The sequence below is a fragment of the Sparus aurata genome, chromosome 1, assembly GCF_900880675.1.
Source record: "Sparus aurata chromosome 1, fSpaAur1.1, whole genome shotgun sequence".
In the NCBI taxonomy this organism is placed as follows: domain Eukaryota; kingdom Metazoa; phylum Chordata; class Actinopteri; order Spariformes; family Sparidae; genus Sparus; species Sparus aurata.
Window position 1 is genome coordinate 4978973 of NC_044187.1, and position 72089 is coordinate 5051061.

Sequence of the window (72089 nt, forward strand, 5' to 3'; positions counted from 1 at the left end):
CCGAGTGCGAAGCGGCTGGGATGAGAATCAGCACCTCCAAATCCGAGGCCATGGTTCTCGACCGGAAAAAGGTGGCCTGCTCCCTCCAGGTGGGAGGACAGTTCCTGCCTCAAGTGGAGGAGTTTAAGTATCTTGGGGTCTTGTTCACGAGTGAGGGAAGGATGGAGCGTGAGATTGACAGACGGATCGGTGCAGCGGCCGCAGTAATGCGGTCTTTGTATCGGTCCGTCGTGGTGAAGAGAGAGCTGAGCCGAAAGGCGAAGCTCTCGATTTACCAGTCAATCTACGTTCCGACCCTCACCTATGGCCATGAACTTTGGGTCATGACCGAAAGAATAAGATCCCGGATACAAGCGGCCGAAATGAGTTTCCTCCGCAGGGTGGCAGGGCGCTCCCTTAGAGATAGGGTGAAGAGCTCTGTCACCCGGGAGGAGCTCAGAGTAGAGCCGCTGCTCCTCCACATCGAGAGGAGCCAGCTGGGGTGGCTCGGGCATCTGTTTCGGATGCCCCCGGGACGCCTCCCTCGGGAGGTGTTCCTGGCATGTCCCTCCGGGAGGAGACCCCGAGGAAGACCCAGGACACGCTGGTGTGACTATGTCGCCCAGCTGGCCTGGGAACGCCTTGGGGTCCTCCCGGAAGAGCTGGAGGCAGTATCCGGGGAGAGGGAGGTCTGGGTGTCCCTGCTCAGGCAGCTGCCCCCGCGACCCGGCCCCGGATAAGCGGATGAAAATGGATGGATGGATGGACTTTTTTTTTAGCAGGTCAAATGAAATACAACAGGTAAATAGACATGAAATGGTCTATGGATAAATATACATTTAAATTATCCAACCCAATTTACACTAACAACGACCACGCCATCCTTTAGCATAAAGGTAGTTGTAATTGGATTAATAGGAGGTTTGATGAGGAAAGGGAAGGGGGTTGAGGTAGGTGGATGAAGGGAAAGAGGGTTGATGTAGGTGGATGAAGGAAAAGTGGAGTAGAGTGCATTGGATGAACAGAAAGGGGGGTTGAGTATATTGGACAGTGGAAAGGGGGGATGGTTAGTGGGAAATAAAGGTTTGATATGAGCGCTGTTCCAAACTGCGAAGTTGAGTTGTCTAAGCAGTGAGAGGAGCTGGTGCTCATTGCAGCGAAGGGAGATGGTAAAGTTTCCCAATTGGGAGGTAGCTGTGTCAAGGGTGATTAGAGGAATTAGAGGGATGTGTTTGGTCCTAAAGTTAATTTTGTTGAAAGGAGATGAATGAGGAGTTGGGGATAACCTTGATGCCTGGATGGAAACCGAAAGGTGGCAACATGGGTGAGTAAGTGGACGAACTGACTGGTCAGAGTGGTGTTTTTATTGGACTTTGAGTTTGTAATGTTGATGGGGGTTTGGTCAGAGTGTGTGTTTGGTGGGGTTGTGAGGGCAAGTGGACTTGGCGGTGACTCTGCTGCAGAAAGAGCAGGTAGATGCATTACAACCTAGGTCGTTTGAGTTATTGCATACCATCGTGCCCTCCCCCTTTTTTTTCGATGCTGCTGGGAAGTGGGCCGTTGGTGGATAGTGGCATGTGGGCAGGGAGCGGGAATGTCTGTGATGGGGGAAGGAGGTGTAGAGGCTGTAGGTGCCCTGGTTAAACTGGTGAAGGCAGCTTGGGAGGAAAAAAAGGCATGGTAGGAGTAAAAACCTGTTCCACCAAACCGCAGAACTAGGCCCAAAATGGTGCAAAGGTAGTTGTACTGGATCTGCTGCTGAGGGAAGTTGAAAAGGGTGAGCGTCGTGTGGCTGAAGAGGGGAGGAAAGGAGGTGTGGCAGAAGCCAGAGTAAAGTTACCGGTGGTTGTGGGGTTGAAGATGGGTGTAGCGTTCCCCAGTCTCTGTTGCAGACGCTGTTCCTGTTCCTGGGTCAGCCAATGCCCCCCTGGCCCCTGGTTCTCTGGTGGCAGCCCGGCAAACACCTGCTGACCCACTATCAGGCCTCCCAGATAATCATTAGCAGCCTTCTATGAAAGCCAACCAGACCTGCCTCATGCCATAGTCCTGGTGCCTCAGTCTGTCCAGCTGTCATGGCTTGTTTTTAAAGCTTTCCTCTTGTTCTTTACCCTACCTGCTTCTTCAGTGTCTTGTGTTTGCCTTCTCACTATTGTTGCTACACGTAGCATCCAGTTTATTGTCTAAACATTAGCTCACACACAGTCTGATGAATGTCTGGTTTAGGCTTTTTAATTTAATCAAAGTTCAGCTTAAAATCAAGGCTGACTGAACCTTTGCTGTTTGCTGCCTCACCTTTGGAACAATATCACATTTAGTGTTCAGTTTGCTGATACGTCCACATTTAACCTGCGTTTTTTGTAAAGCAAGAGTAATAATAATTTCTTCATTTCATCTTGACTGTTCACAGGCACTCGTCTCTTCATACATGTTAATAATATAAAGAGGAAGGAAGCCAGCCAGTTAACACCTCGACGTGTTTAAGACAAGTGAACCAACCAGAGAGAGACAAACTGTCTCGTGACTGCGTCTTCCCTCTTTATGTAGAAGTGTTTGGTGAGATGAACTGACATTCAGTACTTCTCATGTATGTGATCAACCTGCTGATTTAACGGACGTGAGGAGAAGCTATGAGTTTAACAGCAGCAGCGAGTGGATTTGTTGTCGTCCTTCTCTCTGTACAAGGTACTGTATGTCTACATTGTTCCTGGAAGACTGTTAGCATGGTGGTTTCATAGTAAAGATTTGATGTGCAACAGTGCACAGTTGAAGTTAGTAAAGTTTCATTGTGTGGATGTACATAAATAGAACATACTGTACATTAACAATGTAAAAATCTGAGGGGAAAATCTGTTAAATAAAATGAATCTCTCTGAGGAACTTCCTCCATCGTTCAAACTTCCTCCAAACTCAACTTGAGCCTGCGTTCGTAGGTGTTAGAGGCTGGTCGATGTGCTCTGATGGCATAATTATCACAGGAACCACAGTTCAGAAATAACATGAATCTCTATCATGTCTTTCACCTCACAAGAAATGAAATACCATTCGAGTCACAAAATGCACATTTTTGTATAAAGAATGTGATCAAACTGAGTGTGTAAATGGAGGTGCTGTTTGCATTTCTCTACAGTTTACATTCACACTGTGCAGCAGCCTGACCACAGGAAGATAACCAGCTGACTCTTGTTTCATGTGTCACACTTTTCTTCTCAGTATTTCTCTCTAAGTGTTGTGTTAAAGTACACAGTGTCAACACATTGTTGCTCCTTCACTGCAGACTCTATGTGTTGTCCGTCTACAGTATTCTCGGAGATCATGTGCACATCTTTCACTGTTCCTTTGCTTTAAATATTCTCATGTAAACCTTAATGATTTGTACATTTCTTCATACCTCTGCTGACTTTGGCATGAAACATGAAACTCAAACAAGTTTTCATGATAAGATTAACTTTCCACACTGACTTGATTTAAGATGGCATAAAGGTCACAGTATTTTGGACTTCACAGGCTGAAGCTCCTCCACTGTAGTCAAAATCTGTCTCCTGATGTTTAGAGTCTGATTGTAGTTTCTGATCTCTGTGTTACAGTTATACAGGGTCAGGATGACTATGGAGTGACTTACAGCTCTCCTGAGATCTGTGCCTTAAAAGCATCAATAGTGGAAATAAGCTGCACCTACAGATACCCATCCAGAGTAGATGGCCGTGATACTGAAGTTAATGGAACAATCTGGTTTACCAAACTGAGTGGAAATCAACCTGTGGATCTGAAAACAGACTCAGATTATCAAGATCGTGTTGAGTACAGTTGTTCTGAGAAGAGCTGCACTCTGAGAATCACAGACCTGAGAGAGAGCGACTCAGCTGAGTACAAGTTCAGGTTCATAACAAACCAACCAGGTGGGAGATATACTGGTTCACCTGGAGTCACTTTGAGGGTCACAGGTATCATTTTCATATTTTAATTATCATAAATGTATGTGTGTGAATGTTGTGAATAAATGTGTGTGTGTTTGTTGACAGTTTGTCTAAAATTACATTCTTGTTCCTTCTTCACATCCAGATCTCCAGGTGCAAGTGACCGAACTTCCTTCTTCCTGTCCGGACCTGAAGTGTCACAGCAGTTGTCGTCTACCTGATCGTTCTTCCTACATCTGGTACAAAAATGGACAGAAAATTCAGTCAGAAATATCTCCTACTTATTCAGTGTACTATAATTCTACAGACAGTTTTTCCTGTGCTGTTGAAGGACATGAGGATTTCCCCTCTCCTCCAGTGTGTGAGTTTACTACACTAACATAACACCATCTGATGGAGTCTGATAACTACATGTATTTTAATATGGAGACCTTCATTGTGACTCTTCATCAACTGATCAAAATTAGAAATGATCAAAACTTTGTTTTATCTTTCAGGTGTTGATGGTCAAACCTGCAACAGAGTGATTTACACTGACAGAAGCATCTGTGCCTCCAAAGGCTCATCAGTGGACATTTCTTGCACTTACAGCAGTTATCAAACTATCAGGTCTAAATTCTGGTTCAGTCCTGAACGTTCTCATCAGTGGCAGAGTCCTTCACAGCCTGAGGACCTTAGTGAAGACTCCCAGTTTGCAGGTCGTGTTCAGGTCCTTGAATCAGAGAGAGGACGCTCCACTCTGAGAATCACTGACCTGACAGAGAGTGATTCAGCTCAGTATCACTTCAAATACACAACAGGAAGCTTTGAATGGAGGAGTAGTTTACCTGGTACAACTCTGATTGTCACAGGTACTGATGAACACACACTGATGTAGAACATCAACACAGAACATTTAGGAACAGAGAACATGTTGAAAATGATGGATCATCATGAGTTTGTGTAATAATTACTGTTGAGTTGGCACTAATGTTCACTGCTAGTTCTAGGAATAGTAACTGTTGTCTTGTCGTGTGTGTACATCTATCAGTGATTTCTGTTAGAACCAGTGATAATAATATTGTTTCTTGTTCTCATATCCAGCTCTGCAGGTGCAGGTGACCAGAATAACAGTCCACCAGTCTGATACTGAGGCAGAACTGAAGTGTCACAGTAGCTGCAGTCCAGCTGGTCGTCTTTCCTACGTCTGGTTCAAGAACAGACAGAAAGTCACAGGGGTGGAGACATCTTCTTTTAAAGGCCGGGTTTATCCTGGAGACATCATCTCTTGTGCTTTGAAAGGACATGAGAACTACGGCTCTCCTCCAGTCTGTGAGTTTGATCCACTGTATCAGGAAAAAAACACATACATTTCAATCACAACAGTCAATTGTCTGATAACATATTCTAATTCGTTGATATATGTTCATATCTCCTGCAGATGCTCCAAGACTTCCCTCTGTGTCAGTGAGTCCCTCTGCTGAGATAGTGGAGGGCAGTTCAGTGACTCTGACCTGTAGCAGTGATGCCAACCCAGCAGCTAATTACACCTGGTACAAGGAGAATGAAGACTCACCAAAAGCATCAGGACAGATCTTCACCATCACTGACTTCAGAGCTGAACACAGTGGGAATTATTACTGTGAAGCCCAGAACAGAAGAGGAAGGAATGAAACCACCGTACATCTGACTGTTGTGGCAGTGAGACTGGGAGACACTAATTGGTTAATTAACAGAAAAACTGATTAATGAATCCAAAAGTACTAGTGAGGTCCACTACAGTCTATCTAATATCTGTCTATCTCCTTTTCCAGGGAGCTTAAGAACAACAATGATGATAAATATCATCAGGTTGATTCTGGTGGTTCTGACGTCGGTTCTGCTGCTTCTGTTTTGTCTGTGGATGAGGTGAAACTACAAACATTAACATTAACTGATCTGTTACTTTGAATATCTACTTTCACGTTTTCTGAGTTTTTAATGACCATTTTTGTTTGTGTGTCGATTTCCTTCAGGAAGAAGAAAACTCTGAGCTCCACCACTGAACCAAATGAGCCCATAGAGACTGTGGAGATGAGAGAGGTACTGGACCACAGTGATGAGAAATCAGCACATTTACTGTCGATGTTTTTATAACAAAGATCAAGTTAAGAAAACAGTTCTGCTTTAAACATGTCTGAGTGTGTTGTCATTGAAAATCTAACTGTCCACGTTCCATTTATGAGGCCTTTGACTCTCATCTTGTTGTCTCTCCCCATCAGTTGGAGTCTGATCCTGATTACACCAACATCTCACCTTTGAACAGAGAAACTGCAGCATGTGGCAGAAGTTCTGAGTAGCATGCAGCTTTATGTTTACCTGTGCAGGTACATTACATATGTTAAGGATTATATTTGATATGCAAAATGCTGTTTTATCTTTTAATGCTCCTAAAGTAACATTTTATTCTAATGCAGTAACTTGCTTTAAAGAAATACTGATTGTTCTATCACATCACACCTGTCCTGGCAGAGAAAGACATGTGGAACAGGAAGCACAGTATCTCACAGCATGTACATTATATATTAAACACATTGAAATGTAACATGAGCCCAGCTCTATCACTCTGTAGCTGTAACATGTTCAAAGTACTGCAGTGGCTGATTGAAATAAACATCCAGCTTCCACAACAACTCTGTAGTTTGAACATCATGTCAGTTCCCTCTCTGTGCTGCAGAGGGCGACACTGTGCTGAAAGTTTTGGATTTCTGCTTTAAACAAACTCTTTCTGTGTTTAGTCTTCAGAATAAAAGGTTTTATTCATCAACAGTGGACACAAATAAAATGTGAATCACCTTTGTTTTCTCTGACTGTGTTCTCAGCACTTGTTTGGTTTGTATTTATTTAGTTGTATTTTTTGCAGTTCTTTAATTCTTGTATTGGCTCCTGCCTGCTCCTCCTGTTTTGTTGCTTTTTGTATTTTGTATTCAGACCTCAGCTTGTTATTAAAGCTCACCTTTTGTTCTTACCTTGCCTGCCTCCTGAGTGTCTTGTGTTTGGGTCCTCACAATGTCATGACTCATAACAATACCAACTGACCAACAATGGACCAGGCGGGGAAAAAATCTCTGATGTGGGAGCTGAAGAAGTGCTGCTTAATTTCGTGAACAACTGAACTCTATCACAGGTTCTGTGGACAGGCTGTTTTTCTAAAACTTAATCCCAAAGACACACTGCTCAAGATAGGCTGTTGGACTCACAACTTGTAGTCACTGACTTCACTAACAGCCTGCTAACCTCCTGCCTGCTCCAGCTCCTGTCTCAGCGAGTCACCAGCCTGCTAACGTTGCTTCCTAGCACCGCAGAGGTCCCCCTGTCTGACCCCTTGGAGGGTCTTCTGCCCTGTTGTTCAGAGTCTCCCCTGTCGACGCAGGTCTTGTTCCTGGGTCAGCGACACCTTTCCGACCGCTGAGTTCCAATCCCTGCTGACCCACCACCAGACTCCCCACACCATCATTCATCAGTCTTCTCTGACACCCAGTCAGACCTGCCTCATGCCATAGTCCTGGTGCACAGTTTTCATTCTCCAGTCATGCTGCCATGTTGCTTGCCTCCTGCTTTGGTGTCCAGCTGCTATGCTGTGGTCCTACAGCCCTCCAGCCCGGCATCCAAGGTCTCCAATGGTATCAAGACTCTGGCCGCCGAACCACCTTACAAGTCTGCTGCTGGTCTGGGGCCCTCCAAGCATGTCAATGGTTTGATATTAAAGCTTGCCTCATGTTCTTTACCTGCCTGCCACACTGACTGCCTTCTCACTATTGTTGCTACATGTAACTTCTAGTTTATTGTCTAAACATTAGCTCACACACAGTCTGATGAATGTCTGGTTTAGGCTTTTTAATTGAATCAAAGCTCAGATTAAAATCAAAGGCTGACTGAACCTTTGCTGTTCTGCTGCCTCAACTTTGGAACAATATCACATTTAGTGTTCAATTGGCTGATACGTACACGTTTTTGAATGCATCGTGTTTTAAAGCAACAGTAAGAATCATTTCAGAGGCGTTCGTCTCTACATACATGTTAATAATATAAAGAGGAAGTGAGCCAGCCAGTTAACACCTCGATGTGTGTTTAAGACAAGTGAACCAACCAGAGAGAGACAAACTGTCTCGTGACCGCGTCTTCCCTCTTCATGTAGAAGTGTTTGGTGAGATGAGCTGACATTCAGAACTTCTCATGTATGTGATCGACCTGCTGATTTAACAGACGTGAGGAGAAGCTATGAGTTTAACAGCAGCAGCGAGTGGATTTGTTGTCGTCCTTCTCTCTGTACAAGGTACTGTACGTCTACATTTATACTGTAAGACTGTTAGCATGGTGGGTTTATAGTAAAGATCTGTTGTGCAACAGTGCACAGTTAGAGATAGTAAAGCTGTGTTTGTGTGGATGAACAGTGACAGTACATACTGTACATTAACAATGGAAAAATCTAAAGAGAAAATCTGTTAAATAAAATGAATCGCTCTGAGGAACTTCCTCCATCGTTCAAACTTCTTCCAAACTCAACTTGAGCCTGCGTTCGTAGGTGTTAGACGCTGGTCGATGTGCTCTGATAGCATAATTAACACAGGAACCAAAGTTCAGAAATAACACAAATCTCTATCATGTCTTTCACGTCAAGCAGTATTAAATACCATTAGAGTAACAAGATGAAGAACAAGTGTACGTCACACAAATTTGTATTAAGAATGTGACTAAAATGAGAGAATAAAGTGGAGGTGCTGCTTGTAGTAATGAAGCCACAGAGAATTATCAGCTGACTCCAGTTCCTGACAGCTTCACAGAGTTTGATTTTGATTTCTTATCATAACTTTATTGTTTGAGTTCACTCTTAGTGCTCTCATCAGCCTCATTTCCTGTTTTCAGTGAAACATCTCTAAAAACCAGCTGTACACTACCTGCCCAGCACCAAACAACAGACAGAGTTAGCATCTCGCTGGACACCAAAGTAGAGTATTCATCTGCTAGACAGATATTTTATCAGTATTTGTGAGTATTTCTTGCTTCAAGATAAATTTGTCAGTGTTTTCTAACCGTGAGAAAAGTTGCTCACACCTCAGAGTTCTGCATTTTTCTGCAGTTCTCATTCACACTCTGCAGCGGCCTGACCACAGGAAGATAACCAGCAGACACTTGTTTCATGCGTCACACTTTTCTTAGATGTACATCTCCATCGTGGAGAACAAAGCTCGACAGTACATGTAGTGAGACAGTGTAATGCTTCCTGGTCTTTGACTATTTAACTTGTTGCCCGAATACTGCTTGTTTGAGTCACATTGTCATGGAAGGAAGAATATGCATTCGGTCGATCTTGAAGTTTGTGTGTTTCTCGTATGAGATGTAGTGAAGGTTAGTGAAGGTACAGGAACCTCTGACCACACAGAAGTCGGTGACCCCGATCATGACCTCAGGGTGACTCTTCCTCCTCTGTAAGTAGAGTGGGAGATGTATACAGACACATTTACTACTATGAATCTGTGAGACTGAACATATGAAATTCCTTTACAAAACTGTCTGAAGGCCTTTACTCGCTCACCAAACACAAGTTTGTATGAAGAGAGCCACAGTGTGTTGAGAAGTGTAGCTTCACAGACTGAAGCTCCTTCACTGCAGTGAAAATCTGTCTCCTGATGATGTTTAGAGTCTGATTGTAGTTTCTGATGTTCTCTGTGTTACAGCGATACAGGGTCAGGATGGCTGGGGAGTGACTTACAGCTCTACTGAGATCTGTGCCTTAAAAGGTTCAACAGTGGAAATAAGATACACCTACACATACCCATCCAGAATAGATGGCTGTGATACTGAAGTTAAGAAAACATTCTGGTTTACCGAAAAGAGAAGATATCAACCTGTGGATCTGAGAACAGACTCAGATTATCAAGATCGTGTTGAGTACAGTTGTTCTGAGAAGAGCTGCACTCTGAGAATCACAGACCTGAGAGAGAGCGACTCAGCTGAGTACAAGTTCAGGATCATAACAAACCAACCAGGTGGGAGATATACTGGTTTACCTGGAGTCACTTTGAGGATCAAAGGTAACATTTTCATTCATATTTTAATTATTTCCAAATGTTCAACATCTGAAGAACAATAATATGATTTTGTTTTGTGTGTTTGTTGACAGTTTGTCTAAAATAACATTCTTGTTCTTCTTCACATCCAGATCTGCAGGTGAAGGTGAACACATCCTCATATTCTGCCTGGAAATACCTGAAGTGTCTCAGCAGTTGTCGTCTACCTGGTCGTTCTTCCTACATCTGGTACAAAAATGGACAGAAAATTCAGTCACAAACATCTTCTACTTATTCAGACTATTTTAACTCTGCAGACAGTTTTTCCTGTGCTGTTAAAGGACATGAGGATTTCCCCTCTCCTCCAGTGTGTGAGTTTACTACACTAACATAACACCATCTGATGGAGTCTGATAACTACATGTATTTCAATATGGAGACCTTCATTGTGACTCTTCATCAACTCTGGTTTAAAAATGATGAGAACTTTGTTTTATCTTTCAGGTGTTGATGGTCAAACCTGCAACAGAGTGATTTACACTGACAGAAGCATCTGTGCCTTCAAAGGCTCATCAGTGGACATTTCTTGCACTTACAGCAGTTATCAAACTATCAGATCTAAATTGTGGTTCAGTCCTGGACGTTCTCATCAGTGGCAGAGTCCTTCACAGCCTGAGGACCTTAGTGAAGACTCCCAGTTTGCAGGTCGTGTTCAGGTCCTTGAATCATAGAGAGGACGCTCCACTCTGAGAATCACTGACCTGACAGAGAGTGATTCAGCTCAGTATCACTTCAAATTCACAACAGGATGGTTTGAATGGAGGAGTAGTTTACCTGGTACAACTCTGACTGTCACAGGTACTGATGAACACACACTGATGTAAAACATCAACACAGAACATTTAGAAACAGTGAACATGTTGAAAATGATGGATCATCATGAGTTTGTGTAATAATTACTGTTGTGTTGGCACTAATGTTCACTGCTAGTTCTAGGAATAGTAACTGTTGTGTTGTCGTGTGTGTACATCTATCAGTGATTTCTGTTAGAACCAGTGATAATAATATTGTTTCTTGTTCTCATATCCAGCTCTGCAGGTGCAGGTGACCAGAATAACAGTCCACCAGTCTGATACTGAGGCAGAGCTGAAGTGTCACAGCAGCTGCAGTCCAGCTGGTCGTCTTTCCTACGTCTGGTTCAAGAACAGACAGAAAGTCAGAGGGGTGGAGACATCTTCTTTTAAAGGCCGGGTTTATCCTGGAGACATCATCTCTTGTGCTTTGAAAGGACATGAGAACTACGGCTCTCCTCCAGTCTGTGAGTTTGATCCACTGTATCAGGAAAAAACACAAATACACACTGGCTAAAGATTGCAGATGGACACGTGTAAAGAACTAAAATTACAAGTCATATTTATTGACTGTCAGTTTCCACCAGGGGAATCTGACAACGGACAGCTCCACGATCAGAGTCAATTACAATAGAAACAGAGACGGATATATTTCAATCACAACAGTCAATTGTCTGTAATAACATATACAAATTTTCCATCATTACATGTTCATATCTCCTCCAGATGCTCCAAGACTTCCCTCTGTGTCAGTGAGTCCCTCTGCTGAGATAGTGGAGGGCAGTTCAGTGACTCTGACCTGTAGCAGTGATGCTAACCCAGCAGCTAATTACACCTGGTACAAGAAGAATGGAGATCCAGACCTTCAACCTCTCAGTAAAGAACCACAGCTTGTCTTCAGCTCAATCCAGTCCTCTGACTCTGGAGAGTATTACTGTACAGCTGAGAACGAGCTGGGGAGAAGGACGTCTGAATACATCTATATTAATGTGAAATGTGAGTTTTTTTTCTTGAGATAACATATCTCTTAAAACTGTCCAGTCGAATGTTTTTGTGCCACACATTCTCAGCTGTAATTCCTTGAGCAGCTCCAAGAGACTTTAGATCTTTCATGCAGTTTCCTGACCAGATTGGAACAGTGCTACACACAGCCGTTCACGGTCTATGAATCAAATAGTATATGAACTACTGTAATAACACATTTAACGTAGAATAATCTTTTTACATCTCTCCTCCAGATGCTCCAAAGCTTCGCTCTGTGTCAGTGAGTCCCTCTGCTGAGATAGTGGAGGGCAGTTCAGTGACTCTGACCTGTAGCAGTGATGCTAACCCAGCAGCTAAACACACCTGGTACAAGAAGAATGAAGATCCAGACCTTCAACCTCTCAGTAAAGAACCACAGCTTGTCTTCAGCTCCATCCAGTCCTCTGACTCTGGAGAGTATTACTGTACAGCTGAGAACGAGCTGGGGAGGAGGACGTCTGAATACATCTCTATTAATGTGACATGTAAGTGAAACAATTTATTTAAAATAACAGATTAAATCTGTACAGTCTTTGCAGGAGAAGATTTTACTGTCATGTCTACGTTCTTGTGCTCCACATTCTCAGTCTGCTGTAATTCACTGAGCAGCTCCAGGAACTTGAGGAGTTTGATGTTGCTTTGGGACTCAGATTCAAACAGTGCTATACACAGCTGTTCACACTTTATGGTTTAAATACTACACATTCTATAATTGTAACAACCACTTAACCTTTTCTCTTAATACATTTATAGATGCTCCAAGACTTCCCTCTGTGTCAGTGAGTCCCTCTGCTGAGATAGTGGAGGGCAGTTCAGTGAATCTGACCTGTAGCAGTGATGCTAACCCAGCAGCTAATTACACCTGGTACAAGGAGAATGAAGACTCACCAAAAGCATCAGGACAGATCTTCACCATCACTGACTTCAGAGCTGTACACAGTGGGAATTATCACTGTGAAGCCCAGAACAGCAGAGGACGTCATAACTCCACCTTACAGCTGATTGTTGAGGAAGGTGAGTTATCATTTCCCCAACATGGTCATTTTTTTGTTTGTGAAACCTTTGACAAAACCAACCCCTCTCTCACACGTTCAATTGTTTTTGTCCAACTTACAGTCACATTTGGACCCAATAGTTCTTGTAACTTCCAGTGTTTGTTCTCTGTCACTGTTTTCCAGCTACATGGAAGTTACCAGTTGCTCTCTCAACCACTGCTGTTATTCTGGTCTTCATACTACTCGCTGTCTTGTTCTGCATCAGGTGAGCAGTTCAGTTTTTCTGTGATTGAATTTGCTTCACATCTTAAAGGAAAGACTTACATATGTAAGATGACAGAGTTATTGGCACTCTAGTCCCTCTGATATCAAGCTTGTTTTAAGAAGAACATATTTTTAGGTACCGCAGTAGCTCAGTTGGTAGAGCGTGTACCTCATGTATAGAGACTGCAGTGGTCCTGCGTTTGAATCTGACCTGTGGCCCTCTGCTGCACCTCATCCACCACTTTGTCACTCTTATGAATTCATCTTTGAGACCGAAGCCTATCAGTCACTACATCCCTTGAGTACACCAACCATTTATTCTCTCGATGTGCATTTGAGCATTTTACGAATGTATACTATAAAAAATATCAACCTATCTTCTAAAGTCTACGATGAGTTACATCATTTGTTTGTTTCTTTGTTCGGACACTTTATCGTCTCGTCTGAAGAGTGAGGTCTTCACAACACCAGTCTGATGCTGAGGAGAGACCAGACAACAGAGCACAGGTATAAACAGAAAGATCTTACCTTGGGCTTCTTTACCTACTTTCTTCCTCACATGAATCATTTCCTTTTCCTTCTATCACCCTCTCATACTTTTCTGTGTGCACCTCAATTCATGACCCGATTTAAGACAATGTGAAGGATTTGCTGCAGTGGAAGGGCAGAATGTTATACCAAAATTACAAAATTTGTGAACTTTCATTTAAATACCCACAATAATTGAAGTAGTGTCCAACAATGAATCCATCACAGGGTTCAACTGTTAAATTAAAGGGGCACTATGTAGTTTTTGGAGAAGACATTTAAACTCAGATGTTAATATTTACATCATGAATGAGGTAATAATATAAACTTATAAATATTTATTATTTCTCTAAGTGAATTGTAATGCTTCATGCAACACCATGCTGAAATTAATATAACACATTTATGAATGACTGAGTACATTGCCTCACATGGGGCACTATAAGCAGTGTAACATTGATTGGGTTTTGGGTTAAATATGAATCATTAATAATTTATTATTATCAGGGATAAATATTAATTTTGACAAATAAGATCCAATTCACATTAGATCACCTCAGGGCACCACCCACGAAGATGGGAAAAGATACCCAATTCACCACATCAGTCTCAGAAATAGGTACTGAACCGTTTGTAACTCTGATTAACAATAACTTAATAATTACAACCAAAAATGACTATAACAGCTAGCAATGGTTGAAAGGATGTTGGAGTCCTTGACAAAGTAGAGGTTGGCAACATTCAGTCTTGTACAAGTTGAATAGACAGCATGTAGGTTCAAAAGGCTTTTATTTAACACAAATATGAAAACACATAAACTATTAAATATATACAGGTGTGTGTGTGTGTGTGTGTGTGTGTGTGCATGTGTGAGTGTGCATGTTTGGCAGAACAAAGAAGAAACAATGGTGGTTCTTGCATCATGTGCTCACTGATATCACATGTGGGTGTGATTTGCTTCAGACCGAAGGACTGTGTGTGTGTGACATAATGATTATAGAAGATGGTTGGTTGCATGCAAAGACTCTGAGTCTGTGTGAAGAATAATTCTACTAACGTCAAATTAGCCGTGTAGTAAAGCAAACTACCAATAACCTGATCTGAGATCACATTAACATCCAAACAGTGAACACTGATTTAACACATGTGCGTTCCATCAACCAGAGCTAAAAGTCCTGTGCTAAGCTGTGCTATGCGATTGTGGCGGCACTGCCTTTATGCCTGCCTTAATAAGGTGCTCCCTCACAGTGATTGGCTGGAAAGAGCCACACCGCTGAAACCCATCAAACACTCCTTCATACTGCTACACTATGCTGTGTGCTATTTAGGCGGTCTAGCAGTTCAGCGTTACCAGTCTTTGAAGAAAAGGTGCTGGTGGTTCATGGCTGATGAGCCAAGTAGGAGAAGGTTGGGATTCCAATGTTGAACAATGCTGTTCTTGTTGTGCAAGGTCTGATGAAAGACAGCAGTTGGACGAAACTGGTTGCTCTCTTCCTTTGCAAGGATAGCAGTTCTGTGCTAACTGGCTTGGTTTTCCTTGGATTGTGTAGTTAGCTGGTAAGCTTTGCGTTGCAGCTGCTGGCATTAACTACACTGGAATACTAGCAGGACCTCACATCGCTGCTGTGAGGAGAAGTTCTTTGGGCCTGCTGGAAATGTAGCTGGCAACTCTCAACTGCTGTTAGGCCCAGAATAATCCAGACGAGACTTTGAGGACAGGAAGCACTGTGGGAAGAGAGGTGGAGAATAGAGAGAAAAAAGGAAGTTCCAGTTTTGTCTATCTGGTCAGAGGGGGGTCTGTCATCCTGACCAATAGTAGCTCAAAGCTGAATTTTCTCCCAGGTGTGTAGACTGGGGACTTCTGGGAAACTGAGATCAGTTCAAAATCCATTTTGAAATTCACAATGAATGACTACATCTGTGGATCCCAAGAGAATAAACAAGCTGTTCTCAGAGGACAATAAGGACCCAGAACACTGTTTAAAGCTAGAAAGGTGGCAGGGTCCACCATCTGTAAACAAAGTAAAACATGAAGTAAATGTGTTGTCCTTCAAGGTCAGTTTGTACATTCAGTTTGTTTAGACACAAATATTAATGTGTTTTGAATGAATGTTGTGACCTCTGCTGGTGAGCAGTAGGTAGTGTAATAACAAATACAAGCTTCAGGATCACACATGTCTATGTCTTAGCAAATTAGGCTGAAACCTCTCCACTTTTTACTTTATTGAATGTCGATTTGATGCTACAGCACAGTTAATGTTTTATTTACTACCTTAAAGGGCCAGTTCACCCAAAAACAAAACTACATGTTTGTACATGTTGGCCTTCTCTCCAATATAATGGAACTAAATGGCACATCGCCTCCACCTTGTTGTGAAAACTTTCATATAGGAACTATTTTTGTATCAGCGTAAAGAAGGAAGCATACGTCTACTTAAGCTATCACCAGCAATCCCTTGAAAGAGCGATTGCTGTAGAGTTTTTATAGATGTATTTTTGGCACACAAGCCGAGTATGTAGTTTAATTATATTGTGTTAGGGTTTCTTTGTCAAGAGTTTGAATACATGGAATATGTAAAAGTACTCTTGTCCCTGTGACCAGCAGACAGAAGAACTTCACTACGGCAGCGTTCGATTCATACGGACCCAGGCAGACACTCTTCACTCAGACGTCAGCCCAGCTCGGCCTCACAGGAACGAGGAGGAGAGTGTTGTATACGCGACTACAAACTTCATCAGGGCCTCAGGGTGAGCAGCTCCTCAAACAAGACAATCTTTGCTGCTGTTTGAGTTTAAATGAAAAACACATGAAGTTTGAAGGTTTGTCAACAAACATTTGTTGCTGTTTTTTGGATGTTTTTTTATTCTAAACTGTAATTTCATGATTTTTTGAGGTTTATTGTTACTTATTACACCATTTGTTTAACAAACTATTTTAATTTCTTTTTAATTCCTCTACAGAACAAACCATCAGGCAGCTGTGGAGGATCCATCTGCACTGTACAGCAGAGTTATCAAAAGTCACTGAGTGTGAGGACATCATGGTTCTGTGGTTTGTATTGATGGATATTTTCTTCCCTGATGATTTGACTAGAACACAGCGTTTGGGCAACAATATTTAATTAAAACCTCATTCATATTAATGAGAGCAGACTGAACATTAGAGACGCCTCTGTGTGTAACACATGCAGTTCCAAAAATGACCACAACACCTACCTACAACTGTTTAAACATGAATGGAACATTATCACCTTCATGAAGGCAGAATTTATTACAAGACTGTTGTGTTTAACTGTATTTGTTTAGCTTTGTTGTAACTGTTTATATCACAAGTCAAATATCCTTTGTTTGTATTCACATGCTCATTTTCTGAATTTGTTTAATTTGATTTTTTTTTCCTTCATGGCTTTCTTGATAGCTCAGCTGAAGATGTGACAGGAAACAGGATGAGAGCGAGGGGGAGTGACATGCAGCAGGCCGCAGGCCGGGAATCGAACCCGGGGCCGCTGCAGCGAGGACAAAGGCTCTGTACATGGGATGCTTGCTTTACAAACTGAACTGAACGGCACCCCCTGAATTTGTATTTTTACTTCACTGAATTCACAGCTCACTGTAATTAACAGTCTATATTGCTGTTTGTGTCTATCTACTTTGAAAACTCTGTCTACACTCGTCACATTTCATCATCCTGCATGGAAAATATCAAGTAAGACTTAAAAGAAAAACTCTTCTCTCTCACCGTATGTTGGCCAAATGACCAAAACTTTACTTTTTGTTATTTCTCTCACATTTACAGCTTTTTTACTTTGAATATGTATTCAGGTCTGATTAAACGGAAGCTTTATCACATAATTGTGTTGTTGTATCTGATGTTAAAAGCACTCAACCACATTGGGACATGAATTCACTTTTAAAAGATCATTTTAGATTAAATAGGGTTTATCAATCCGTAAATGGTGCGATGCTAATGTTACACCCTGAAAAGTGGAAATCTCAGTAACGATACCCTGACACAATGCCTCCACTCTGGCAGCTTCATTGAAGACCACATTATTACAGAAGTATTAACACACGGTACAAAAGTTCCCATTTTTCCTGTGATATATACCAAATATTACAATACAAAAGTACATATTTCCTGCAAATCCAGGCTTCACTGGGATTTTCTTCAAGTTCAAGTTACTTTATTAGTACCCAGAGGTAGATTTTGTTTGCAGTAGAAGAAGTCCTCATACACAAATATGGGAAAACATAGAGACACAATCACACATCATACAACATCATCATCCTTCTGCCATTTCATATATTTTCATTTTTCACTTTCTTTTGAAAGGTTAAATTAAATACAACAGGTAAATACACAGGAAATGTCATGTCATTGTCCATAACCGCTTCATCCTTTTTATGGGTCGCAGGGTTTGTTGCTGGAGCCAATCCCAGCTGTCTCCGGGCGAGGGCAGGGTTCTCCCTGGACAAGTCGCCAGCTCATCGCAGGGCCCTTCACTGATGGCAGAGGTCGCCACGCAAGGTGCCAAATGCACATCAGGAAAAATTTGGGGTTTAGTATCTTGCTCAAGGACATTTCGACATGCAGCTCAGCCTGGAGCCGGTATCTGAACCATCGCCCTTCTGGTCACTAGCCGACCTGCTCGACCCACTGACCTACAGCCACCCCAGACATGAAATGGTCAATGAAGAAACATACATTTAAATTATCCAACTCAATTTTCACTAACAATGACCATGCCATCCTTTAGCATAAAGGTAGTTTAATTGGATTAATAGGGGATTTGATGAGGAAAGGGAAGGGGGTCAAGGTAGGGGGATGAAGGAAAAGTGGAAAAGAGTACACTGGATGAACAGATAGAAGAGACGAGTACGTTAGAGAGTGGAATGGAGGGTTGAGTACATTGGACGACGGAAAGGGGGGTTGAGGTACATGGATGAAGCAAAAGGGGGTACGGTAAGTTGAGATAAAGGTTCGACATTGGGCCCTATTGCAAACAGCGAGGTTGAGGTGTCTGAGCAGTGAGAGGAGTTGATGCTTTGTGCAGCGGAGGAGTTACGATAAAGCTTCCCAGTTGGGAGGGAGTCTTGGAAGGTAGCTTCCTTGGAAGGGTGATTAGAGGAATTTGAGGGATGTGCTGGGTACTACAGTTAATTTGGTGGAAAGGGGAACTTCTGAGATGTATGAAGAGTCGTGGAGGACCTCCATGCCTGGGTGGAAACCAAAAGGTGGCAAAATGGGTGGGGTTGTGAGGGCAAGTGGACCTGGCATGGGCTCCACCGCAGAAAGACCAGATGTGCAATAGATGCAGTGCAACCCTCCTTAAAGTTATTGCATACCATCATTCCAAACTCATGGAGGACTGGCCTCCCCCTTTTGTTGACCCCGTGGGGAAGCGGGCTGTGGGTGGATGGTGGCATGTTGGCACGTGGGCAGGGAGCAGGAATGTCTGTGATGGGGGAAGGAGGTGTAGCAGGTGCCAGACTACTAAATGTGGGTGGAGCACATATGGGTGGGGCCAGAGGTTGGGGCAGGGTGGCAGTGATGACACATTCAGTTGCTGGGTGTGAGGGGGCTCTTCAAAGGTTGCAAGTCAAGGAGGGTCTTGCCTTGAACTCAATAGAACTCTGAGTCAGGGCCCCCATTAGGCGCGGTGGTGGAACTGGTGGAGGCGGCCTGCAGCTTGGGTGGATAAATGGAATGTTAGGAATTAAAACCTGTGCCACCGAACCACAGAACAAGGGGGGGCGGTAGGGAGGTGTGGCAGAAGCCAGAGTAAAGTTACCGGTGGCTGTAGGGGTTGAAGATGGTTGGAGCAGTCCCCAGTCTTCGTTGCAGACGCTGCTCCTGTTCCTGGGTCAGCCAATGCCCCTCTGGCCCCTGGTTCTCTGTTGGCAGCCCAACCAACACCTTTTCCAAACCCTGAGTTTTCCATCCCTGCTGACCCACTACCAGACCTAACTGACCCACTACCAGATAATCAGTCAGTACCCTTCTCTGAAAGCCAACCAGACCTGCCTCATGACATAGTCCTAGGGCCTCAGTTTAACCTCGAGTCCTGCTGCCCTGTTTCCGACCTCCTGCTCTAGTGTCCAGCTGCTATGGCTTGTTATTAAATCTTGCCTTTTGTTCTTTACCCTGCCTGCCTCTAGAGTGACTTACGTTTGGGTCCTCACTATTGTTGCCACAAGTAACATCCAGTTTGTTTTCTAAACATTAGCTCACACACACTCTGATGAATGTCTGGTTTAGGCTTTTTAATTGAATCAAAGCTCAGATTAAAATCAAGGCTGACTGAACCTTTGCTGTTCTGCTGCCTCGCCTTTGGAACAATATCACATTTAGTTTTCAGTTTGCTGATACATCCATGTTTTACCTGCATTGTTTGTAAAGCAACAGTAAGAATCATTTCTTCATTTCATCTTAAGAGTTCACAGGCGTTCATCTTGGCATACATGTTAATAATATAAAGAGGAAGTGAGCCAGCAAGTTAACACGTCGATGTGTGTATAAGACAAGTGAACCAACCAGAGAGAGACAAACTGTCTCGTGACCGCGTCTTCCCTCTTCATGTAGAAGTGTTTGGTGAGATGAGCTGACATTCAGTACTTCTCATGTATGTGATCGACCTGCTGAATTTAAAGATGTGAGGAGAAGCTATGAGTTTAACAGCAGCAGCAAGTGGATTTATTGTCGTCCTTCTCTCTGTACAAGGTACTGTACGTCTACATTTATACTGTAAGACTGTTAGCATGGTGGTTTTATAGTAAAGATTTGATGGGCAACAGTGCACAGTTAAGAGTTAGTAAAGCTGTGTTTGTGTGGATGAACAGTGACAGTACATACTGTACATTAACAATGGAAAAATCTGAAGAGAAAATCTGTTAAATAAAATGAATCGCTCTGAGGAACTTCCTCCATCGTTCAAACTTCCTCCAAACTGAACTTGAGCCTGCGTTCGTAGGTGTTAGAGGCTGGTCGATGTGCTCCGATAGCATAATTAACACAGGAACTACAGTTCAAAAATAACATGAATCTCTATCATGTCTTTCACGTCAAGAGAAATTAAATACCATTAGAGTCACAAAATGGATAACAAGAGTACGTCAAATGAATTTGTAGAAACAATGTGATTAAAATGAGAGATGATGATACAAGTTTATTAAATAGGATAAACCCGTTGAGATGAACCATGTCGTTTTTGAGGGGGTCCTGAAAGAATAACGTGGATGTGCTGCTTTTAGTAATGAAGCCACAGAGAATTATCACCTGACTCCAGTTCCTGTCAGCTTCACAGAGTTTGATTTGTTTCATGTTTTTTAACTCAAATGTTTGAGTTCCCTCTCAGTGTTCCCATTAGCCTTGTTTTCTGCAGCAGCTGTTTTGAGTGAAACATCTCTAAAAACCAGCTGTACACTATATGCCCAGCACCAAACAACAGACGGAGTTAGCATCTCGCTGGACACCAAAGTAGAGTATTTAGCTGCTAGACAGATATTGTATCAGTATTTCTGAGTATTTCTTGCTTCAACATACATTTGTCACTGTTTTCTATCTGTGAGAAAAGTTGCTCACACCTCAGAGTTCTGCATTTCTCTGCAGTTCTCATTCACACTCTGCAGCAGCTTGAACACAGGAAGATAACCAGCGGACACTTGTTTCATGCGTCACACTTGTGCTGTGTTAAAGTACACAGTGTCAACACATTGTTGCTCCTTCACTGCAGCCTCTGTGTGATGTCCGTCCTCAGTGCTCTCAGAGATCAGGTGCACATCTTTCACTGTTCCTTTGCTTGAAATATTCTCATGTAAACCTTAATGATTTGCACATTTCTCCAAACCTCTGTCGACTTTGTCCTGAACCACAACTACCACTGAAACTTTATTTACAGTATAAACCCAATTTTAAAACTGACCTTAAGAGAAACGTGTGATACAGATCAAGTCTTACGTACCGTTCTAGTTAAGATGACAGAGACTGTCCAAAAAACCTGTTGATGAATTTTCATTCATCTGAAGTCTTTAATGAAGCTCCATCGATGAGAACAAAACTCAACAGTACATGTAGTGAGACAGTGTATTGCTTCACCAGTGCTGAAGGACACTTCCTGGTCTCTGACTATTTAACTTGTTGCCCGAATACTGCTTGTTTAAGTCACGTTGTAATTGAAGGAAGAATACGCATTCGGTCGATTGTGAAGTTTGTGTGTTTCTCGTATGAGATATAGTGAAGATTAGTGAAGGCACAGGAAGGTTAGTGAAGGCTCTGATGCTACTGCCCCAACATACAGCAGCAAAGAAAATTACGCCTGCAACAACAGACTGGTGAAAGATTTCCAACATCTTGCTGCACACTGTTGAAGGATCTCAGCTTCCTCAGGAAATAGAGTCTGCTCATCTCCTAGAGACACATTGTAGACAGAACACTGCCCAGACGGACAAACTGTGGCCTGCCTGTCAAGTAGTCAGTAATCCAGGAGATCATTGTGTCATCACTACCATCACCTGCAGCTTCTCACCCAGTAGCAGAGGTTGAATGGTGTCAAAAGCACTGAAGAAATCAAAGAATGTGATCCTCACAGAGCCTTCTCCACCATCCAGATGCATATGGGCTCGTTGCAGCAGGTAGATGACAGCATCATCAACTCCTAAATGGGGCTGATAGGCAAATTGCAAAGGGTCCAGAAACGTCCTCACCTGTGGCCTCAGCTGGGCTAAGACCAGGACCTTCATCACATGAGATGTGAGAGTGACTGGTCTGTAGTCTGCCGGGTCGGATGGCCTCGACATCTTGTGGACTGGAACCAGGCAGGACCCCAGGGTTGGGACCTTCTCCTGACTCAGACTCAGGTTGTACAGATGTCCCAGTACAGGAGACAGCTGGCTGGCACAGGTCTTCAGGATCCTGGGTGTGATGCCGTCAGGGCCTTAGGCTTTCGCTGATGTAGTCTTTCCAGCTGCCTCTTTGGCCCCGTCCAGACGACAGCGCAATTTTGCGAAAACGCACATGTATTGCATCATTTTGGCCAACCGTCCATACGGATCCTGAAAACGCAATGACTGAAAACGCACTTTTTTGAAAACGGGTCTCAGAGTGGAGAAATCACGCCCCAGAGGCAAGAAGTCGCCCCACCCCTCGACCTCTTGCCTCTGACCTCTGAACCCTTCGACGTCTCATAACAGCAACAACAACAATGGTGGACTACATGTTCGTGTTCGTTGTACAGAAGATATTGAGCCTTTCTCGCAACTTACTCGCCTTGTAGTTGAGTGTGAGTCGCAGCAGCGGTTGGACCTCATTACCGGTCCACAGAAACGATTCTGGTTTCCTTGCACAAGCCATTTTCATCTTCTTCTTGTTGTGTTCGGTTTCTCTGTCTACTGTCTCTTTGTTTACAGCGCGCAAGCTTAATGTGCATGCTCCGTGTCTTCTTCTCCGTTTTTGGTGAATTTCAAGCACCACCTATAGGCCTGGAATATGAACTACAGCGTTTTCGGTCGTTTTCAGTGGATCCGTGTGGACGCAAATATTCTTGAAACAATGTCAAGGAAGACGGAGAAAAAAAAGATTGTTTTCGCCCGTCTGGACGGCCCCTTTACCTGGCCTGTAGTTACTGTTGGGCGGGGATTAATGCAGATGTCTTCAGTGGAGGAGGAGGGGGAGGGGGGTCAGATGGGGAGATGCTGCACAGGAGAGTGCTGGGGGAAGGTCGAGCCATTTGGGACAGTGTGGGTGTGTGGGGGGCTGGGGGTGTCTGGGGGTGGCAGGAGGTGAGCTAAACCTGTTAAAGAACTGGTTGAACTGGTTTGCTCTATCTAGGCTCCCTGATGTCTGCCTGTCTTTTGCCTTTATCCCTGTGATGTTCTTCATTCCCGTCCACACATCTCTCACACTGTTCAGAAGTGCCTTCAGGTCATTAGTGATCCAGGGCTTGTTGTTGGAGAAGCAATGCACGGTCCAGGCTGGCATGTTGGCGTCCTCACAGAATCTGGTGTAATTGGTGATGCAGTCAGTCATCTAAAAATTGTCCCCCCCATGTAGCTCACAGAGTACATCCCATTCTGTAGACTCAAAGCAGACCTGCAGTGCAATGTTTTGATGTTTGATGATGTTTTGAGTCTGATTTTAATGTCTGATGTGTTCTGTGTTACAGTGCTTCAGGGTCAGAATGACTGGGGAGTGACTTACAGCTCTACTGAGATCTGTGCCTTAAAAGGATCAACAGTGGAAATAAACTGCACCTACACATACCCATCCAGATTATTTGGCCGTGATAATGAAGTTAAAGAAACATTCTGGTTGACTAAACTGAGTGGAAATACACCTGTGGATCTGAGAACAGACTCAGATTATCAAGATCGTGTTGAGTACAGTTGTTCTGAGAAGAGCTGCACTCTGAGAATCACAGACCTGAGAGAGAGCGACTCAGCTGAGTACCAGTTCATGTTCATTACAAAACAACCAGATGGGAGATATACTGGTTAACCTGGAGTCACTTTGAGGGTCACAGGTAACATTTTCATTTACATTTTAATCATTTCCAAATGTTCAACATCTGAAGAACAATAATATAGATGTTGGTGTGTGTTTGTTGATAGTTTGTCTAAAAAAGCATTCTTGTGTCCTCTTCACATCCAGATCTCCAGGTGAAGGTGGGCAGATATTATCGCTGGGGAGAGCTGAAGTGTCACAGCAGTTGTCGTCTACTTGATCATTCTTCGTACATCTGGTACAAAAATGGACAGAAAGTTCAGTCACAAACATCTTCTACTTATTCAAACTACTTTTATTCTGCAGACAGTTTTTCCTGTGCTGTTAAAGGACATGAGGATTTCCCCTCTCCTCCAGTGTGTGAGTTTACCACACTAACATAACACCATCTGATGGAGTCTGATAACTACATGTATTTTAATATGGAGACTTTCATTGTGACTCTTCATCAACTCTGGTTTAAAAATGATCTAAACTTTGTTTTATCTTTTAGGTGTCTATGATCGACCCTGCAACAGAGCGATTTACACTGACAGAAGCATCTGTGCCTCCAAAGGCTCATCAGTGGACATTTCTTGCACTTACAGCAGTTATAAAACTATCAGATATAAATTCTGGTTCAGTCCTGAACGTTCTCATCAGTGGCAGAGTCCTTCACAGCCTGAGGACCTTAGTGAAGACTCCCAGTTTGCAGGTCGTGTTCAGGTCCTTGAATCAGAGAGAGGACGCTCCACTCTGAGAATCACTGACCTGACAGAGAGTGATTCAGCTCAGTATCACTTCAAATTCACAACAGACGGTTTTGAATGGAACAGTAGTTTACCTGCTACAGCTCTGACTGTCACAGGTACTGATGAACAGACACTGATGTAAAACATCAACACAGAACATTTAGAAACAGTGAACATGTTGAAAATGATGGATCATCATGAGTTTGTGTAATAATTACTGTTGTGTTGGCACTAATGTTCACTGCTAGTTCTAGGAATAGTAACTGTTGTGTTGTCGTGTGTGTACATCTATCAGTGATTTCTGTTAGAACCAGTGATAATAATATTGTTTCTTGTTCTCATATCCAGCTCTGCAGGTGCAGGTGACCAGAATAACAGTCCACCAGTCTGATACTGAGGCAGAGCTGAAGTGTCACAGCAGCTGCAGTCCAGCTGGTCGTCTTTCCTACGTCTGGTTCAAGAACAGACAGAAAGTCAGAGGGGTGGAGACATCTTCTTTTAAAGGCCAGATTTATCCTGGAGACATCATCTCTTGTGCTTTGAAAGGACATGAGAACTACGGCTCTCCTCCAGTCTGTGAGTTTGATCCACTGTATCAGGAAAAAAACACATACATTTCAATCACAACAGTCAATTGTCTGATAACATATTCAAATTTTTCATTAATACATGTTCAAACTTCCTCCAGATGCTCCAAAGCTTCCCTCTGTGTCAGTGAGTCCCTCTGCTGAGATAGTGGAGGGCAGTTCAGTGACTCTGACCTGTAGCAGTGATGCTAACCCAGCAGCTAATTACTCCTGGTACAAGAAGAATGGAGATCCAGACCTTCAACCTCTCAGTAAAGATCCACAGCTTGTCTTCAGCTCCATCCAGTCCTCTGACTGCGGAGAGTATTACTGTACAGCTGAGAACGAGCTGGGGAGGAGGACGTCTGAATACATCTATATTAATGTGACATGTGAGTATTATTCTTGAGATAACATATCTCTTAAATCTGTCCAGTCAAATGTTTTTGTGTCACACATTCTCAGCTGTAATTCCTTGAGCAGCTTTAGATCTTTCATGCAGTTTCCTGACCAGATTGGAACAGTGCTACACACAGCCGTTCACAGTCTATGATTTAAATAGCATATGAACTACTGTAATAACACATTTAATGTAGAATAATCTTTTTACATCTCTCCTTCAGATGCTCCAAGACTTCCCTCTGTGTCAGTGAGTCCCTCTGCTGAGATAGTGGAGGGCAGTTCAGTGACTCTGACCTGTAGCAGTGATGCTAACCCAGCAGCTAATTACACCTGGTACAAGGAGAACGAAGACTCACCAAACGCATCAGGACAGATCTTCACCATCACTGACTTCAGAGCTGAACACAGTGGGAATTATTACTGTGAAGCCCAGAACAGAAGAGGACGTCATAACTCCACCTTACAGCTGATTGTTGTGGCAGGTGAGACAGTAATTAGTTGATTAACAGACAGTAACACCTGGGAAACTGATTAATGAATCAAACCCTACTAGTGAGGTCCACTACAGTCTATCTAATAACTGTCTATCTCCATTTCCAGGGAGCTCAACAACAACAACTATGATAAATATCATCAGGTTGATTCTGGTGGTTCTGATGTCAGTTCTGCTGCTTCTGTTTTGTCTGTGGATGAGGTGAAGCTACAAACATTAACATTAACTGATCTGTTACTTTGAATGTTTACTTTCACGTTTCTGAGTTTTTAATGACCATTTTTGTTTGTTTGTCGATTTCCTTCAGGAAGAAGAAAACTCTGAGCTCCACCACTGAACCAAATGAGCCCATAGAGACTGTGGAGATGAGAGAGGTATTGGACCACAGTGACAAGAAATTATCACATTTACTGGCGATGTTTTCATAACAAAGATCAAGTTTAAGGAAACAGTTCTGCTTTAAACATGTCTGAGTTTGTTGTCATTTAAAATCTAATTGTGTCCACGTTCCATTTATGAGGCCTTTGACTCTCATCTTGTTGTCTCTCCCCATCAGTTGGAGTCTGATCCTGATTACACCAACATCTCACCTTGAACAGAGAAACTGCAGCATGTGGCAGAAGTTCTGAGTAGCATGCAGCTTTATGTATACCTGTGCAGGTACATTACATATGTGAAGGATTATACTTGATATGCAACATGGCTATTTTATCTTTTAATGCTCCTAAAATAACATTTTACTCTAATGCAGTAACTTGTTTTGAAGAAATACTGATTGTTCTATCACATCACACCTGTCCTGGCAGAGAAAGACATGTGGAACAGGAAGCACAGTATCTCACAGCATGTACATTATATATTAAACACATTGACATGTAACATGAGCCCAGCTCTATCACTCTGTAGCTGTAACATGTTCAAAGTACTGCAGTGGCTGATTGAAATAAACATCCAGCTTCCAACAACAACTCTGTTGTTTGAACATCATGTCAGTTCCCTCTCTGTGCTGCAGAGGGCGACACTGTGCAGAAAGTTTTGGATTTCAGCTTTAAACAAACTCTTTTTGTGTTTAGTCTTCAGAATAAAGGTTTTATTCATCAACAGTGGACACAAATAAAATGTGAATCACCTTGTTTTCTCTGACTGTGTTCTCAGCACTTCTTTGGTTTGTACTTTATGTATTTGTTGTATTTTTTGGACTTATTTAATTCTTGTATTGGCTCCTGCCTTTGTAGTTTTGTATATTGTATTCAGACCTCTGCTTGTTATTAAAGCTCACCTTTTGTTCCTTACCTTGCCTGCCTCCTGAGTGTCTTGTGTTTGGTTCCCACTATTTCATGACTCATGACAATACCAACTGACCAACAATGGACCAGGTGGGGAAAAAATCTCTGATGTGGGAGCTGAAGAAGTACTGCTTAATTTTTGAACGACTGAACTCTATCACAGGTTCTGTGGACGGGCTGTTTTTCTACAACTTAATCCCAAAGACACACTGCTCAAGACCAAGGCTGTTGGACTCACAACTTGTAGTCACTGACTTCACTAACAGCCTGCTAACCTCCTGCCTGCTCCAGCTACTGTCTCAGGGAGTCACCAGCCTGCTAACGTTGCTTCCAAGCACCGCAGAGGTCCCCCTGTTTGTCTCCTTGGAGGGTCTTCTGCCCTGTTGTTCTGAGTCTCCCCTGTCAATGCAGGTCTTGTTCCTGGGTCAGTCGACACCTTTCCGACCGCTGAGTTCCAATCCCTGCTGACCCACCACGAGACCCCCCAGACCATCATTCATCAGCCTTCTCTGACCCAGTCAGACCTGCCTCATGTCATAGTCCTGGTCCACAGTTTCCATTCTCCAGTCATGCTGCCATGTTGCTTGCCTCCTGCTTTGGTGTCCAGCTGCTAGGCTGTGGTCCTACAGCCCTCCAGCCCGGCATCCAAGGTCTCCAATGGTATCAAGACTCTGGTCCTGGTCTCCAGCTTCCTGAGGGCTTCCAACTTTGCCTCGGGTCTCGTGGCCTCCAGCCGGTCATGGTTTGATAGTGAAGGTTCCCTCTTGTTCTTTACCTGCCTGCCTCCAGAGTGTCTTCTGTTTGGCTTCTCACTATTGTTGCTACACTCAACATCCAGTTTATTGTCTAAACATTAGCTCACATTAGCTAAAATCAGGGCTGACTGAACCTTTGCTGTTCTGCTGCCTCAATTTTGGAACAATGTCACATTTAGTGTTCAGTTTTCTGATGCGTCCATGTTTTTGAATCATGTTTGTGAAGCAACAGTAAGAATCATTTCTTTTGTTCCTCTTGAGGGTTTACAGGCACTTATCTCTCAATACATGTTGATAATATAAAGAGGAAGGAAACCAGCAATTTACCACCTCGATGTGTGTTTAAGATAAGTGAACCAACCAGAGAGAGACAAACTGTCTCGTGACCGCGTCTTCCCTCTTTATGTAGAAGTGTTTGGTGAGATGAGCTGACATTCAGTACTTCTCATGTATGTGATCGACCGGCTGATTTAACAGACGTGAGGAGAAGCTATGAGTTTAACAGCAGCAGCGAGTGGATTTGTTGTTGTCCTTCTCTATGTACAAGGTACTGTACGTCTACATTCATACTGTAAGACTGTTAGCATGGTGGTTTTATAGTAAAGATTTGATGTGCAACAGTGCACAGTTAGAGATAGTAAAGCTGTGTTTGTGTGGATGTGCAGTGACAGTACATACTGTACATTAACAATGGAAAACTCTGAAAAGAAAATCTGTTTAATAAAATGAATCGCTCTGAGGAACTTCCTCCATCGTTCAAACTTCCTCCAAACTCAACTTGAGCCTGCGTTCGTAGGTGTTAGACGCTGGATGATGTGCTCCGGTGGCATAATTAACACAGGAACCAAAGTTCAGAAATATCATGAATCTCTATCATGTCTTTCACGTCAAGAGATATTAAATACCATTAGAGTAAAAAGATAAGTAACACACAAATTTGTATCAAAAATGTGACTAAAATGAGAGAATAAAGTGGAGGTGCTGCTTGTAGTAATGAAGCCACAGAGAATTATCAGCTGACTCCAGTTCCTGTCAGCTTCACACAGTTTGATTTTGTTTTATTTTCATAATTTAATTGTTTGAGTTAACTCTTAGTGCTCTCATCAGCCTCGTTTCCTGTTTTCTGTGAAACATCTCTAAAAACCAGCTGTACACTACCTGCCCAGCACCAAACAACAGACAGAGTTAGCATCTCGCTGGACACCAATGTAGAGTATTTAGCTGCTAGACAGATATTTTATCAGTATTTCTGAGTATTTCTTGCTTCAGGATAAATTTGTCAGTGTTTTCTATCTGTGAGAAAAGTTGCTCACAACTCAGAGTTCTGCATTTCTCTGCAGTTGCTCAACAGTACATGTGGTGAGACAGTGTATTGTTTCAACAGTGCTGAAGGACACTTCCTGGTCTCTGATGATTTAACTCACTGCCCGAATACTGCTTTTAAACTCACGTTGTAATTGAAGGAAAAAAATGGATTTTGGTCGATCGTGAAGTTTGTGTGTTTCTCGTATGAGATATAGTGAAGTTTAGTGAAGGCACAGGAACCTCTGACCACACAGAAGTCTGTGACCTCGATTGTGACCTCAGGGTGACTCTACCTCCTCTGTAAGCAGAGTGGGAGATGTATACAGACACATTTACTACTATGAACCTGTGAGACTGAACATGTGAAAATTCCTTTACAAAACTGTCTGAAGGCTGCCTTTACTCGCCCACCAAACACAAGTTTGTATGAAGACAGCCACAGTGTGTTGAGAAGTGTAACTTCACAGACTGAAGCTCCTTCACTGCAGTGAAAATCTGTCTCCTGATGATGTTTAGAGTCTGATTGTAGTTTCTGATGTTCTCTGTGTTACAGTGATACAGGGTCAGGATGACTGGGGAGTGACTTACAGCTCTACTGAGATCTGTGTCTTAAAAGGATCAACAGTGGAAATAAACTGCACCTACACATACCCATCCAGAATAGATGGCCGTGATACTGAAGTTAAGGAAACATTCTGGTTTACCAAGGAGAGAAGATATCAACCTGTGGATCTGAGAACAGACTCAGATTATCAAGATCGTGTTGAGTACAGTTGTTCTGAGAAGAGCTGCAGTCTGAGAATCACAGACCTGAGAGAGAGCGACTCAGCTGAGTACAAGTTCAGGTTCATAACAAACCAACCAGGTGGGAGATATACTGGTTCACCTGGAGTCACTTTGAGGATCAAAGGTAACATTTTCATTCACATTTTAATTATTTCCAATAGTTACACATCTAGACAACAACATGTGTTGTGTGTAGTTGTTGACAGTTTGTCTCAAATACCATTCTTGTTCCTTCTTCACATCCAGATTTCCAGGTGAAGGTGGGCAGATCCTCATATTCTGGCAAGAGAGAGCTGAAGTGTCACAGCAGTTGTCGTCTACCTGCTCGTTCTTCTTACATCTGGTACAAAAATGGACAGAAAATTCAGTCACAAACATCTTCTACTTATTCATACCACTTTAACTCTGTAGACAGTTATTCCTGTGCTGTTAAAGGACATGAGGATTTCCCCTCTCCTCCAGTGTGTGAGTTTACTACACTAACATAACACCATTTAAAGGAGTCTGATAACTGCATGTATTTTAATATGGAGACCTTTATTGTGACTCTTCATCAACTCTGGTTTAAAAATGATCAAAACTTTGTTTTATCTTTCAGGTGTTGAACATGAAACCTGCAGCAGAGTGATTTACACTGACAGAAGCATCTGTACCTTCAAAGGCTCATCAGTGGACATTTCTTGCACTTACAGCAGTTATGAAACTATCAGATCTAAATTCTGGTTCAGTCCTGAACGTTCTCATCAGTGGCAGAGTCCTTCACAGCCTGAGGACCTTAGTGAAGACTCCCAGTTTGCAGGTCGGGTTCAGGTCCTTGAATCAGAGAGAGGACGCTCCACTCTGAGAATCACTGACCTGACAGAGAGTGATTCAGCTCAGTATCACTTCAAATTCACAACAGGAAGCTTTGAGTGGAGGAGTAGTTTACCTGGTACAACTCTGACTGTCACAGGTACTGATGAACACACACTGATGTAAAACATCAACATAGAACATTTAGAAACAGTGAACATGTTGAAAATGATGGATCATCATGAGTTTGTGTAATAATTACTGTTGTGTTGGCACTAATGTTCACTGCTAGTTCTAGGAACAGTAACTGTTGTGTTGTCGTGTGTGTACATCTATCAGTGATTTCTGTTAGAACCAGTGATAATAATATTGTTTCTTGTTCTCATATCCAGCTCTGCAGGTGCAGGTGACCAGAATAACAGTCCACCAGTCTGATACTGAGGCAGAGCTGAAGTGTCACAGCAGCTGCAGTCCAGCTGGTCGTCTTTCCTACGTCTGGTTCAAGAACAGACAGAAAGTCACAGGGGTGGAGACATCTTCTTTTAAAGGCCGGGTTTATCCTGGAGACATCATCTCTTGTGCTTTGAAAGGACATGAGAACTACGGCTCTCCTCCAGTCTGTGAGTTTAATCCACTGTATCAGGAAAATACAGATATGCACACTGGCTAAAGATTGTAGACAGACACGTGTAAAGAACTAAAAATACAAATTTTATTGATTGGCTGTCAGTTTCCACCTGGAGGAGTCTCACCAGGGACAGCTCCACGATCACCTCTCTAGACAGTCACTGTGACAAAAAGAGACAATGATAACAGAAACAGAGAAAGATGCATATTATATACATATATACATATATATATTCTAATTGTTCATCAATACATGTTCATATCTCCTGCAGATGCTCCAAGACTTCCCTCTCTGTCAGTGAGTCCCTCTGCTGAGATAGTGGAGGGCAGTTCAGTGACTCTGACCTGTAGCTGCGATGCTAACCCAGCAGCTAATTACACCTGGTACAAGAAGAATGGAGATCCAGACCTTCATCCTCTCAGTAAAGAACCACAGCTTGTCTTCAGCTCCATCCAGTCCTCTGACTCTGGAGAGTATTACTGTACAGCTGAGAACGAGCTGGGGAGGAGGACGTCTAAATACATCTCTATTAATGTGACATGTGAGTTTTATTCTTGAGATAACGCATCTCTTAAATCTGTCCAGTCGAATGTTTTTGTGCCACACATTCTCAGCTGTAATTCATTGAGCAGCTCCAAGAGACTTTAGATCTTTCATGCAGTTTCCTGACCAGATTGGAACAGTGCTACACACAGCCGTTCACAGTCTATGAATCAAATAGCATATGAACTACTGTAATAACACATTTAATGTAGAATAATCTTTTTACATCTCTCCTTCAGATGCTCCAAGACTTCCCTCTGTGTCAGTGAGTCCCTCTGCTGAGATAGTGGAGGGCAGTTCAGTGACTCTCAACTGTAGCAGTGATGCTAACCCAGCAGCTAATTACACCTGGTACAAGGAGAAACAAGAAGTGATTCAAGGACCAGACGGAATTTATCATTTCTCCTCCATCAGCTCTGAGGACAGAGGGAACTACTACTGCAAGTCTGAGAATCAGTATGGAGAGATCAACTCTTCATCTCTATTTGTAGACGTCCAGTGTGAGTAACATGAGGAAGTCACTTAGCTTGACAATGGGACTAAAATAACATGTTGACTAATATTGATTAGTTGTCTCTCTGTACATGTTCTCCTTCAGATGCTCCAAGACTTCCCTCTGTGTCAGTGAGTCCCTCTCCTGAGATAGTGGAGGGCAGTTCAGTGACTCTGACCTGTAGCAGTGATGCTAACCCAGCAGCTAATTACACCTGGTACAAGGAGAATGAAGACTCACCAAAAGCATCAGGACAGATCTTCACCATCACTGACATCAGAGCTGAACACAGTGGGAATTATTACTGTGAAGCCCAGAACAGCAGAGGACGTCATAACTCCACCTTACAGCTGATTGTTGTGGCAGGTGAGTTATCAATTCCCCAACGTGATCAGTTTTTTGTTTGTGAAACCTTTGACAAAAAAAACCCTTCTCTCATACTTAAATTGTTTTTGTCCAACATACAGTCACATTTTGGCCCAATAGTTCTTGTGACTTCCAGTGTTTGTTCTCTGTCACTGTTTTCCAGCTACATGGAAGTTACCAGTTGCTCTCTCAACCATTGCTGTTATTCTGGTCTTCATACTACTCGCTGTCTTGTTCTGCATCAGGTGAGCAGTTCAGTTTCTCTGTGATTGAATTTACTTTTCATCTTAAAGGAAAGATGTACATATGTAAGATGACAGAGTTATTGGCACTCTAGTCCCTCTGATATCAAGATTGTTTTAAGAAGAACATTTTTTGAGGTACCCAGTAGCTCAGTTGGTAGAGCGTGTACCTCATGTATAGAGACTGCAGTGGTCCTGGGTTTGAATCTGATCTGTGGCCCTCTGCTGCACCTCATCCACCACTTTGTCACTCTTATGAATTCATCTTTGACACCAAATCAGTCACTGCATCGCTTGAGTACAGCTACCATTTATTCTTTCAATGTGCATTTGAGCATTGTACGAATGTATACTATAAAAAATATGAACCTATCTTCTAATGTCTGTGATGAGTTACACCATTTGTTTGTTTCTTTGTTCGGACATTTTACTGTCTCGTCAGAAGACTGAGGTCTTCACAACACCAGTCTGAGGCTGAGGAGAGACCAGACAACAGAGCACAGGTATAAACAGAAAGATCCTACTTTGTCCTTCTTTACCCACTTTCTTCTTCACATGAATCATTTCTTTTTCCTTCTATCACCCTCTCATACTTTTCTGTGTGCACCTCAATTCATGACCCGATTTAAGATGATGTGAAGGATTTGCTGCAGTGGAAGGGCAGAATTTATACCGAAATTACTTCAAAATTTGTGAACTTTCATTTAAATACCCACAATAAATGAAGTACTGTCCGACGATGCATCCATCACAGGGTTCAACTGTTAAATTAAAGGGGCACTATGTAGTTTTTGGAGAAGACATTTAAACTCAGATGTTAATATTTACATCATGAATGAGGTAATAATATAAACTCAAATATTTATTATTTCTCTAAGTGAATTGTAATGCTTCATGCAACACCATGCTGAAATTAATATAACACATTTATGAATGACTGAGTACATTGCCTCACATGGGGCACCACAAGTACTGTAACCTTGATTGGGTTTTAGGTTAAATTTGACTATCATTAATAATTTAATTTAATTGAATTTAATTTTCACAAATAAGATCCAATTCACATTAGATCACCTCAGGGCACCACCTTCGAAGACGGGAAAAGATAGCCAATTCACCACATCAGTCTCAGAAATAGGTACGGAACCGTTTGTAACTCTGATTAACAGTAACTTAATAATTACAACCAAAAATGACCATTACAGCTAGCAATGGTTGAAAGGATGTTGGAGTCTTTGACAAAGTAGAGGTTGGCAACATTCAGTCTTGTACAAGTTGAATAGACAGCATGTAGGTTCAAAAGGCTTTTATTTAACACAAATATGAAAACACATAAACTATTAAATATATACAGGTGTGTGTGTGTGTGTGTGTGCATGTGTGAGTGTGCGTGTTTGGCAGAACAAAGAAGAAACAATGGTGGTTCTTGCATCATGTGCTCACTGATATCACATGTGGGTGTGATTTGCTTCAGACCGAAGGACTGTGTGTGTGTGACATAATGATTATAGAAGATGGTTGGTTGCATGCAAAGACTCTGAGTCTGTGTGAAGAATAATTCTACTAACGTCAAATTAGCCGTGTAGTAAAGCAAACTACCAATAACCTGATCTGAGATCACATTAACATCCAAACAGTGAACACTGAATTAACACATGTGCGTTCCATCAACCAGAGCTAAAAGTCCTGTGCTAAGCTGTGCTATGCGATTGTGGCGGCACTGCCTTTATGCCTGCCTTAATAAGGTGCTCCCTCACAGTGATTGGCTGGAAAGAGCCACACAGCTGAAACCCATCAAACACTCCTTCATACTGCTACACTATGCTGTGTGCTATCTAGGCGGTCTAGCAGTTCAGCGTTACCAGTCTTTGAAGAAAAGGTGCTGGTGGTTCATGGCTGATGAGCCAAGTAGGAGAAGGTTGGGATTCCAATGTTGAAAATGCTGTGCTTGTTGTGCAAGGTCTGCTGAAAGACAGCAGTTGGACGAAACTGGTTGCTCTCTTCCTTTGCAAGGATAGCAGTTCTGTGCTAACTGGCTTGGTTTTCTTTGGATTGTGTAGTTAGCTGGTAAGCTTTGCATTGCAGCTGCTGGCATTAACTACACTGGAATACTAGCAGGACCTCACATCGCTGCTGTGAGGATGAGTTCTTTGGGCCTGCTGCAAATGTAGCTGGCAACTCTCAACAGCTGTTAGGCCCAGAATAATCCAGAAGACGAGACATTGAGGACAGGCAGCACTGTGGGAAGAGAGGTGGAGAATAGAGAGAACAAAAGAAGGTTGGGTTTTGTCCATCTGGTCAGAGGGGGGTCTGTCATCCTGACCAATAATAGCTCAAGGCTGAATTTGCTCCCAGGTGTGTAGACTGGGGAATTCTGGGAAACTGAGATCAGTTCAAAGTCCATTTTGAAATTCACAATGAATGACTACATCTGTGGATCCCAACAAAATAAACAAGCTGTTCTCAGAGGACAATAAGGACCCAGAACACTGTTTGAAGCTAGAAAGTTGGCAGGGTCCACCATCTGTAAACAAAGTAAAACATGATGTAAATGTGTTGTCCTTCAAGGTCAGTTTGTTTATTCAGTTTGTTTAGACATAAATATTAATGTGTTTTGAATGAATGTTGTGACCTCTGCTGGTGAGCAGTAGGTAGTGTAATAACAAAAAACAAGTTTCAGGATCACACATGTCTATGTCTTAGCAAATTAGGCTGAAAACTCTCCACTTTTTACTTTATTGAATGTTGATTTGATGCTACTGCACAGTTAATGTTTTATTTACTACCTTAAAGGGCCAGTTCACCCAAAAACAAAACTAAATGTTTGTACATATTGGCCTTCTCTCCAATGTAATGGAACTAAATGGCACATTGCCTCCACCTTGTTGTGAAAACTTTCATATAGGAACTATTTTTGTATCAGCGTAAAGAAGGAAGCATACGTCTACTTAAGCTATCACCAGCAATCCCTTGAAAGAGCGATTGCTGTAGAGTTTTTATAGATGTATTTTTGGCACACAAGCCGAGTATGTAGTTTCATTATATTGTGTTAGGGTTTCTTTGTCAAGAGTTTGAATACATGGAATATGTAAAAGTACTCTTGTCCCTGTGACCAGCAGACAGAAGAACTTCACTACGGCAGCGTACGATTCATACGGACCCAGGGAGGTGCTCTTCACTCAGACGTCAGCCCAGCTCGGCCTCACAGGAACGAGGAGGAGAGTGTTGTATACGCGACTACAAACTTCATCAGGGCCTCAGGGTGAGCAACTCCTCAAACAGGAGAATCTTTGCTGTTGTTTGAGTTTAAATGAAAAACACATGAAGTTTGAAGGTTTGTCAACAAACATTTGTTGCTGTTTTTTGCATATTTTTTTAATTCTAAACTGTAATTTCATGAGTTTTTAGGTTTTTTGTTAATTATCATACCATTTGTTCAACAAACTATTTTATTTTCTGTTTAATTCCTCCACAGAACAAACCATCAGGCAGCTGTGGAGGATCCATCTGCACTGTACAGCAGAGTTATCAAAAGCCGGCGATTGTGACGACAGCATGGCTCTGTGGTTGGTATTAGATATAGATAGATAAGCTTTTTATTTTTTCAGACTCAGGGTCCATACAAAAAGTAAAAGCGAGACACACAGTACAAAAGTATTGATGGATCTTTTCTTCACTGATGGTTTGACTAAGAACACAGCGTTTGGGCAACAATATTTAATTTAAACCTCATTTATATTAATGAGGGCAGACTGAACATTAGAGACACCTCTGAGTGTAACGCATGCAGTTCCAAAAATGACAACAACACCTTCCTACAACTGTTTAAACATAAATGGAACATTATCACCTTCATGAAGGCAGAATTTATTACAGGTCTGTTGTGTTAAACTGTGTTAGTTTAGCTTTGATGTAAATAATAAAACTCCACCTGACTGAAGTTATAGCAGATTTTTTTTCTCACTATTTTAATGATCACAACTGTTTATATCACAAGTCAAATATCCTTTGTATATATTCACATGCTCATTTTCTGAATTTGTATTTTTATTGAATTGAATTCCCAGCTCACTATAATAAACTGTCTATATTCGTTTTGTTTCGTTTTCTTCCGCTTTATCCATACGGGTCGCGGGTGATGTTACCGCTTTTATACCACCTTTTTTTTCAAGGTGGAGCGGGGGTACTGGGGCCAAATCCAGTGACTCTATGGGCGAAGGCCAGGGTACTCCCTGGATGAGTCGCCAGCTCATCGCAGAAACTGTCTATATTGCTGTTTGTATTTATCTACTTTCAAAACTGTGTTTAAATTTGTCACATTTTGTCATCCTGCATGGAAAATAGCAAGTAAGACTCAAAGAAAAAACTCATCTTTCTGACTGTATGTTGGCTGAATGACCAAGATATTATTTTTTTGTCATTTCTTCACATTTTCAGTCTTTTTACTTTGATATGTATTCAGGTCTGACTAAACAGAATCTTTATAACATCACTTTGTTGTTGTGTCTGATATGAAATGCACTCGACCACATTGGGACATGAACTAACTTTTAATAGGATAATTTTAGATTAAATGGGGTTTGCCAATGTATATATGGTGTGATGCTAATGTTATACCCTGAAAAGGGGAAATCTCAATAAAGATGCTCAGACACAATGCTTCGTCTCTGACAGGTCATTGAAGGTCAAATTATTACAGAAGTATTAAAAGGATGTACAAAAGATCCCTTTTTTAATATTTATATTCAAAATGTTACAATATACAAAAATACTAATTTCCTGTGAGTCCATGTTTCGCTCTGATTTTCTTCTGCCATTAAACACATAGATATAAATTTGCATTTTTCACTTTCTTTTAGCAGGTCAAATGAAATACAACAGGTAAATAGACATGAAATGGTCTATGGATAAATATACATTTAAATTATCCAACCCCATTTACACTAATAACGACCACACCATCCTGTAGCATAAAGGTAATTGTAATTGGATTAATAGGAGGTTTGATGAGGAAAGGGAAGGGGGTTGATGTAGATGGATGAAGGGAAAGACGGGCGAGGTAGGTGGATGAAGGAAAAGAGGAGTAGAGGAGTAGGACGAACAGAAAGGGGGTTGAGTAAATTGGACAGTGGAAAGGGGGGATGGTTAGTGGTAGATAAAGGTTTGATATTGAGCGCTGGTCCAAACGGCAAAGTTGAGTTGTCTAAGCAGTGAGAGGAGCTGGTGCTTATTGCAGCGAAGGAGAGATGGTAAAGTTTCCCAATTGGGAGGGAGGCTTGGGTGGTAGCTGTGTCAAGGGTGATTAGAGGAATTAGAGGGATGTGTTTGGTCCTACAGTTAATTTTGTTGAAAGGAGAACTTCCGAGACGAATGAGGAGTTGGGGATAACCTCGATGCCTGGGTGGAAACCGAAAGGTGGCAACATGGGTGAGAAAGTGGACGAACTGACTGGTTGGAGTGGTGTTTTGATCGGACTTTGAGTTTGTGATGTTGATGGGGGTTTGGTCAGAGTGTGTGTTTGGTGGGGTTGTGAGGGCAAGGGTTAGGGTTAGGGTGTTGGCTCCGCTGCAGAAAGAGCAGGTAGATGCATTGCAACCTAGGTCGTTGAAGTTATTGCATACCATCGTGCCCTCCCCCTTTTTTTGATGCCGTGGGGAAGCGGGCCGTGGGTGGATAGTGGCATGTTGGCAGGTGGGCAGGGAGCAGAGATGTCTGTGATGGGGAAGGAGGTGTAGAGGCTGTAGGTGCCCTGGTTGAACTGGTGGAGGCAGCCTGCAGCTTGGGAGGAAAAAAAGGCATGGTAGAAGTAAAAACCTGTGCCACCGAACCGCAGAACCAGGTCCAAAATGGTGGAAAGGTAGTTGTACTGGATCTGCTGCTGAGGGAATTTGAAAAGTATGAGCGTTGTGTGGCTGAAGGGGGGTGGAAGGGAGGTGTGGCAGAAGCCAGAGTAAAGTTACCGGTGGTCGTGGGGTTGAAGACGGGTGTAGCGTTCCCCAGTCTCCGTTGCAGACACTGTTCCTGTTTCTGGGTCAGCCAATGCCCCTCCGACCCCTGGTTCTCCGGTGGCAGCCCGGCCAACACCTGCTGACCCACTACCAGGCCTCCCAGATAATCATTAGCAGCCTTCTATGAAAGCCAACCAGACCTGCCTCATGCCATAGTCCTGGTGCCTCAGTCTGACCTTGAGTCTTGCTGCCCTGTTGCCGACTTCCTGCTCTGGTGTCCAGCTGCTATGGCTTGTTATTAAAGCTTGCCTCTTGTTCTTTACCCTGCCTGCCTCTTCAGTGTCTTCTGTTTGCCTTCTCACTATTGTTGCTACACTCAACATCCAGTTTATTGTCTAAACATTAGCTCACACACAGCCTGATGAATGTCTGGTTTAGGCTTTTTAATTTAATCAAAGCTCAGTTTAAAATTGAGGGGTGACTGAACCTTTGCTGTTTTGCTGCCTCACCTTTGGAACAATATCACATTTAGTGTTCAGTTCACTGATATGTCCACGTTTCACCAGCATTGTTCGTAAAGCAAGAGTAATAATCATTTCTTCATTTCATCTTGAGGGTTCACAGGCACTCGTCTCTTCATAAATGTTGATAATATAAAGAGGAAGGAAACCAGCCAGTTACCACTTCGATGTTTGTTTAAGACAAGTGAAACAACCAGAGAGAGACAAACTGTCTTGTGACCACGTCTTCCCTCTTTATGTAGAAGTGTTTGATGAGATGAACTGACATTCAGTACTTCTCATGTATGTGATCGACCTGCTGATTCAACAGACGTGAGGCAAAGCTATGAGTTTAACAACAGCAGTGAGTGGATTTGTTGTCGTCCTTCTCTCTATACAAGGTACTGTACGTCTACATTCATACTGTAAGACTGTTAGCATGGTGGTTTTATAGTAAAGATTTGATGTGCAACAGTGCACAGTTAGATTTAGTAAAGCTGTGTTTGTGTGGATGTACAGTGACAGTACATACTGTACATAAACAATGGAAAAATCCAAAAAGAAAATCTGTTAAATAAAATGAATCACTCTGAGGAATTTCCTCCATCGTTCTAACTTCCTCCAAACTGAACTTGAGCCTGCGTTCGTAGGTGTTAGAGGCTGGTCGATGTGCTCTGATAGCATAATTAACACAGGAACCAAAGTTAAAAAATAACACAAATCACTATCATGTCTTTCACGTCAAGAGAAATGAAATACCATTAGAGTAACAAGATAAATAACAAGTGTACGTCACACAAATTTGTATCAAGAATGTGACTAAAATGAGAGAATAACGTGGAGATGCTGCTTGTAGTAATGAAGCCGCAGAGAATTATCAGCTGACTCCAGTTCCTGTCAGCTTCACAGAGTTTGATTTTGTTTTATTTTTATTATAACTTTATTGTTTGAGTTCACTCTTAGTGCTCTCATCAGCCTCGTTTCCTGTTTTCAGTGAAACATCTCTAAAAACTAGCTGGACACTACCTGCCCAGCACCAAACAACAGACAGAGTTAGCATCTCGCTGGAGACCAAAGTAGAGTATTTAGCTGCTGGACAGATATTTTATCAGTATTTGTGAGTATTTCTTGCTTTAGGATGAATTTGTCAGTGTTTTCTATCCGTGGGAAAAGTTGCTCACACCTCAGAGCTCTGCATTTCTCTGCAGTTTACATTCACACTCTGCAGCAGCCTGACCACAGGAAGATAACCAGCAGACTCTTGTTTCATACGTCACACTTTTCTTAGAGATACTTCTCTCTAAGTGTTGTGTTAAAGTGCACAGTGTCAACACATTGTTGCTCCTTCACTGCAGCCTCTGTGTGATGTCCGTCCTCAGTGCTCTCAGAGATCATGTGCACATCTATCACTGTTCCTTTGCTTTAAATATTCTCATGTAAACCTTAATGATTTGTACATTTCTCTAAAGTAATTTCTCTTTCAACTTTGACATGAACCACAATTACCACTGAAACTTTTTTTACAAGATCAACCCAATTCTAAAACAGACCTTAAGAGAAACGTGTGATACAGATCAAGTCTTACGTACCGTTCTAGTTAAGATAACAGAGACTGCCCAAAAAAACTGTTGATGAATTTTCAGTCATCTGATTAACACAGGTGAGAAACTCAAGTCACTGTTACTTGGACTCGAGTCGCCTCGAGTCGCTGCTTTCATGACTTGTGACTTGACTTGAAAAAAAATAAGACTTGAGACTCGACTCGGACTTGGAAGTTAATGAATCGGGACTTGACTTGACTTGAGACACAATGACTTGAATGACTTGAGTGTTATTCAGTTCATGATTTCAGTTTCAATATAAATCAATACATTAATAAAAAAAACATATATATATATCGATTACCCGGTAGGAGCGCAGGGTGAGAATGGCGTTGTCATGATTAGATCACTACCCTGTCAGTCAATCATGCCCTCTCTACGTACCTTACGTGTTTATTTGAGAAACACGCCCTCTTATATCAGATCTGCATCAACTTGGCAGCGGGAGGGGTGCCGAGAGTCATCGTCTTCGGCTTTCGGAATTACCATTTTGACGGCAAAAGACACACAGCATAGTGCAAGACATGCGACATAAACATCTCGGACAGCCAAGCGACAACTTCAAACTTTGTTCGTCATTTGAAGAGCCATCCTGCCCAGTAGGTGCATGTCAATTAGCTAATATTATCCTGTTAGCCTAGTCGGTAGTTAGCTAACTTTAGCTTGATATGATACAGAGGTGGGGGTGGGGAGGGACAGTTTGGTGGAACTTTTTTTTTTTTTTTTTATGTGCCAACATTAACCCCAGACCAGTTCATCACAAGACTGGCTATACGTTTTACGAACGGGCAACACAGGGTTAAATGAGCTAAATAACATACAAGCCCGCCAACACCAAATCATTACCCAGTTTTTTCCCTGCCTATCTTAAGCAACGGCGGGTTGCCTGCGTGAATTTGGCCGCTGCCTGTGTGTGTGCGTGTGTGTGTGTCTGTGTCTGTGTGTGTGTCTGTGTGTGTGTGTGTGTGTGTGTGTGTGTGGGTGCGCGCGCATGCGGGGGTCATCCCTGCAAAGTGAATATTGTAGCGATGAAGTCACCTAAAAGTAGTAGTAGTAGTAGTAGTAACTAAGGTTGTGAAGTTGAATGAATACTGTTGGAGATGGACTAAATGAAGCAATTGTCTTACAATTGAGTAATTACTACAAGCTAAAACACAAGTCAATAAGGTAGATACTGCTTAAAAACAGATCATGACACAAATATGGTTTTAAAACTTAGCAAAGTAAGTAAATGGAATACATATGTTAAAACAGTACATGAAATAAATAGGATTTTAAAATGAAGTAACCTTTTAATTAAAAACAGCATATGAAGTTGATTTGGGTTAACAGCTGAGTAAATGAGGTGTAACATGATTTCATATGGATCAAGTTCATAACTACAAATGAACCTCAAAGAACTTTAACTTTTTTTTTTTTTATCACTTATTATGTTGTATGTTGCATGTCTGTCCGACCATACAGTACATCCCATTCTTGTTCTTGCTTCTGTTTCACAGATATGCAGAGTATGAAAAAATTGAGAAACGTCTGCACTAATTCTGCAATTTTTTTCACTTTATTAAGATCAGATTCTGCTTGAGACTTGAAGGTTAAGACTTGAGACTTACTTGGGACTTGCACATATGTGACTTGGTCCCATCTCTGCCTCTGACCACACAGAAGTCTGTGACCTCGATCATGACCTCAGGGTGACTCTACCTCCTCTGTAAGTAGAGTGGGAGATGTATACAGACACATTTACTACTATGAAGCAGTGAGACTGAACATATGAAAATTCCTTTACTAAACCATCTGAAGGCTGCCTTTACTCGCCCACCAAACACAAGTTTGTATGAAGAGAGCCTCAGTATGTTGAGAAGTGTAACTTCACAGACTGAAGCTCCTCCACTGTAGTATAAATCTGTCTCCTGATGATGTTTAAAGTCTGATTGTAGTTTCTGATGTTCTCTGTGTTACAGTGATACAGGGTCAGAATGGCTGGGGAGTGACTTACAGCTCTACTGAGATCTGTGCCTTAAAAGCATCAACAGTGGAAATAAACTGCACCTACACATACCCATCCTGATTATTTGGCCGTGATAATGAAGTTAAAGAAACATTCTGGTTTACCAAAGTGAGAAGATATCAAACTGTGGATCTGAGAACAGACTCAGATTATCAAGATCGTGTTGAGTACAGTTGTTCTGAGAAGAGCTGCACTCTGAGAATCACAGACCTGAGAGAGAGCGACTCAGCTGAGTACAAGTTCAGGTTCATAACAAACCAACCAGGTGGGAGATATACTGGTTCACCTGGAGTCACTTTGAGGATCAAAGGTAACATTTTTATTCACATTTTAATTATTTTCAACGGTTATACATCTACACAACAATAATATAAATGTGTTCTGTGTGTTTGTTGGCAGTTTGTCTAAAATAACATTCTTAATCTTTCTTCACATCCAGATCTCCAGGTGAAGGTGAGCGCATCCTCACTTTCTTCCTGGAAAGACCTGAAGTGTCACAGCAGTTGTCGTCTACCTGATCGTTCTTCCTACATCTGGTACAAAAATGGACAGAAAATTCAGTCACAAACATCTTCTACTTATTCTTTCTATAGTCCTTCTGCAGATAGTTTTTCATGTGCTGTTGAAGGACATGAGGATTTCCCCTCTCCTCCAGTGTGTGAGTTTACTACACTAAGATATGACCATGTGATGGAGTCTGATAACTACATGTATTTTAATATGGAGACCTTCAACTTTGTTATATCTTTCAGGTGTCGAATATCAAACCTGCAACAGAGTGATTTACACTGACAGAAGCATCTGTGCCTTCAAAGGCTCATCAGTGGACATTTCTTGCACTTACAGCAGTTATGAAACTATCAGATCTAAAGTCTGGTTCAGTCCTGAACGTTCTCATCAGTGGCAGAGTCCTTCACAGCCTGAGGACCTTAGTGAAGACTCCCAGTTTGCAGGTCGTGTTCAGGTCCTTGAATCAGAGAGAGGACGCTCCACTCTGAGAATCACTGACCTGACAGAGAGTGATTCAGCTCAGTATCACTTCAAATTCACAACAAGAAACTTTGAGTGGAACAGTAGTTTACCTGGTACAACTCTGACTGTCACAGGTACTGATGAACTCTCACTGATGTAAAACATCAACATAGAACATTTAGAAACAGTGAACATGTTGAAAATGATGGATCATCATGAGTTTGTGTAATAATTACTGTTGTGTTGGCACTAATGTTCACTGCTAGTTCTAGGAATAGTAACTGTTGTGTTGTCGTGTGTGTACATCTATCAGTGATTTCTGTTAGAACCAGTGATAATAATATTGTTTCTTGTTCTCATATCCAGCTCTGCAGGTGCAGGTGAGCAGAATAACAGTCCACCAGTCTGATACTGAGGCAGAGCTGAAGTGTCACAGCAGCTGCAGTCCAGCTGGTCGTCTTTCCTACGTCTGGTTCAAGAACAGACAGAAAGTCAGAGGGGTGGAGACATCTACTTTTAAAGGCCGGGTTTATCCTGGAGACATCATCTCTTGTGCTTTGAAAGGACATGAGAACTACGGCTCTCCTCCAGTCTGTGAGTTTGATCCTCTGTATCATGAAAAACTACATATACACACTGGCTAAAGATTGAAGACAGACACATGTGTAAAGAACTAAAAGTACAAATTATATTTATTGGCTGTCAGTTTCCACCAGGAGGAGTCTGACCAGGGGTAAGGGGTTTCAGGACTTAAAGCCGTAATCCTAAACTAGCCGTAAAAAAAAATAAATAGTTTCTATGCATCCCCATTCAGTTTGCAAAGTGCGGCACTTTGGGGTCCATCGCACTGGTTGACATTAGGGACTTTTCCCATTGACTTGTATTGGGGCATCCCGAATGTCAAGATCTTGCAATTATGGCCTTTGTTAGACACCAGGAATGGGTGAAGTTCACTAAGTGGCCACCAGGTGGCACCATTTCGCCAAAAAAGGAGGCCATAAGTACAAGTTTCGAAGCCGTAATTACAAGGACAGTTATGGTCCATCCCTGGTTCTTTACCCAGGATGAGAGCTCTATGTGTGGGCTACAGAACTCCCCCAGATTCCCCCCTCTCTATGGTTGTCTTCTTATAATTCCGGCTTCCAAACTTGCATTCATCGACTCTGGCTTCCCACCAACAGCCCCTAAGAAGCCTCAAGATTCTTTGCCCAGGATCTGAGGACTCTGTGTGGGCTACAGACCTCCAGATTCCCCCCTCTCCATCCCTGGTTCTTTGCTCAGGATCTGAGGACTCTATTTGGGCTACAGACCTCCAAATTCCCCCCTCTCCATCCATGGTTCTTTGCTCAGGATCTGAGGACTCTGTGTGGGCTACAGACCTCCACATTCCACCCTGTCCATCCCTGGTTCTTTGCCCAGGATCTGAGGACTCTGTGTGGGCTACAGACCTCCAGATCCCCCCTCTCTATCCCTGGTTCTTTGCTCAGGATCTGAGGACTCTGTGTGGGCTACAGACCTCCAGATTCCCCCCTCTCTATCCCTGGTTCTTTACCCCAGGATCAGAGGACTCTGTGTGGGCTACAGACCTCCACATTCCCCCCTGTCCATCCCTGGTTCTTTGCCCAGGATCTGAGGACTCTGTGTGGGCTACAGACCTCCAGATTCCCCCCTCTCCATCCCTGGTTCTTTACCAGGGATCAGAGCACTCTATGTGGGCTACAGACCTCCAGATTCCCCCCTCTCCATCCCTGGTTCTTTACCCAGGATCTGAGGACTCTGTGTGGGCTACAGACCTCCAGATTCCCCCCTGTCCATCCCTGGTTCTTTGCCAGGGATCAGAGCACTCTGTGTGGGCTACAGACCTCCAGATTCCCCCCTCTCCATCCCTGGTTCTTTACCCAGGATGAGAGCACTCTGTGTGGGCTACAGACATCCCCCAGATTCTCTCCTCCCTTAGGTTGTGTTCTTATAATCCCGGCTTCAAAACTTGTATTCATGGTCTCTGGCTTCCCACCAACAGCCCCCAAGAAGCCTCCAGCAAGCCCCAGGAGACCAGGCTTGGTTCCTTGCAGCCTTGATCTCAACCAGCCCCCTCCAGGGACCTTGCCCACCAGCCAGACCTGTGCACCCACTCTTAAGCACGCCTCCCCTGGCTACACACCAATAACCGCTCCCCCCAGAGTTTCGTGCCCCTGGTACTCCATTTAAAGTTTCGTGCTCCTGGTACTCCATTCTGAGTCCTCTGACGCTGAGTGAGAGTGGCTCTTGCTCGAGGCTGCTTGGGGGCTATGGTACAGATGCCAGTCCGTAAATACAACTTTAAAGGCCGTAATTATTAGGAAATATTTCCAGCAACCTTGCAATCATGGCCCATGGCTCTTGACTCCCCCTGCTGGTCAAACCGTAGAATGCAGGTTTTTTGAAAAGCCGTAATTAAAACTAGTGAAGGTGTAAACCGGCCTGACAACCCCTAATTAGGGGACAGCTCCATGATCAGCTCTCTAGACAGCCACTGTGACAAATAGAGACAATTAAAATAGAAACAGAGACAGATACATTTCAATCACAACAGTCAATTGTCTGTGATAACATGTTCTAATTGTTCATCAATACATGTTCATATCTCCTCCAGATGCTCCAAAGCTTCCCTCTGTGTCAGTGAGTCCCTCTGCTGAGATAGTGGAGGGCAGTTCAGTGACTCTGACCTGTAGCAGTGATGCTAACCCAGCAGCTAAATACACCTGGAACAAGGAGAATGGAGATCCAGACCTTCATCCTCTCAGTAAAGAACCACAGCTTGTCTTCAGCTCCATCCAGTCCTCTGACTCTGGAGAGTATTACTGTACAGCTGAGAATGAGCTGGGGAGGAGGACGTCTGAATACATCTATATTAATGTGACATGTAGGTTTTATTCTTGAGATAACATATCTCTTAAATCTGTCCAGTCAAATGTTTTTGTGCCACACATTCTCAGCTGTAAGTCCTTGAGCAGCTCCAAGAGACTTCAGATCTTTCATGCAGTTTCCTGACCAGATTGGAACAGTGCTACAAACAGCCGTTCACAGTGTATGATTTAAATAGCATATGTGCTACTGTAATAACACATTTAACGTAGAATAATCTTTTCACATCTCTCCTACAGATGCTCCAAGACTTCCCTCTGTGTCAGTGAGTCCCTCTGCTGAGATAGTGGAGGGCAGTTCAGTGACTCTGACCTGTAGCAGTGATGCTAACCCAGCAGGTCATTACACCTGGTACAAGGAGAAACAAAAAGTTTTTCAAGGACCAGAAGGCTTCTATCATTTCTCCTCCATCAGCTCTGAGGACAGAGGGAACTACTCCTGCAAGTCTGAGAATCAGTATGGAGAGATCAACTCTTCGTCTCTATTTGTAGACGTCCAGTGTGAGTAACATTAGGAAGTCACTTAGCTTGACAATGGAACTAAAATAAAATGTTGACCAATATTGATTAGTTGTCTCTCTGTACATGTTCTCCTCCAGATGCTCCAAAGCTTCCCTCTGTGTCAGTGAGTCCCTCTGCTGAGATAGTGGAGGGCAGTTCAGTGACGCTGACCTGTAGCAGTGATGCTAACCCTGCAGCTAAATACACCTGGTACAAGGAGAAACAAAAACTGATTCAAGGACCAGAAGGCTTCTGTCATTTCTCCTCCATCAGCTCTGAGGACAGAGGGAACTACTACTGCAAGACTGAGAATCAGTATGGAGAGATCAACTCTTCATCTCTATTTGTAGACGTCCAGTGTGAGTAACATTAGGAAGTCACTTAGCTTGACAATGGAACTAAAATAAAATGCTGACTAATATTGATTAGTGGTCTCTCTGTACATGCTCTCCTCCAGATGCTCCAAAGCTTCCCTCTGTGTCAGTGAGTCCCTCTGCTGAGATAGTGGAGGGCAGTTCAGTGACTCTGACCTGTAGCAGTGATGCTAACCCAGCAGCTAAATACACCTGGTACAAGAACAAAGGAGATCCAGAGCTTCATCCTCTCAGTAAAGATCCACAGCTTGTCTTCAGCTCCATCCAGTCCTCTGACTCTGGAGAGTATTACTGTACAGCTGAGAACGAGCTGGGGAGGAGGACGTCTGAATACATCTCTATTAATGTGACATGTGAGTTTTATTCTTGAGATAACATATCTCTTAAATCTGTCCAGTTGAATGTTTTTGTGCCACACATTCTCAGCTGTAATTCCTTGAGCAGCTCCAAGAGACTTTAGATCTTTCATGCAGTTTCCTGACCAGATTGGAACAGTGCTACACACAGCCGTTCACAGTCTATGAATCAAATAGCATATTAACTACTGTAATAACACATTTAATGTAGAATAATCTTTTTACATGTTCTCCTCCAGATGCTCCAAAGCTTCCCTCTGTGTCAGTGAGTCCCTCTGCTGAGATAGTGGAGGGCAGTTCAGTGACTCTGACCTGTAGCAGTGATGCTAACCCAGCAGCTAATTACACCTGGTACAAGAAGAATGAAGACTCACCAAAAGCATCAGGACAGATCTTCACCATCACTGACTTCAGAGCTGAACACAGTGGGAATTATTCCTGTGAAGCCCAGAACAGAAGAGGACGTCATAACTCCAGTTTACACCTGATTGTTGTGGCAGGTGAGACACTAATTAGTTGATTAACAGACAGTAACACCTGGGAAATTGATTAATGAATCAAACCCTACTAGTGAGGTCCACTACAGTCTATTTAATAATCGTCTATCTCAATTTCCAGGGAGCTCAACAACAACAGTGATGATAAATATCATCAGGTTGATTCTAGTGGTTCTGATGTCGGTTCTGCTGCTTCTGTTTTGTCTGTGGATGAGGTGAAACTACAAACATTAACATTAACTGATCTGTTACTTTGAATATTTACTTTCACGTTTGAGTTTTTAATGAACATTTTTGTTTCTTTGTCGATTTACTTCAGGAAGAAGAAAACTCTGATCTCCACCACTGAACAAAATGAGCCCATAGAGACTGTGGAGATGAGAGAGGTATTGGACCACAGTGACGAGAAATCAGCACATTTACTGTCAATGTTTTCATAACAAAGATCAAGTTAAGGAAACAGTTCTGATTTAAACATGTCTGAGTTTGTTGTCATTTAAAATCTAATTGTGTCCACGTTCCATTTATGAGGCCTTTGACTCTCATCTTGTTGTCTCTCCCCATCAGTTGGAGTCTGATCCTGATTACGCCAACATCTCACCTTTGAACAGAGAAACTGCAGCATGTGGCAGAAGTTCTGAGTAGCATGCAGCTTTATGTTTACCTGTGCAGGTACATTACATATGTGAAGGATTATACTTGATATGCAACGTGCTATTTTATCATTTAATGCTCCTGAAATAACTTCTTATTCTAATGCAGTAACTTGTTTTGAAGAAATAGTGATTGTTCTGTCACATCACACCTGTCCTGGCAAGGAAAGACACGTGGAACAGGAAGCACAGTATCTCACAGCATGTACATTATATATTAAACACATTGACATGTAACATGAGCCCAGCTCTAACACTCTGTAGCTGTAACATGTTCAAAGTACTGCAGTGGCTGATTGAAATAAACATCCAGCTTCCAACAACAACTCTGTAGTTTGAACATCATGTCAGTTCCCTCTCTGTGCTGCAGAGGGCGACACTGTTCAGAAAGTTTTGGATTTCAGCTTTAAACAAACTCTTTTTGTGTTTAGTCTTCAGAATAAAGGTTTTATTCATCAACAGTGGACACAAATAAAATATAAATCACTTTGTTTTCTCTGACTGTGTTCTCAGCACTTCTTTCATTTGTATTTTATTTAGTTGTTGTATTTTTTGCAGGTCTTTAATTCTTGTATTGGCTCCTGCCTGCTCCTCCTGTTTTTGTTGCTTTTTGTAGTTTTGTATATTGTATTCAGACCTCAGCTTGTTATAAAAGTTCACCTTTTGTTCCTTACCTTGCCTGCCTCCTGAGTGTCTTGTGTTTGGGTCCTCACCATTTCATCACTCATAACAATACCAACTGACCAACAATGGACCAGGCGGGGATAAAATCTCAACAACTGAACTCTATCACAGGTTCTGTGGACGGCTGTTTTTCTATAACTTAATCCCAAAGACACACTGCTCAAGACCAAGGCTGTTGGACTCACAACTTGTAGTCACTGACTTCACTAACAGCCTGCTAACCTCCTGTCTGCTCCGGCTCCTGTCTCAGGAAGTCACCAGCCTGCTAACTTTGTTTCCTAGCTCCATGTAGGTCCCTCCAAGGAGTCAGACAGGGGGTCTGACTCCTTGGAGGGTCTTCTGCCCTGTGGTGGTGAGTCTCCCCTGTTGATGCAGGTCTAGTTTATGGGTCAGTCGACACCTCTCCAACCGTTGAGGCCATGTCCACATGTACCAAAACAATCTTTTTTTCACAAGTCTTCCTTGGCATCGTTTCAAGAATATTTGCGTTGAAACAGATCCATTGAAAACGACTCAACACGCTTTAGTTCATATTCCAGGCTTTACCCCTTCCAACTCTGCCGCTGGTCTCGTGGCCTCCAGCCAGTCATGGTTTGATATTAAAGCTTGCCTCATGTTCATTACCTGCCTGCCACGCTGACTGTTTGGGTTCTCAGTATTGTTGCTACATGTAACATCCAGTTTATTGTCTAAACATTAGCTCACACACACACTCTGATGAATGTGTGTGTGAGCTAATGTTTAGACAGTTTAATCAAGCTCAAATTAAAATCGAGGCTGACTGAACCTTTGCTGTTCTGCTGCCTCAACTTTGGAACAACATCACATTTAGTGTTTTTTGAATCATGTTTGTAAAGCAACAGTAAGAATCATTTCATCTTGAGGGTTTAGAGGCGTTTGTCTCAACATACTATTAATATAAAGAGGAGGGAAGCCAGCCAGTTAACACCTTGATGTGTGTTTAAGACAAATGAACCAACCAGAGAGAGACAAACTGTCTCGTGACCGCGTCTTCCCTCTTTATGTAGAAGTGTTTGGTGAGATGAACTGACATTCAGTACTTCTCATGTATGTGATCAACCTGCTGATTCAACAGACGTGAGGAGAAGCTATGAGAGGACCTGAACACGACCTGCAAACTGGGAGTCTTTCACTAAGGTCCTCACGCTGTGAAGGACTCTGCCACTGATGAGAACGTTCAGGACTGAACCAGAATTTAAATCTGATAGTGTAATAACTGCTGTAAGTGCAAGAAATGTCCACTGATGAGCCTTTGAAGGCACAGATGCTTCTGTCAGTGTAAATCACTCTGTTGCAGGTTTGATATTCGACACCTGAAAGATAAAACAAAGTTTTCATAATTTTTAAACCAGAGATGAAGAAGAGTCACAATGAAGGTCTCCATATTAAAATACATGTAGTTATCAGTGTCAGGCTTGGCAAAAAGAGAGGACTCAAATGCAGATAGGCAGCGGTAATGACAGGTTTTATTTTCAGAAATGTTTCTCTGAAGACAGAGTGATAAAACAATGGCTGTGAAACACTGACTGTTCAAAGACAAAACAACAAAGACAACACAAAGAAAACAAAAGGCGCTCCCGCAGGAGGAAAAGGAATAACTACTCTAATCTTATGAATTAAGGATCTATGAAAATGTATCAAAATAAAACTCTCAAAAGCACACAGGCTATGAAATTAACTACTCTTTCCATGCTAAAAATTCTACAAACGAAAAGCACTCCAAAAGGAGGAAAAGCAACACGCTATGAAATTAGCTGGCTAAACAAACAAAAGACTGACCCAAAAATGTATAAACTCAAAATCGCTCTTCTACAGAGGAAAACAATTTCAGAAAGTAAAACTTGGCAATACTTAGCTGTGGAACAAGACAAGGCTGTGAACAAGGCTGGAGGTATTCGACAGGACGAACAAAATACTCTGGCAACAAAGACAGGGGAAGACAAAGACTAAATACACATGAGGGGAGGGAGCACAGGTGGAAACAATCAGGGATCAGGGGAGACGCCAGACCGGTGACACAAGAGGAAGGGCAAGTGACCTGAAATGAGAGGAGAGTTACTTTTCAAAATAAAACATGAAAATTCACAAGACAAAAACCCAAGACAGGACATCCCTCACCGCGTTGTGACAATCAGACTCCATCAGATGGTGTTATGTTAGTGTAGTAAACTCACACACTGGAGGAGAGGGGAAATCCTCATGTCCTCTAACAGCACAGGAATAACTGTCTACAGAGTTAAAGTAGTCTGAATAAGTAGAAGATGTTTGTGACTGAATTTTCTGTCCATTTTTGTACCAGATGTAGGAAGAACGATCAGGTAGACGACAACTGCTGTGACAGTTCAGCTCTCTCCGGTTATATGAGGATGTGCTCACCTTCACCTGGAGATCTGGATGTGAAGAAGGAACAAGAATGTTATTTTAGACAAACTGTCAACAAACACACACAACCCATTTATATTATTGTTGTCTAGATGTTGAACATTTGGAAATAATTAAAATATGAATTAAATTGTTACCTTTCATCCTCAAAGTGACTCCAGGTGAACCAGTATATCTCCCACCTGGTTGGTTTGTTATGAACCTGAACTTGTACTCAGCTGAGTCGCTCTCTCTCAGGTCTGTGATTCTCAGAGTGCAGCTCTTCTCAGAACAACTGTACTCAACACGATCTCAATAATCTGAGTCTGTTCTCAGATCCACACGTTTTCCACTCAGTTTAGTAAACCAGAATGTTTCGTTAACTTCAGTATCACCACCATCTTTTCTGGATGGGTATGTGTAGGTGCATCTTATTTTCACTGTTGATGCTTTCAAGGCACAGATCTCAGTAGAGCTGTAAGTCACTCCATAGTCATCCTGACCCTGTATCACTGTAACACAGAGAACATCAGAAACTACAATCAGACTCAAAACATCATCAGTAGACAGATTTTCACTGCAGTGAAGGAGCTTCAGTCTGTGATGCTACACTTCTCACCACACTGTGGCTCTCTTCATACAAACTTGTGTTTAGTTGGCGAGTAAAGGCAGCCTTCAGACAGTTTTGTAAAGGGATTTTCTTGTGCAGTCTCACAGGTTCACAGTAGTTAATGTGTCTGTATACATCTCCCACTCTGCTGACAGGTGAGGTGGAGTCACCCTGAGGTCATGATCGGGGTCACAGACTTCTCAATTACAACGTGACTTAAACAAGCAGTATTCGGGCAACGAGTTAAATAGTCAGAGACCAGGAAGTGTCCTTCAACACTCGTGAAACAATACACTGTCTCACTACATGTCCTGTTGAGCTTTGTTCTCCTCGATGGAGCTTCATTAAAGACTTCAACTCTCCTTTCTCACCTGTGTTAATCAGATAAATGAAAATTCATCAACAGGTTTTTGGGCAGTCTCTGTTATCTTAACTAGAACGGTAAGTAAGGCTTGATCTGTGTCACACGTTTCTCTTAAGGTCTGTTTTAAAATTGGGTTTATACTGTAATTAAAGTTTCGGTGGTAATTGTGGTTCATGACGAAGTCGACAGAGGTGTGGAGAAATGTACAGATCATCAAGATTTACATGAGAATATTTAAAGCAAAGGAACAGTGAAAGATGTGCACATGATCTCTGAGAGCACTGAGGACGGACATCACACAGAGGCTGCAGTGAAGGAGCAACAATGTGTTGACACTGTGTACTTTAACACAACACTTAGAGAGAAGTACTTCTAAGAAAAGTGTAACGCATGAAACAAGTGTCTGCTGCTTGCTTATCTTTCTGTGGTCAGGCTGCTGCAGAGTGTGAATGACAACTGCAGAGAAATGCACAACTAAAATAGATAAAATATCTGTCTAGCAGCTAAATACTCTACTTTGGTGTCCAGTGAGATGCTAACTCTGTCTGTTGTTTGGTGCTGGGCAGGTAGTGTACAGCTGGTTTTAGAGATGTTTCACTTAAAAAAGGAAACAAGGCTGATGAGAGCACTAAGAGTGAACTCAAACAATAAAGTTATAACAAGAAATCAAAATCAAACTCTGTGAAGCTGAAAGGAACTGGAGTCAGCTGATAATTCTCTGTGGCTTCATTACTACAAGCAGCACATCCACTTTATTCTCTCATTTTAGTCACATTCTTAATACAAATTTGTGTGACGTCCACTTGTTCTTCATCTTGTACTCTAATGGTATTTAATTTCTCTTGACGTGAAAGACATGATAGAGATTTGTGTTATTTCTGAACTCTGGTTCCTGTGTTATTTATACTATCGGAGCACATCGACCAGCCTCTAACACCTACGAACGCAGGCTCAAGTTGAGTTTGGAGGAAGTTTGAACGATGGAGGAAGTTCCTCAGAGTGATTCATTTTATTTAACAGATTTTCTCTTTAGAGTTTTCCATTGTTAATGTACAGTATGTACTGTCACTGTTCATCCACACAGACACAGCTTTACTATCTCTAACTGTGCACTGTTGCACATCAGATCTTTACTATAAAACCACCATGCTAACAGCCTTACAGTATGAATGTAGACGTACAGTACCTTGTACAGAGAGAAGGACGACAACAAATCCACTCGCTGCTTCTGTTAAACTCATAGCTTCTCCTCACGTCTGTTGAATCAGCAGGTCGATCACATACATGAGAAGTCCTGAATGTCAGTTCATCTCACCAAACACTTCTACATAAAGAGGGAAGACGGGGTCACGAGACAGTTTGTCTCTTTCTGGTTGGTTCACTTGTCTTAAACACACGTCGAGGTGTTAACTGGCTGGCTTCCTTCCTCTTCATATTATTAACATGTATGTAGAGACAAACGCCTGTAAAATGATTCTTACTGTTGCTTTAGAACACGATGCATTCAAAAACGTGGACGTTTCAACAAATTGAACACTAAATGTGATGTTGTTCCACAGGTGAGGCAGCAGAACAGTAAAGGTTAAGTCAGCCTTGATTTTAATCTGAGCTTTGATTCAATTAAAAAGCCTAAACCAGACATTCATCAGAGTGTGTGTGAGCTAATGTTTAGACAATAAACTGGATGTTACGTGTAGCAACAATAGTGATAACCCAAAAAATCAGGGTGGCAGGCAGGTAAAGAACATGAGGCAAGCATTAATATCAAACCATGACATGCTGGAGGCCACGAGACCAGCGGCAGAGTTGGAAGGGGTTCGGCCTGGAATATGAACTAAAGCGTGTTGAGTCGATTTCAATGGATCTGTTTCGACGCAAATATTCTTGAAACGATGCCAAAGAAGACGGGGGGAAAAAAAGATTGTTTTGGTATGTGTGGACATGGCCTCAGCGGTCGGAGAGCTGTCGACTGCCCCATCAACAAGACCTGCGTCGACAGGGGAGACTCACAACTACAGGGCAGAAGACCCTCCAAGGAGTCAGACAGGGGGACCTACATGGAGCTAGGAAACAAAGTTAGCAGGCTGGTGACTCACTGAGACAGGAGCTGGAGCAGGCAGGAGGTTAGCAGGCTGTTAGTGAAGTCAGTGACTACAAGTTGTGAGTCCAACAGCCTTGGTCTTGAGCAGTGTGTCTTTGGGATTAAGTTGTAGAAAAACAGTCTGTCCACAGAACCTGTGATAGAGTTCAGTTGTTCACAAATTAAGCAGCACTTCTTCAGCTCCACCATCAGAGATTTTTTCCCTGGCTGGTCCATTGTTGGTCAGTTACAGTATTGTTATGAGTCATGAAATAGTGGGAACCAAACACAAGACACTCAGGAGGCATGCAAGGTAAGAAACAAAAGGTGAGCTTTAATAACAAGCTGAGGTCTGAATACAAAATACAAAAAGCAACAAAACCAGGAGGAGCAGGCTGGAGCCAATACAAGAATTAAAGACCTGCAAAAAACAACAGATACAAATACAACAACTAAATAAAGTACAAACCAAAGAAGTGCTGAGAACACAGTCAGAGAAAACAAAGTCATTCATATTTTATTTGTGTCCACTGTTGATGAATAAAACCTTTATTCTGAAGACAACAAACGTGTTTATTAAAGAGTCAAACGTGAAAGTAAACATTCAAAGTAACAGATCAGTTAATGTTAATGTTTGTAGTTTCACCTCATCCACAGACAAAACAGAAGCAGCAGAACCGACATCAGAACCACCAGAATCAACCTGATGATATTTATCATCACTGTTGTTGTTGAGCTCCCTGGAAATTGAGATAGACAGATATTAGATAGACTGTAGTGGACCTCACTAGTAGGGTTAGATTCATTAATCAGTTTCCCAGGAGTTACTGTCTGTAAATCAACTAATTAGTGTCTCACCTGCCACAACAATCAGCTGTAAGCTGGAGTTATGATGTCCTCTTCTGTTCTGGGCTTCACAGGAATAATTCCCACTGTGTTCAGCTCTGAAGTCAGTGATGGTGAAGATCTGTCCTGATGCTTTTGGTGAGTCTCCATTCTCCTTGTACCAGGTGTAATTAGCTGCTGGGTTAGCATCACTGCTACAGGTCAGAGTCACTGAACTGCCCTCCACTATCTCAGCAGAGGGACTCACTGACACAGAGGGAAGTCTTGGAGCATCTGCAGGAGATATGAACATATATCAACGAATTAGAATATGTTATCAGACAATTGACTGTTGTGATTGAAATGTATGTGTTTTTTCCTGATACAGTGGATCAAACTCACAGACTGGAGGAGAGCCGTAGTTCTCATGTCCTTTCAAAGCAGAAGAGATGTTGTCTCCAGGATAAACCCGGCCTTTAAAAGAAGATGTCTCCACCCCTGTGACTTTCTGTCTGTTCTTGAGCCAGACGTAGGAAAGACGACCAGCTGGACTGCAGCTGCTGTGACACTTCAGCTCTGCCTCAGTATCAGACTGGTGGACTGTTATTCTGGTCACCTGCACCTGCAGAGCTGGATATGAGAACAAGAAACAATATTATTATCACTGGTTCTAACAGAAATCACTGATAGATGTACACACACGACAACACAACAGTTACTATTCCTAGAACTAGCAGTGAACATGAGTGCCAACACAACAGTAATTATTAGACAAACCTTTCCTGTTCTGCTGCCTCAACTTTGGAACAACATCACATTTAGTGTTTTTGAATCATGTTTGTAAAGCAACAGTAAGAATCATTTCTTCATTTCATCTGGGTTTAGAGGCGTTTGTCTCAACATGCTATTAATAATATAAAGAGGAAGTGAGCCAGCCAGTTAACACCTCGATGTGTGTTTAAGACAAATGAACCAACCAGAGAGAGCCAAACTGTCTCGTGACCGCGTCATCCCTCTTCTTTTAGAAGTGTTTGGTGAGATAAACTGACATTCAGAACTTCTCATGTATGTGATCAACCTGCTGATTTAACAGACGTGAGGTGAAGCTATGAGTTTAACAGCAGCAGCGAGTGGATTTGTTGTCATCCTTCTCTCTGTACAAGGTACTGTACGTCTACATTCATACTGTAAGACTGTTAGCATGGTGGTTTCATAGTAAAGATCTGATGTGTAACAGTGCACAGTTAGAGATAGTAAAGCTGTGTTTTCTGTGGATGTACAGTGACTGTAAATACTGTACATTAACAATGAAATCTAAATAGAAAATATGTTAAATAAAATGAATCGCTCTGAGAACTTCCTCCATCGTTCAAACTTCCTCCAAACTGAACTTGAGCTGCGTTCGTAGGTGTTAGAGGCTGGTCGATGTGCTCTGATGGCATAATTAACACAGGAACTACAGTTCAAAAATAACATGAATCTCTATCATGTCTTTCACGTCAAGAGAAATTAAATACCATTAGAGTAACAAGACGAAGAACAAGTGTACGTCACACAAATTTGTATTAAGAATGTGACTAAAATAAGAGAATAAAGTGGAGGTGCTGCTTGTAGTAATGAAGCCACAGAGAATTATCACCTGACTCCAGTTCCTGTCAGCTTCACAGAGTTTGATTTTGTTTTATTTTTATAACTTTATTGTTTGAGTTCACTCTTAGTGCTTTCATCAGCCTCAATTTCTGTTTTCAGTGAAACATCTCTAAAAACCAACTGTACACTACCTGCCCAGCACCAAACAACAGACAGAGTTAGCATCTCGCTGGACACCAAAGTAGAGCATTTAGCTGCTAGACAGATATTTTATCAGTATTTGTGAGTATTTCTTACTTCAGGATGAATTTTTCAGTGTTTTCTATCTGTGAAAAAAGTTGCTCACACCTCAGAGTTCTGCATTTCTCTGCAGTTCTCATTCACACTCGGCAGCAGCCTGAACACAGGAAGATAACCAGCAGACACTTGTTTCATACGTCACACTTTTCTTAGAAGTACTTCTCTCTAAGTGTTGTGTTAAAGTACACAGTGTCAACATATTGTTGCTCCTTCACTGCAGCCTCTGTGTGATGTCCGTCCTCAGTGCTCTCAGAGATCAGGTGCACGTCTTTCACTGTTCCTTTGCTTTAAATATTCTCATGTAAACCTTAATGATTTGTACATTTCTCCACACCTCTGTCGACTTTGTCATGAGCCACAAATGTCACTGAAACTTGATTTACAGTATGAAACCATTTTTAAAACAGACCATAAGAGAAACGTGTGATACAGATCAAGTCTTACTTACCGTTCTAGTTGAGATAACAGAGACTGACCAAAAACCTGTTGATGAATTTTCCTGTATCTGATTAACACCGGTGAGAAAGGAGAGTTGAAGTATTTAATGAAGCTCCATCGAGGAGAACAAAACTCAACAGTACATGTAGTGAGACTGTGTATTGCTTCACAAGTGTTGAAGGACACTTCCTGGTCTCTGACTATTGAACTTGTTGCCCGAATACTGCTTGTTTAAGTCACGTTGTAATTGAAGGAAAAATATGGTTTTGGGTTGATCGTGAACTTTGTGTGTTTCTCGTATGAGATGTAGTGAAGTTTAGTGAAGGTACAGGAACCTCTGAGCACACAGAAGACTGTGACCCCGATCATGACCTCAGGGTGACTCTACCTCCTCTGTAAGTAGAGTGGGAGATGTATACAGACAGATTTACTGCTAGGAACCTGTGAGACTGAACGTATGAAAATTCCTTTACAAAACCGTCTGAAGGCTGCCTTTACTCGCCCACCAAACACAAGTTTGTATGAAGAGAGCTGCAGTGTGTTGAGAAGTGTAGCTTCACAGACTGAAGCTCCTTCACTGCAGTGAAAATCTGTCTCCTGATAATGTTTAGAGTCTGATTGTAGTTTCTGATGTTCTCTGTGTTGCAGTGATACAGGGTCAGAATGGCTGGGGAGTGACTTACAGCTCTACTGAGATCTGTGCCTTAAAAGGATCAACAGTGGAAATAAACTGCACCTACACATACCCATCCAGATTATTTGGCCGTGATAATGAAGTTAAAGAAACATTCTGGTTAACCAAAGTGAGAAGATATCAAACTGTGGATCTGAGAACAGACTCAGATTATCAAGATCGTGTTGAGTACAGTTGTTCTGAGAAGAGCTGCACTCTGAGAATCACAGACCTGAGAGAGAGCGACTCAGCTGAGTACAAGTTCAAGTTCATAACAAACCAACCATATGGGAGATATACTGGTGAACCTGGAGTCACTTTGAGGGTCACAGGTAACATTTTCATTCATAACTTAATTATTTCCAAATGTTCAACAACTGGACAACAAAAATATAAATGTGTTGTGTGTGTTTGTTGACAGTTTGTCTAAAATAACATTCTTGTTCCTTCTTCACATCCAGATCTCCAGGTGAAGGTGAGCACATACTTATTTTCTAGCTGGAGAGAGCTGAAGTGTCACAGCAGATGTCGTCTACCTGGTCGTTCTAACCCTTCCTACATCTGGTACAAAAATGGACAGAAAATTCAGTCACAAACATCTTCTACGTATTCTGGCTATTTTAAATATAAAGGCAGTTATTCCTGTGCTGTTAAAGGACATGAGGATTTCCTCTCTTCTCCAGTGTGTGAGTTTACTACACTAACATAACACCATCTGATGGAGTCTGATAACTACATGTATTTCAATATGGAGACCTTTATTTTGACTCTTCATCAACTCTGGTTTAAAAATGATCAAAACTTTGTTTTATCTTTCAGGTGTTGATGGTCAAACCTGCAACAGAGTCATTTACACTGACATAAGCATCTGTGCCTTCAAAGGCTCATCAGTGGACATTTCTTGCACTTACAGCAGTTATCAAACTATCAGATCTAAATTCTGGTTCAGTCCTGAACGTTCCCATCAGTGGCAGAGTCCTTCACAGCCTGAGGACCTTAGTGAAGACTCCCAGTTTGCAGGTCGTGTTCAGGTCCTTGAATCAGAGAGAGGACGCTCCACTCTGAGAATCACTGACCTGACAGAGAGTGATTCAGCTCAGTATCACTTTAAATTCACAACAGGAAGCTTTGAGTGGAACAGTAGTTTACCTGGTACAACTCTGACAGTCACAGGTACTGATGAACACACACTGATGTAAAACATCAACATAGAACATTTAGAAACAGTGAACATTGTTGAAAATGATGGATCATGATGAGTTTGTGTACTAATTACTGTTGTGTTGGCACTAATGTTCACTGCTAGTTCTAGGAATAGTAACTGTTGTGTTGTCGTGTGTGTACATCTATCAGTGATTTCTGTCAGAACCAGTGATAATAATATTGTTTCTTGTTCTCATATCCAGCTCTGCAGGTGCAGGTGACCAGAATAACAGTCCACCAGTCTGATACTGAGGCAGAGCTGAAGTGTCACAGTAGCTGCAGTCCAGCTGGTCGTCTTTCCTACGTCTGGTTCAAGAACAGACAGGAAGTCACAGGGGTGGAGACATCTTCTTTTAAAGGCCGGGTTTATCCTGGAGACATCATCTCTTGTGCTTTGAAAGGACATGAGAACTACAGCTCTCCTCCAGTCTGTGAGTTTGATCCACTGTATCAGGAAAAAACACATATAGCACACTGGCTAAAGATTGCAGATGGACACTGTGTGAAGAACTAAAAGTACAAATTATATCAGTTTCCACCATGAGGAGTCTGACCAGGGACAGCTCCACGATCAGCTCTCTAGACAGCCACTGTGACAAATAGAGACAAATACAACAGAAACAGAGAAAGATACATATTATATACATTTATATATATTCTAATTGTTCATTAATACATGTTCATATCTCCTACAGATGCTCCAAGACTTCCCTCTGTGTCAGTGAGTCCCTCTGCTGAGATAGTGGAGGGCAGTTCAGTGACTCTGACCTGTAGCAGTGATGGTAACCCAGCAGCTAATTACACCTGGTACAAGGAGAATGGAGATCCAGACCTTCATCCTCTCAGTGAAGAACCACAGCTTGTCTTCAGCTCCATCCAGTCCTCTGACTCTGGAGAGTATTACTGTACAGCTGAGGGCGAGCTGGGGAGGAATACGTCTGAATACATCTCTATCAATGTGACATGTAAGTTAAACAGTTTATTTAAAAATAACAGTCCAGTCCAATCTGTCCAGTCTTTGCAGGAGAAGATTTCACTATCATGTACATTCTTGTGCTCCACATTCCCAGTCGCCTGTAATTCACTGAACAGCTCCAGGAGACTTGAGGAGTTTTTTTGCTGTTTTGGGACCAGATTCAAACAGTTATACACACAGCTGTTCACACTCTATGGTTTAAATACTACACATTGTATTATTGTAACACACACTTCCTTTTTTCTTAATACATCTCCAGATGCTCCAAAGCTTCCCTCTGTGTCAGTGAGTCCCTCTGCTGAGATAGTGGAGGGCAGTTCAGTGACTCTGACCTGTAGCAGTGATGCTAACCCAGCAGCTAATTACACCTGGTACAAGGAGAATGAAGACTCACCAAAAGCATCAGGACAGATCTTCACCATCACTGACTTCAGAGCTGAACACAGTGGGAATTATTCCTGTGAAGCCCAGAACAGAAGAGGAAGAAATGAAACCACCGTACATCTGACTGTGGCAGGTGAGTTATTAATCCCCCAAGATGATATTTTTTTATTTTAGTGAAACTTTTGACAAAAACAACTTCTCTCACACATGTTAATAAAAATAATAAATAATAATAATAATAATAAATAAAAAAATCTGTTGTTTGTAATGAGAAGCCGTTTCACTAGCAAGGACCACACCATCAACGAGATGCATTTAAGGATTTATTAGTTACAAAGGAAAACGAAGTGTCGAAGATCTTGGTTCTTTTGAGTTCTTCGAGTGCGTTGTGGGGATTCTTGTAGGGGGGGGGGGGGAGCAGAATATGAGAGCGAAGCAGTGGAGAGGGTCAGGTGGTTATTTATAGAAATGCGGAAGTTGGCGCTGTTGAGGTGTGGTCCTGCTCCTGAAACTTCGCCAATTAAGCTTCAATTCACTAGCAAGGACCACACCATCAACGAGATGCGTTTAAGGATTTATTAGTGACAAAGGAAAACGAAGTGTCGAAGATCTTGGTTCTTTTGAGTTCTTCGAGTGCGTTGTGGGGATTCTTGTAGAGAATCCGCCGCCGCTCCCGGGCAGCGACGGACCCCCAAAAACCTCCAATTACTTGAGAAGAGATGGAGCGGATCTGAGATTTTTGAGATCTGAACGGATGTAGCGGTGGTACGTTTGGGAGGACCAGCGGCCCATGAGAGTATGAAGTGTTCTGGGAAGCCATACGGGAGGCTGAAGTGGCAGCTCCGATTCTGAAGGATTGTCCAGAGTAGTTGTCAGGCAAAATATCCGACAATGAGAGCATGTGGCGAAAGTGATGGTGGAACCAGAATTGAGTAGCCACTTGGCCGCGTTCGGAGATGAAGAGAGGATCTGTCATTGTTGTGAGATTTACGTAATTGCGAGAAATTTGCGAGGGTTTCGAAGGGATTCAGTGGTGATTGGACCTTGTTGAAAAAGACGGGTGTAGACGGACCAAATTGATTGGTTTTGGTTTGCTTTACAGTTTTTCTCAATTGTTTACACACAAAAACTGGTACTTGAGACACAATGACCACAACATGTAACTCATGCACCAACCCCCTGAACCAACTGCTAAACTACAAGCACAATTCCTGCTTTACACTCAAATTGCAGTTCTAAAACACACTTTTTTCAAAACACTACACACAATTCTCTGCATTTGGCACAATATTCATAAAGCAAATCTCTTGCTTTCACAAAGAACACTCTGTCATTCAAAATTCCAAAGTGAATTGCCCTACTATGCACACTGACTCATCAAATGGGCAAACACCTAGACACCCTACACAACACACTCATTCCACCAGAGCAGCTCAGGTACATTGTCATTTGGGACAACGTAAGTTTCCACTGGGCTGCTCTGGTTCGTAACTGGTTCACTGCCCAACCACGCTTTATCTCCCTCCATATTCTCCATTCCTCAATCCTATTGAGAATTTTTTGTATATTGTATGACCGAAATCCACAAATCCACAAATGTGTATACCCCTTCTCCAAGCTATGGAAGATACACGTGGATATATAGCAGTTTGTGCTTTTCATGGCTGGATTCACCATGCTAGGTGATGTTTCTCTTGCTACTTGGCCAGGGAAAACATTGCTTGTGATGTGGATGAGGTGCTGTGGCCAGACCGAAACAGAGGAGAGCATGCTGCACAGTTTTTTTTTTGTTTTTTTTTTACTGTAACTGTGTACAGTAAATTCTTCTGTTGTTTTGTATGTAGACCATATATTGTTGTATATGCACTTTGTGTTGGTTGAGATGTACACTGTGTACATTGTTTTTGTGGGAAAAATAAAATATATCTGTTACCGTGTATTTGTGTGAGTATAAAAACAATATTCTCAAATATTTTACATCACACTTATGTATGTACTGACTGTAGTAAGTGTAACTGAACAAGAAAGGCCTAAGTCATTATGATGAATGAAGAAGAAGTGTTTTCCATTCATCATAGTGTTTTACACTGAGCACATCAGTGTTCATCTGGTTCTTATAAATGTCTATTCATTTGATGGTTTGTGTGTGTCATTTGAAAACAAAATACCATTTTGAGAAGAAATAACATTGTTTTGAATGTAAAGTTTAATTTTGCAGGAGAATTGAGGGGTTTTGCCCATTGTGTGTGTGATTTTTGATTTGTGTGTAGAGTTCTGAGAGCATGAGGCATGCTTTCAGAAAATGTGTGTAAACAATCGAGAAATACTTTAAGTGGAACACCATAGTGTCGTATGAAAAGTGAGACAAGTCAGAAATGCAAGCATGACGGGTTGAGTCGAAGTGAATGGTTGAGGAGGTGAATTTGGAGCATCTGAGGAAACCAAAAAGGCAAGCAAGAACATGGCTTCCAGGGTTTCGGCGACTTGAGGAGTGCCGTACCCGGAACGGATTGTGTGGAGGCAGATTAACAGCAAGTCGGCATTAAGAGGAAGACGGCGAGGGCTTAACGAACTGTTAACGAACAGCCGGTTATTGTCTTGGAAAGAAGCTGATACCGCTAAGGTAAGCTTGGTGATGTGTGATTTGTCATGATGAATGGGCGTAAGTATTGAAAGAAGTCGTGGTGATGAGATCGAATGACGGAAAGATTGTGTTGTATTGGTCGTGAAAGTAATGAAAGCTTTCCAAGCTGTCCAGTAGGAAGAGAGGGTCGAGGGTGATAGGCTGTTGATGATAGAGCTCTAGGAGTCGCTTCTCAGGGGTATAAGCGCAGGATTTACGAGTTGAATGTCGACGCCCGACCGGCGTAGGGAAGGTGTCTGCGTGAGGTGCCAAGCTTCTGAACTTCTGGCATTCATTAGCGAGCTTCGGGGGCGATTCTGCCTCAAACCATCTTCCATTGTGGAAACCCCCCAAAACCGGCCTAAGGGGCAGCATCGATGTACAGATGGATGTCGTGCGAGTGAGTCGGTTGGTCATCGTAAAAGAAAGTGATTCCATTCCAGTTGGTGAGAAGGTTGAGTCACGGACGGATTTCGGCAAGGCTCGAGCAATCCAGGGAGATGGAGGTCAAGAGTGATGGGACGGAAGAAGCGATGGATGGTAGGTCGGAGATAAAGGCTCGCCCTTGGGGAATAATGCGTAAGGTGAAGTTGATGTGGCCCAGAAGGGACAGAATTTGACGTTTGGTGCGGCACGGGGCGCAGAAGAAGGTTCGGTTGAGCTTTCCGACCGGTAATGAAGTCTAAAACTTGTTTGTGTCAAGAATGATTCCGAGAAACTCAAGGGATGTGGAGGGGCCCTCTGTTTTCTCTGCGACAATGGGACCCCGAGGTCAGAGAAGACTGAAATCAGGGTAACCAGGCCGGAAGCGGGTGGCGATGAGGTGGTTGGAAATTGTTAGACTGGATCCAGCTGAGGGCTTCAGGTGGGGTGTCGAAGAGTTTAGACTGGGATGAGCCTAACAGCGAAGTAATATGTACCACGCCAGTGGATTCTGAAGAAACCGCAGAAGTCAGGGTGAATAGGAAGGACTTTGAAAGCACTGGTCTGTTCCTGGACCTTCCTTAACTTCCTTAGCTAGCGTGCGGTCGACTAAATCTGGCTCGGTTATGGTCGACTGAAGATTTTGATTTTGAAAGAGATAGATGATTGTGTGGAAGTCCTGGGTAACAAACCTTCTTCAAGTCCTTTATGAGAAACTAGCTTTGGCGAGGTAGGTTGTACGGGCATTCGGGGTGGGCGTGGCCCCCGTCGCAGAAGGAGTAAACGTGGAGAAAGCGGCACTGGGACATGGTGCATCCGGTACTGTTGAAGCCGTTGCAAATCGAACGACCTCCTTGGTGCATGACGGGCCTGCCTTTCTTATCTCTGCCGTTGATTACAGGAAAGATGACAGAAGGGGTAGATGACATCTGTTCTGGAGGTATGGGTGCTGGTGGAGCTGCCAACGACAGGGGAGAGAAGGCTGAAGCTCTCGTTTGTTTTTTTGTGCGGCTCAGTGTGGGTAGCTGTGTATAAGGTGAAATTAGTGGTTGCCTGCTGAGGGGGAAGAACGGGTGCTGGCATCTCGGTGCCGACGACCCCAGCCGACATGAGCTGCTGGGACTGATGGAGCTGGGAGATGGAAGCTCCCTGCATCCCGGCGTAGGGCAGCCCTGGTTGAAGCGAGGTGCTGTGGTTGCTGGAATTAGGCGGCAGAAGGGCGCTGGCATCTTGGTGCCAGGAGCCTTGGTTGAAGAGAGGTGCTGTTGTTGATGGAAACAGGAAGCAGAGGGCGCTGGCATCATGGTGCCAGGAGCCCCGGTTGAAGCAATCTGCTGTGGTTGCTGGAAATAGGCGGCAGAGGGCGCTGGCATCTTGGTGCCATGAGCCCCGGTTGAAGCTAGCAGCTGTGGTTGCTTGAAACGGGAAGCAGAGGGCGCTGGCATCTCGGTGCCAGGAGCCCCGGTTGAAGCGAGCTGCTGTGGTTGCTTGAAACGGGAAGCAGGGGGCGCTGGCATCTCGGTGCCAGGAGCCCTGGTTGAAGTGAGCTGCTGTGGTTGCTGGAAACGGGAAGCAGGGGGCTCTGGCATCTCGGTGCCAGGAGCTCCGGTTGAAGCGAGTTGCTGTGGTTGCTGGAAACAGAAAGCAGAGGGCTCTGTCATCTCGGTGCCAGGATCAGAATCAGAATCAGTATCCTTTAATGTCCCGCAGACGGGGAAATTTATTTGTCGCAGCAGCAGAATATCACGAGAACAGAACAATAGCAAAATAGACAATAGAATAGACACTATAATTAAAAAGGGAAAGAAAATAGAATTGAATCGACGTATATACATATTTACATGATGTAGTGCAAGAATGGACAGTAATTTTTTATATACAGACCGGAGCCCCGGTTGAAGCGAGCTGCTGTGGTTGATGGAAACAGGAAGCAGATGGCGCTGGCATCTCAGTGCCAGGAGCCCCGTTTGAAGCCAGCTGCTGTGGTTGCTGGAAACAGGAAGCAGAGGGCGCTGGCATCTCGGTGCCAGGAGCCCAGTTTGAAGCGAGCTGATGTGGTTGCTGGAAACAGGAAGCAGAGGGCGCTGGCATCTCGGTGCCAGGATCAGAATCAGAATCAGTATCCTTTAATGTCCCGCAGACGGGGAAATTTATTTGTCGCAGCAGCAGAATATTACGAGAACGGAGCAATAGCAAAATAGACAATAGAATAGACACTATAATTAAAAAGGGAAATAAAATAGAATCGAATCGACGTATATACATATTTACATGATGTAGTGGAAGAATGGACAGTAATTTTTTATATACAGACCGGAGCCCCGGTTGAAGCGAGCTGCTGTGGTTGATGGAAACAGGAAGCAGAGGACGCTGGCATCTCGGTGCCAGGAGCCCCGTTTGAAGCGAGCTGATGTTGCTCGAAACAGGAAGCAGAGGGCGCTGGCATCTCGGTGCCAGGATCAGAATCAGAATCAGAATCCTTTAATGTCCCGCAGACGGGGAAATTTATTTGTCGCAGCAGCAGAATATCACGAGAACAGAACAATAGCAAAATAGACAATAGAATAGACACTATAATTAAAAAGGGAAAGAAAATAGAATTGAATCGACGTATATACATATTTACATGATGTAGTGCAAGAATGGACAGTAATTTTTTATATACAGACCGGAGCCCCGGTTGAAGCGAGCTGCTGTGGTTGATGGAAACAGGAAGCAGATGGCGCTGGCATCTCAGTGCCAGGAGCCCCGTTTGAAGCCAGCTGCTGTGGTTGCTGGAAACAGGAAGCAGAGGGCGCTGGCATCTCGGTGCCAGGAGCCCAGTTTGAAGCGAGCTGATGTGGTTGCTGGAAACAGGAAGCAGAGGGCGCTGGCATCTCGGTGCCAGGATCAGAATCAGAATCAGTATCCTTTAATGTCCCGCAGACGGGGAAATTTATTTGTCGCAGCAGCAGAATATTACGAGAACGGAGCAATAGCAAAATAGACAATAGAATAGACACTATAATTAAAAAGGGAAATAAAATCGAATCGACGTATATACATATTTACATGATGTAGTGGAAGAATGGACAGTAATTTTTTATATACAGACCGGAGCCCCGGTTGAAGCGAGCTGCTGTGGTTGATGGAAACAGGAAGCAGAGGGCGCTGGCATCTCGGTGCCAGGAGCCCCGTTTGAAGCGAGCTGATGTGGTTGCTGGAAACAGGAAGCAGAGGGCGCTGGCATCTCGGTGCCAGGATCAGAATCAGAATCAGAATCCTTTAATGTCCCGCAGACGGGGAAATTTGTTTGTCGCAGCAGCAGAATATTACGAGAACAGAGCAATAGCAAAATAGACAATAGAATAGACACTATAATTAAAAAGGGAAATAAAATCGAATCGAATCGACGTACATACATATTTAAATGATGTAGTGGAAGAATTGACAGTAATTTTTTATATACAGACCGGAGCCCCAGTTGAAGCGAGCTGCAGTGGTTGCTGAAAACAGGAAGCAGGGGGCGCTGGCATCTCGGTACCAGGAGCCCCGGTTGAAGCGAGCTGCTGTGGTTGCTGGAAACAGGAAGCAGGGGGCGCTGGCATCTCGGTACCAGGAGCCCCGGTTGAAGCGAGCTGCTGTGGTTGCTGGAAACAGGAAGCAGGGGGCGCTGGCATCTTGGTACCAGGAGCCCCGGTTGAAGCGAGCTCCTGTGGTTGCTGGACACAGGAAGCAGAGGGCGCTGGCATCCCGGTGCCAGGAGCTGTGGCTGGAACAGGCTGCTGTGGTTGCTGGAAGTAGGTACTAGGGGGCACTGGCATCCCTGTGCCAGGAGCCCCCGCAAAGGTTAGCTGCGGTGATGGCTGGAACTGGATGGCGGTAGGCGCTGTGGCGTTTGCCCTTGAGGTTGTGGGTTGCTGTGGCTGATGATGATAATCCTGATGGAAGTTGGAGGGTCCTGTAATCCATCTGGGCGCTCCCTCTGGAGTGTAGTGATGACGAGAAGTGGTGGCGGAAACTCTGGAGTTGTTTGATCTGGCAGAGGATCTCTGTCTCTGCTTTTGCTGCTGCTCTTTCTATTTTCTTTGGGCTGTATTATTTGATTGTACTGTCCCTTTAACAAGAGCGTCGACGTCACTGCCTGTAAGGGTGTGCGTGATGATGTCACCCGGAAGCGATCTGGTGTTAACGGATGAGCGGCCATGAGTTTTTTTTTTTTTTTCTTTCAAAGATTGGCTGTTGTGATGGCTAGAACTGGATGGCAGTAGGCACCATGACGTTGCCCTAGATGTTGTAGGTTGCTGGTGTCGATAATGAAAATCCTGATGGGAATTAGAGGGTCCTGAAATCCATCTGGGCACTCCCTTTGGAGAAGAGTGATGACGAGAGGTGGTAGCAGAAACTCTAGAGTCATTTGATCTGGCTGAGGATCTCTGTCTCCACTTTTGCTGCTGCACTTTCTGTTGTCTATGAGCTTTCTGCTGTCTTTGGGCTGTAGTATTTAATTGTACTGTCCCTTTTAACAGGAGCGTCAACGTTGCGACGTGTTGGGGTGCACATGATGACGTCACCCGGAAGAGAGCTGGTGTTGACGGAAGAAGCTAACATGCGTGTGGAGAAAGTTTGGCTTCATAGTCCATTCGGTGAAACAGAATTCATTTGTCGTTTAAAGTTTTTTCTGGGGAGTGGCTACTGTCCAATCGGTGATTTTAGAAGATGAAAGCTGGTCGGGGGAACTCACCGGAGCGTGGAGACGTTGCGACCGGCGAGTTGTTCGGCCGGTGTTGGCGGAACGATGGCGGGAGGCTTCACTTCTTGGTGGTGAAGGAGTCGGCGAACTGTGGCAAACTGCAGCAACGGTGATTTTCTGTTCCGGAATTTCCTCATCCTCTCTTTGCTGTGGAAGGAGGTGGGCTGGGAGACACGGGGGATGAGACGAAGTTGGTGTTCTTCGGACTCGCTCGCGTCCTAGACGGCTGTAGGGCCACTGGAATCGGGGTCTCGGGTACGGAGGTGACGGGAAAGTTGTCGGCTTCATATGAATGGTGATCCTGATCTCGTCTGAAAGATTGTCCGACGGGGATAGTGATACGAAGTCCATGATGAGGTGAGTAGAGCCTGATGTTGCTCGTACAAAAGTTTGGATGTGCTCGGGCGAGGCGATGTCGCGTGATCTCGTTTCTGGGTGCGAGAGCGCAAAATACGAGAGCGAAGCAGAGGAGAGGGTCAGGTGGTTATTTATAGAAATAAGGAAGTTGGCGCTGTTGAGGTGTGGTGCTGCTCCTGAAACTTCGCCAATTAAGCTTCAATTACGCCAAAAATAGACACTTCACTTGCACACAGATACTCTCAGTAATGTTAACACATATGAGAATGCATATCTGTATGAATTGAATACATATGTTTGTAAAAGCGAGTACGTATGCATGAGTAAGTATGTACATACATAAAAGTTACTGTTTATATATACATAAAAGTGAGTATGTATATACGTAGAAGTCAGCATAGATACATATAAAAGTCAGTTTGTATGTATGTATAGCTTTGAGGCAATGCATTTTGGGCTAAAAGCAGACCAACTATATTTAAGAGTGTTCTACATAACTCTAATGTTACCTGATATCCAGCGTTCATTGTTTCCGTTCTTCTTAAATGTTATAATAAACTATAGTTAATGTTATGGAAAAAGATGAGTTGTACCATGACCAGTGATGGTAATAACGGTGTTAAAATAAATGGCTCAACGAACAGCGTTACTTTTTTTCATTAACAGGTTATCCAAATTATTACTATTTCCATCGTTACAACGCTGTTACCGTTACCAACAATTAAATGTGGCGTGTTACAAACTGAAGCTACTCATTGACGCTGTTTTTTTCTCTATGGTGAGGGAGGAGGGAGGGGCCAGACAACCGCATAAGTAATGATGATTGGCTAAAGTAGAGTAATAGTTTGTAAGCCAATCAGAGGCAGTGTTCAGTTAACACACAAGCCACACATGCATACAGCAGCCTCACACACACAAACTAGTAGAGGTAAGCTGCAGCAATGGCGAGTCCAGAGGAAAAGTTAACGTTTTCAAAGTGTAAGTACAGACACTACTTAAATCTCCTTTGTCCACGTCCGTTGTAAGCAACTCTGATCTAATGAAGCATCTCTCTAACAGTCACATTTTGACCCAATAATTCTTGTAACTTCCAGTGTTTGTTCTCTGTCACTGATTCCCAGCAACACGGAAGTTACCAGTTGCTCTCTTAACCACTGCTGTTATTCTGGTCTTTATACTCCTCTTGGTCTTGTTCTGCATCAGGTGAGCAGTTCAGTTTCTCTGTGATTGAATTTACTTTACATCTTAAACGTAAGACTAACATATGTACAATGACGGAGTTATTGGCCCTGTAGTCCGTATGATATCAAGCTTGTTTTAAGAACATGTTTTGAGGTACCGCAGCTCAGTTGGTAGAGTATGTACCCTAATGTACAGAGACTGCTGTGGTCCTAGTTTGAATCTGACCATGTGCATTTGAGCATTGTACGAATGTATACCCAAAAAAATATTAACCTATCTTCTAAAGTCTACGATGAGTTACATCATTTGTTTGTTTCTTTGTTTGGAGCTTTTATTGTCTCATCAGAAGAGTGAGGTTTTTGCAACACCATTCTGAGGCTGAGGAGAGACCAGACAACAGAGCACAGGTATAAACAGAAAGATCCTACCTTGCCCTTCTTTACCTACTTTCTTCATCCACATGAATCATTTCCTTTTCCTT

At 42.8% G+C, this 72089-nt stretch overlaps 1 protein-coding gene and 2 long non-coding RNA genes across 3 annotated transcripts; all 3 read left to right on the forward strand.

The window, feature by feature from the left end:
* The first annotated feature begins 5696 nt into the window (after positions 1-5696).
* Positions 5697-6532, forward strand: LOC115587690 (uncharacterized). The gene is made up of 3 exons (XR_003985133.1): positions 5697-5780; positions 5888-5954; positions 6134-6532. It is a non-coding gene; the product is annotated as an uncharacterized LOC115587690 (long non-coding RNA).
* Positions 6533-26125: 19593 nt separating this feature from the next.
* LOC115587696 (uncharacterized) lies at positions 26126-26866 on the forward strand. Its single transcript, XR_003985139.1, has 4 exons — positions 26126-26262; positions 26381-26474; positions 26581-26647; positions 26830-26866. It is a non-coding gene; the product is annotated as an uncharacterized LOC115587696 (long non-coding RNA).
* A 774-nt stretch (positions 26867-27640) lies between these two features.
* LOC115588062 (B-cell receptor CD22-like) lies at positions 27641-49414 on the forward strand. Its single transcript, XM_030428347.1, has 10 exons — positions 27641-27722; positions 27971-28104; positions 28189-28315; positions 30652-30870; positions 32097-32366; positions 47642-47902; positions 48360-48629; positions 48872-49132; positions 49251-49308; positions 49408-49414. The coding sequence occupies exons 1-10, from the start codon at positions 27641-27643 to the stop codon at positions 49412-49414; spliced, it is 1689 nt and encodes a 562-aa protein (XP_030284207.1).
* The last annotated feature ends 22675 nt before the right edge of the window (positions 49415-72089 follow it).

What these genes read in the sequence shown, in the direction of transcription:
- LOC115588062 (XM_030428347.1), top strand. Translation starts at nt 27,641, where the DNA reads ATGGACCAGGTGGGGAAAAAATCTCTGATGTGGGAGCTGAAGAAGTAC. An exon ending in ACGACTGAACTCTATCACAG is followed by an intron (nt 27,723 to 27,970) that starts GTTCTGTGGACG and finishes CTGTCAATGCAG; the next exon opens with GTCTTGTTCCTGGGTCAGTC. An exon ending in CATCTCTATTAATGTGACAT is followed by an intron (nt 32,367 to 47,641) that starts GTGAGTTTTATT and finishes TCTCTCCTACAG; the next exon opens with ATGCTCCAAGACTTCCCTCT.